Here is a 52832-nt window from a genome sequence, read left to right on the forward strand (position 1 = left end):
AATCAAGCAGTATATAAATCTTGTGGAGATAATAAAATAAGATATTTCTAATCCCAAGACTGTTTACAATACAAATGCCAACACAAATATCAGTACTGTAAGAACAAGAACAATCTATTAAAATGCAATTGAATCATTTAGTAAGGTCTCAGACACTTCTCAGTGGTTTGATTGGTATCAATGACCAGCAAAGGCCGGAGTGAATAGGAGGCACAAAAAACTTCAGAGTTTGTACTTGCCTTATTTTGTGGGGGGGAGATGATTCTATATGCTGGGTGCAAGGACAGAAAAGGCCTTTCCCCTGCTTGCTACCAGATGGCCAGCATGGTGTAGTGGCTAAGAGCTATGGACTCGTAATCTGGTGAACCGGGTTCGCTTCCCCGCTCCTCCACATGCAGCTGCTGGGTGACCTTGGGCCATAGCTGTTAACTTTCAGGTTTGAAAATAAGGGATCAGCAACCTCGAAAATAAGGGATCAACAGCCTCACCTGTCCCGGGGACAGTGTACAGGATATATAACAATCCAGGATAGCAGCGGGAAACGGCACTGGAATAAGGGAATTTCCCACAAAAAAATGGAAGGTTGACAGCTATGCCTTGGGCTAGTCACACTTCTCTGAAGTCTCTCAGCCTCACTCACCTCACAGAGTGTTTGTTGTGGGGGAGGAAGGGTAAGGAGGTTGTTAGCCGCTTTGAGACTACTTAGGGTAGTGATAAAGCGGGATATCAAATCCAAACTCCTCCTCCTCTTCTTCTCCTCCTCCTCCTCCTAATCCCTACAACCAGGCAGGACTATATGAGGGAGAGCATTCCTTCAGGTAACCAGGTCCCAAGTTGCTTAGGGATTTATAAGATCCTGTCTGCCAAACCTATCTGTTTCCATAGGCATCCTGCTCTGTCTTACAGATATTTGGGCCAGTCATGCAGATACTGAAATTTAAAACCATAGAGGAAGTCATCCACAGAGCAAACGACACCAAATATGGCCTGGCGGCAGCAGTTTTCACCAAGGACATTGACAAAGCAAATTACATTTCCCAGGGTCTGCGTGCTGGAACCGTCTGGTAAGAGACTAAACGTTGGGGAGCAGTCCCCAAATGCTTTAGGAAATGCTGTAGGAGGAGCACCTTCTTGGCAGGCAGAAGGTTATAGGTTCTGTCCCTGGCATCTTCTGGTATGCCAGGAGCTCCTGACTTGAAATCCTGGAGAACTGCTGTCAGTCATGGTAAAAATATTGAGCTAGAGCAGGCACAGGCAAACTCGGCCCTCCAGATGTTTTGAGACTACAGTTCCCATCATTCCTGACCACTGGTCCTGCTAGCTAGGGATCATGGGAGTTGTAGGCCAAAAACATCTGGAGGGCCGAGTTTGGCTATTCCTGAGCTAGAGGCACCAAGGGGCTATGAATTAGCTTTCTATGTTCCTCTTTTCAACGAACTTTCGAAACTGTTATGTGTTGCTAACTGTATGACATTCTTCAGAATTTAACTTCCTAGCTGGTTTAAATTTTCTACCCTTTTTTGGGAAACAATTTGCTAGTCTTTGTGGCTGACCAGAAATGTCAGATGAGTGAGAACCCACACGGACACGAGGCTGTCTTATTTCCTTTGGTTTTTTTATTTTAAAAAAGTAAAAAATAAAATCAAAAAATATAAATACATTTGCATAAAGTTATATGCATATAAGCATATAACTTAATTAAACAATTAAATAAAACAATCAAAATAATGTCATTTTTACCTTGTAAACTGAGATATATGAGAGGGGATGAATGTCAGAGTAATTACATTTACATTATGATGTACTATTGCATTGTGATGTTCAGATTGGTGAACACAGGCAAATATTTAAACCAGTAACAATTCAGAATTTTACCTTTCAGTATCCATTCTTTTTGTCATTGGTTACATATATCAAATGGAGAAATAACAGGCAGTGAAAGTAGTACTTCCTTTATTACTCTGGTCATGAGTCTGCCGGTTTAACAAAAGACCCCTTCCTCTCCTCTTCAAATGTGAAATGCTGGAAGTTTACATCTCATCCTCTGTATTCAAACCTCTCAGACAAATTAGTGCCTGTTCTCCAAATTTATAGGTGCCTTGGACAAGGCCTGCCGTGTTAGACTTGGTATCAGGTGGACAAGAAATGAGATTACAGTGGTACCTCGGGTTACAGAAGATTCAGGTTACAGATGCTTCAGGTTACAGCCTCCTCTAACCCAGAAATAGTACCTCAGGTTAAGAACTTTGCTTCAGGATGAGAACAGAAATCACGGGGGGGGGGGGGCGGCAGCAGGAGGCCCCATTAGCTAAAGTGGTCTCTTAGGTTAAGAACAGTTTCAGATTAAGAACAGACCTCCAGAATGAATTAAGTTCTTAACCCGAGGTACCACTGTAGTCTTCTGTTATCTAGGGACGCGGGTGGCACTGTGGGTAAAAGCCTCAGCGCCTAGGGCTTGCCGATCGAAAGGTCGACGGTTCGAATCCCTGCGGCGAGGTGTGCTCCCGTCGTTCGGTCCCAGCGCCTGCCAACCTAGCAGTTCGAAAGCACCCCCGGGTGCAAGTAGATAAATAGGGACCGCTTACTAGCGGGAAGGTAAACGGCGTTTCCGTGTGCGGCTCTGGCTCGCCAGAGCAGCGATGTCACGCTGGCCACGTGACCCGGAAGTGTCTCCGACAGCGCTAGCCCCCGGCCTCTTCAGTGAGATGGGCGCACAACCCTAGAGTCTGTCAAGACTGGCCGTACGGGCAGGGGTACCTTTACCTTTACCACTGTAGTCTTCTGTTATCTAAATGCTCCAGAAATAACTCCTAACCCCCAATGTCTCCTGCAGGATTAACTGCTACAACGTGTTTGGCAGCCAGACACCATTTGGTGGGTACAAAGCATCCGGACAAGGACGGGAAGGGGGAGAATATGGTCTCACGCCATACATGGAAGTAAAAACGGTGAGGATCTGAAACTCTCGTCCTAGTTTGGTTTTTAAGTATTTTGAAAACTTTTATTTTGCATCTTCCAGTAGAGAATGGCAGGGACTTCCAAGTAGTAAATAAAACTTGTCTTGCTTATGGGAGAATTGACGGTATTTCACTTTGTATGGAATGGAATAAAGAAGTGTCAAATGTTCCTCTCCTTAGCCCACTGAACACTGGTTTTGTAGACATAACATGAAAGCATGTCTTTCACTAACTCTGGCTTAGACTGCAAACTATGGTTTGTCTGATCTTCTTTCCCAATATTCCCAGAGAATCCCTTGATGACATCCTCAAAGGGGAGAGGAATTCCCAAACCATAGTTCAGGCGTAACACTAAACCACTGTTTGCCTGACCTAGGTGGCAAGCCACCTTCAAAACCTAACAGCAGATTATGATTTGGTGGCCATTGTGGTTCAGATGGTGTTGGGACAGGCCTCATGAGAAATCATGGCTTGGCAATATGTCTAAACCGTGTTCCTATTTTCAATAAACCATTTTTTGCTGATGGCAACCTTTTAGTTGTGAACAGAAAACTGGGCTTCCATACCTAATGGTGGCTGCATCTGTATGCAAGCAAAATTACAACTGGACAGGACAAGAGCAGTCCCTCTTGAACAAATAGGCTCCAAACATTACTGTCTTTAAGTGTTGTTTGTGGGGTAACATTGAGCTAATGCTTTGGTATGCTAGGTTATCGTAGAATTCCTACCTTTGGATCATAACGAAAATGTTTAGGCACCTTTTAAGTACCTGCATGGAAGCATTTCTTATTATGTAAAGAAAGCACTGGAATTCTTCTAGTTTTGAAGAATTGATACCCACCTTAGAGCCAATTTAAAGAGTTGAAGTGGGACGCAGTTGTCCCACAGCTTGAGCAACAGAATTAGGAGACTTATACAGTGCTACTTCAATAAGCCAAGTGGATCAGGCACCGGGCTATGGTCGTGAAAGCAGTGAAATTTGAGTATTGTTCTGTCCAATGCTAGTGGATGCCTCCAGCCAATTCTGTTCTAAATGGGAAGCTGTAGGGTTTGATTAATCCAGCACAATATTATGTAGACTGCATCCTGTTTTGAGGAAGGGCTGAAGCTCAATGGTAGAGGATGTGCTGTGCATGCAAAAGGTCCTAACAGCTTCCTAAGTTTCTGCTAAACTGTTTGAAACTGAATAGCATTAACAGGGTTGACATGGGTGTCATCTTGGGACTGATTGTCTTGTAGAGTGAGAGGTGCAAAGTTGGCCAAGTCTAATGAACCATATTTTTTCTAGGTAACCATCAAAGTTCCACAGAAGAATTCTTAAACGACATCAGCTGTATATCTGAAACCGTCGGTATAAGCTGCCACTCCTCTTGACAGCAGCATTTAAGCAGGATTGAAGTAGAGGAACCTCCTTCATGAAGAAAGCCTTCACCTCTGCAAGCAACCTAAGATCGTTTATTTCATATATTTTAAGAAAAATCTTTATTTACCTGCTTATATTTTACTTCACTTTTTTTCTGTACCGGGCACCCCTATATCTTAATGTTACACTAATGGATGCAGATATCCATTTGAGCTTTAAGAATAATTTCTCAAACTGGTTTTTCAAACTGATTATATGGTACCCATTTATGGTAATCTGGAACGTATCTTGAGGTTTGTTTATAGGAGCAAATATCTAAGTAATGAGAACTTCCGTCCTTTCTCAATGTGTAACCTAAACAGAAACTGCCCCTTTTATATAAGAGAGCTCTAAAACTGTCTGCTTATTTTGACAATCAATGCTGTGAAGCCAGCGCAGGCTGTGATTTCCCCCCACTGATCTTATATCAAATACATAAAGAAAATTTCATAGTTGACATGCGTTTGTTCAGTTGCTGACCATTTTTGGTTAAAACGGTTACCCTTTTCTCTTAGTGCAAATGGGGTAAGATGAAATAGAGAGAAAATGTTTTGTATAATAGAGGAAGGGATGCTCTTTTGGTGGTTTTCTTCTTCTTCTTCTTTTGAATTCTCAACATGCCAAGACTTTTTCTAGTGATTACAATGGAAACAAGAAAGATGGATGAGTGTTTTGAGCCACATTCAAACCATACATTCAAAGCACCATGCTACTACTATAAATAGTCGTGCCTTTCCCTAAAGAATTATGGGAGCTGTAGTTTGTGATGGGTGCTGAGAGTTTTAGGACACCCCTATTCCCCCCAGAGGGCTACAGTTCCCAGAGCCCCCTGTTTAAACCACTCTGAGAATTCTAACTGCATGGAGGGGGTGATAGGGGATCTCCTAACAATTCGCAGCACCCTTAAAAAATGGCAACTCCCAGGATTCTTTGGGGAAAACCATGAGTTTAAGGTGGTATCATAGTACAGTGGTGCCTCGCAAGACGAAAAGAATCCGTTCCGCGAGTCTCTTCGTCTTGCGGTTTTTTTTGTCTTGCGAAGCAAGCCCATTAGCGGATTAGCGCTATTAGCGGCTTAGCGGATCAGCTGTTAAGCAGCTTAGCGGATCAGCTGTTAAGCGGCTTAGCGGCTTGGGAAAAAGGGGGGGAAAGGGGAAAAAACCCTGCAGGAACTCGCAAGACATTTTCGTCTTGCGAAGCAAGCCCATAGGAAATTCGTTTTGCGAAGCACCTCCAAAACGGAAAACCCTTTCGTCTAGCGGGTTTTCCGTCTTGCGAGCCATTCGTCTTGCGGGGCACCACTGTACTTTCAGTGCCTGGTGTGAATGCAGCCTTAGAGTTCTTCACTAGTCAAGTGAAAAGCATAGGGTTCAAATTCCATGCTTCCTCAGCAGCCACTTTCTTCAGGATTTGGTTTATTTTGGGTTGTCATAGGTTTGCTACTTAGAATATTTGAAAACCCAGCTTTGTTATATGGTATAAGCAGTGATTTTTTCCCCCTTTAACAATGTTTAGGTGTACTCTCATTTTGACTCAAGAAAATCACCATTTTATAGTTCAAATCGGGGAAAATAAATACAGTAAATGGACAAAAGTACAAAGATTCACAAAATGTTTAGGGATATGCGTACCCCCAGGAAAAAACCCACTGGGTATAAGCCACCAGGCTATCGCAGGGAAAAATGGACGGTCACAGAGCATCCCCTGTCAACTGTCCATGGATATAGGATATATTACCTGCTGCAAGTCATCTGCAACCAAGAACCTTAATTTTAATACTCTGAACGCTTTGAAAGTAGGGAGATTGTTGTGTAGACAATATGGTGACTGACAGTCTTTCCCATACAGAATGCAATTGGCTGAGAGGGACATTATTAAAGTGAGTGTGTAATTTAGCAGCAAGAGGAGTTGGCTTCTACACACAAGACTTCAAGAACCACCATTGGCCAGTCCTATGGATTCCTGGAAGTCCGCAAGCCAGGCATGCAAGCAATGCAAGGTTTCATATAGCCACCGATTAAACAAATTCACGGAGCAAAATAATCTGTGTTGCCACATTATGTGGTAGCATGTTTCATATCCTTTATATCGAGGTGAGGAACATCAGGCACAGGGACTGAATGTGGCCCTTCCAGCCTCTCTACATGGCCCTCAGGACTCCCATCAGGCTCCTTGAGTGCTTTTGTGTGGCTGGATGTGTCCTTTCCTGATGCGCCAATGCCTTTTGATTCCTTGCATGGATGGAGGAGGTGGGAGAGAGATAAAAGAAACCACTGACATGCATGGCTGGAATGTAGCACAATGTTCAAGAGTAATAGTCACATACATTTTACCTTGGGCACTTTTGCCTTTAGCTATGGCAAAAGATGCTACCCTTGAACTCATTTTCTAGCTGCTTAAACTTGCGTAGCTAAAACCCCATCACCTACAAAAAGGAGCTAGCACCAGGGTTGGGGCATCATCAAGGTTTGCAGAAGTATGGGGGGAGATAAATACTTTCAGGAAGTGAACCAGAGGGACAACACACAGCTTGGCCAAATGGGGACAGAGCAAAAAAGTATGACTGGCTACACGATGCTGAACTGGGAGAAGAAGTAACAGAATCTGGGAGGGGAGTAAAATGGCATATTGCCGTAAAGGTCATGGCTGGCTCAACAGGAGCACTGCACACTACAGCATTTTGGTGCTGGTCCTATTTGTATTTTATATGCAGGTAAAGATGCGGAACACAGTTTTGCAAGGAAATCCTTTATCCTTTTTTTGTATGCGCAGAGAATTTTGCCCTCACTTCCTGAGATGGTATCAAAATTAAAAGTACTTTTGCTGCTTATGTATGTTGAATGCACCACCAGGTAGTTTGGTAATATGCCTAAATAAACAAATGACGTTAGAGACCTGAAAGATGGTACCTAAGAGCCTACCACAGCCCATTGGGCTTTTAACTTTTCTCCCTTAAAATTGGCACCAGAAGTCTCCCCCCACACTGTGTGGAAGCCAAACGTGCCTCAAAGCAGCCTGGAAAAAAATCCAGAGGACAAACACTGGCATTTCTTATCTCCCCCACCCTTTACTGAGGATAAAACCATTTTTTATTTGGTAACTATTGGCTGATACAGGGGTAGTAAAAATGCTGCAATCCACAGGCACAAACGTGTGAAAGGAAATGATACACGGTTATGTTCGTGTAAAGACGTGCTCAAAAACAATGTTTTTATTATGTCATTGTGGGTGCTTGTGTATAGAAATGAAGCCTTATGAGGCTTTGCCCTCGGGTGGGAAAAATATTGCGCCCGGGAAAGGGAAGTGGGAGTCAACAGACACTCAAGGAATAGTTTCAGAGAAAAAGGTTTTATTTCTACCATCCATGAACTGGTAGTAGTGAAGCCTTATTTACCTAGGGATCCATTAGCCACGCCATCCCCTGGACCTCGGAGGGAACAAAAGTACCAGGAAAGCAAAATCTTCTTTGGAGAAAAAGAGTTTATTGAGATCTGAGCACAGAGTCAAGGTCTGTACTCAGAGACAGCCTGCTGGTTAGTTCCTAGAAATACACTGGCTGTAAAGCAAGACACTTCAGCAGACTTTCTTATACCCCCAGACTTCCCCAATCGGCTAGCAAATATTGCTTGCTTAACACATTTTATTGCTTGCTAAACCTTCCTGTCTTTCTGCTAAGCCAAGCACTCCCTTCGTATCTCTTCTTATTCTTGCATTACTTAAAGCAGAAGTAAAGCAGGAAACATCTTGCTAGTGGTTTTTAGTTGACAGCAGTTTCTGGCTAGGCAGGAAGCGACCTTCTGACCTGTAGCTAGCATCAGCAGTTTCAAGTAGCTGGTTAGGCAGAAAACGACCTCCTGACCTGTCTGATTTAGACTTTTGCAAGCAACTGCAATTTTGGGCTGTTTTGACCATCCTAGCAGAGTGCAGGAATTTACTATGTGTAGATAATATTTGAGAGCAACAGAATAAAATATTGAGAGAAACCTTTCCCATCTCCCTTTACTCCGTCCTCTTCTTTTGAACAATCTATTACTTAGATTCGTTCTGGGGTAGGGGTCTATATTCTCTCATTACAGCAATCACGCGAGGTCCCATCATGCGAGACATCATCTTTTTCATCATATGTTGCAGGCATTGCATTAAGCAGGGTATACAGAAGCAGAAAAGCAATAGAAGCATTATTGGGCCTATTCTCCTCACAAATACGATACCGTTCATGCCAACAGAAATACGAGAGCATCCATATGACAAGGGCGGTACATATCACTCCTACCCACCAAACCCAATATCTCCATGGTTCCTCCCACCAATATTCAGGGGGTGTGCTCATTGTTGAAGAGCCCACTGATATTTGTGCCCGACTACCTGTTGAGCCTCAAGGATGAGAGCCCACCGGTGAGCTGATGCTCCCACTATGTGGGTCAATTTTTCTATTAGCCCTGTTGGGTGGATTGAACTCTCGTGCTGCCTCCCTAGTGACCAGAGCATATGGAAGCTGAAATCCTGGGGTGGCAATTCTTACTGGCACTTGTTTAGTAATTTCAATGCACACCTGGCTCAGGCTCCCATCTATCACCTGGGTTAAGAGTAGGACCTGGTCTATCAAATGAGGTTGGTACAGTGCTCTACCTTCCAGATAACAGTTGACTACCCTCCCACAACAGCAAGAGCGGTACAGAACTAGATAGATTTCGATCGTCTCTACAGCTTCCCGTAAGAGCACTGTCCACGCATGCTGGTCAGTGGTGTGGGAGAGGAGCCACAACGGGGCAGTGGGGTGTCTCAATACGGTAATCTCATCAAACCCCAGTTTCCAATAGCCAAGGAGCACGCCATCTCTTACCACCGGCAAGACGAACCAGTCGTAGCAGAGGCCAGCAGGCCAATAGGGTTGGTATGGTTCGGTAGGGTCAGGGCAATAAGACATAGAGCAAGTCAATAAAGAAAATAAGAGAGAAAAGAGAAAGTCTTTGTAACTGTCCTTGTGATGATTAGTCGCAGGATCTCGTTGCCCGTGGCCTAACGCTTTTTCCTGGTAGCGTCAGACACAAGGTGATGATCAACTTCAGAGGGTCAGCGGGATTTCTTTTGCAAGTCCAGACACCCTTCTTCAGATGCGTGTGATGTACCCAGGGGATCACCTCGACTACTTTCACTGCAGTTAGGGATGAGGGGGTCGCCAGACGCTGTCACTCAGAGGGACTGGTGAACCGGCTCAGCGAGACTGCCACGGGACTGCAGGTGTACGCTTGAGGGAATACCTGGAAAGAAAGCAAACACACACAACAAACACAGGGATTGCACTTGTTCTTGGGTGATGTGATCTCCCATCTGCCCAAACCGGCGGGGATGCCTCGGACGAAAGGGGTTGGCCTGCCATATAGAAGTTCAAAGGGTGATAGTTCTCAGTCTCTTGGTTGGCGCACAGGGCACATTTTGGGATATAGCAGCAGTTAGTTATAGCAGCAGTTAGTTGAGGTAGAATATTCTCCCAAGGTGCGCCTTAGCAGCTGGGCCTCCCAAATGGGTGGACTCGTGGTAATTCTTTACAATTGTGCTGGCCAGATGTTGGGGCACAAAAACACGGCTGTCCGGTCCTTCCTGGAGCGTTGCTCCTTCTTGGCTGGTCCACTGCTGTTCATCAAGGGTGTAACGTGGTTCCACATCGTCTGGAGTGAGTTCTGGTACCAATATCAAAAGTCCCGGTGGTGCCTCTAAATTGGCTGGAGAACAAATGTCTACGTTGGGGGCGCTGCCTGCGGGCGCCCCTCCCATCCAATTCTTCACCGTGCGTAGAGATATCAGCAAGGCGGTCGTCACTGGAGGGGATCTTCAGGATGCTGAGACACAGTCCAATCTGAAGCAGCTTTCTTATGTGGTGGACCCAAGGGGTGGTGCCAGCGACCTTCACAGCTGTGGGTGTGGAGAGCAGATGGGCCCTTCCAGCACGGCGGCAGTGGTGCCTGGGACCAGTCTCATCCACACCTCGTCACCTGGCTCAAACTGGTCATGCAAGAAGTTCGGGCCTGGGTTGAGAGAGAAAATCTCGAGAGAGAGACTGTACATAATTGTTCAATTCCACATCTTGAGCAGGGATAGGTGAAAGCATGCACACATAAGGAACCGGTCTCCCAAACATCACTTCAAAAGGGTGACAAGTGAATACGTTTCAATGGGAGGCTACAGACTCTAAGCAAAGCCAAGGGCAACATGGACACCCAATTAGACCCTGTTTCTTGGGTCAATGGTTTTTTTTCAAAGTCCTGTTCATCCTTTCCTCTTTTCCAGAACTTTGGGGCCTATATGCGGTACCCACCATCTTCCTTCTTCACTGGCAACAGTGGGGTGTTTCACTGTGATTGGCATTGTTTCAAGATTCCATGTTGAAGCAATCGCTTCAAATGCACCCACACTCCTTCAGCTGCCTGTCGTGGGATGGGGTATTGGTTTTTATCTTTCGCCCATAGTCCAGGGTCAACATCATGAGGCAGGCTAACAGGGAGGATTCCCTCCTCTTCTTTTACCATCATCAAGCACCAATGGTCTCTCAGGGGCATTTCTAAAGAAAACTCTCCTGCTGGTCCAGTTGTCATCATTACTTCCCCCATTGGTTGGAAGGAAATCTGGGCTTGTAATTTTGTTAACAAGTCTTGGCCCAATAAAGGAATGGGACACTCTGGTATATACAAAAAAATTGTGCTGGACTACTTGGCCACCTAGGCAGCAGGTAACAGACTGCAAAAAACGGGGCCTTTTGTGATTTACCTGTGGCCCCAATTATATTAACCACTTGGTTTGTGGGTTTTGTTACAGGCACAGGTAAGACTGAGTGGGCAGCTCCCTTGTTCACCTTCTCCTACCTGTAATAAGGTAGCTAGGTTAAGGGCTGTGGTAACCTGAAACTTCAGGCGTGAATGTAATAACAGCATCTGGCACTTCCTCATTTTCGCTTGTGATAGGAAATAGGTGCCTTTCATGTCAAGTAAGGCTGGGACTGCATGTGGAGTCACACAGGTGGTGTCCTGTCCAAACGTGAATTTTATCTGCCTTCGTGAGTAGGGTGGCCACTGCCACAATCGCTTTCATACAGGGGGGGGGCAATCTCTGTTCTGTTGGGGTTAGCTTCTCTGACAAGTATGCGACGGGTTGCTGCCAATTTTTCAGTTTCTGGCATAAGACTCCCTTGGCTACCCCCTGGTCTTCATCTATGAACAGCGTAAAAGGCTTCTTGGGGTTTGGATGCCAAGCACTGGGGCTTGTTGTCACTTTGAGATCCTGAAAAGCCTGCTGCTGTTCCCTGCCCCATATAAAAGGATCCTTCTCTATTCCCTAGTTGACTCATGCAGGGGCCAAGCAATGCTTCTGTAATTAGTAGTGAGTCCAGGAGATATTGTTCATCATCATAAGTGGGATTATAGGTTTAAAAAAAAATCCCTTCAAACAATTTTACGATCTTTGCTGGATTCTCCTCAAAAGAGGGGTTCTGATTTCTCCAATTACAAACATCTGCACTTGAAAAGGGTATATGCTGGACCGTGTAGGTCTGTGGTGCCTTCGCTTGTTCAGCTGGGACAGGGGCTGGTGGATCATAAACCCTCTGAAGGGGCATTTCTCCAGTTGCCTGATCCTTCCTGGTTTTCTCATACTATCTGTGAGACATAACTCTCTTCGCCGCCTGTCCCCACTTACGTTGCCATCTCTTCCTCTTTTCAGGGGTGCAGCATTCTGCTGCCTCAACTAACAAGGGGCTTACATCCAACTTCTTCCTCAAATGGCTTTACAAACTCCTTTAGTCTCTTTTTCTGTCTTTCTGTCCACATTTTCTTTCCTTGATTCATATCATCTAGTGTCTTCCTAAACTCTTCGTTATCTTCCTCATCTTCCTCTTCTTCCGTCTCACTATCCTCCTTCGCAGGTCCTCCTCCCCCCTACACCAGCACCTCCCTGTGCTTCTTGATCTTGGCCTGGGGGGGGGGGGTTTGGAGGGGCTGTTGGTGGAGTGTAAGGTGGTGGCTTAATCACTCCCCCTCCTCATCTTCTGGGTCTTCTAACACCAGAGGCTTCACTGTACAAATCCTGTTCTGTGTGTTGCTGTCACAGCAAGACTTTAGCCATGGTAGATTCTTTTCTTTACATTGGTCTTCCATGTAGAGATATAGGGGATCTGGTCTGGGTGGACATTTAATATATTTTGCCACAGGGGGTTGATTTGCCACAGGGGGTTGATTAATTGCAAATCAAAGCCACGCAGTTCTCTGGGTTGGCAAGTCCACCTCACATAAAGTTTTGAGTCTCTGTTTTTTCAATGTGAATCATCACTCTTCGTGGCTGTTTTCCAGTTATTAAAAAAGCATTCCAGAGGAATACATTGGCTTGCTCCAGACCCTATTTTTTTTTTTTTTTTTTTTTTTTTTTTTTCAGATACTCCCCTCCTAACTGGGTTTTCAAAATTCTCTCACACTTCACATGCTACAGTTTGTCAGAAAATGCACAACCCTACAATCGCTCGGCCAAGGGGGCACTAAGCCTTGGCCCTCATTCAACAATTCATCCACTGGAGTATCTGACACACAACATGTCAACAAAACACTCAATTCCCTCTGCCCCATTCCCTTTCCCAAACCTTTACCAATTCCTTTCCTGGTGGCATTCTTACTGCCGGGCACTCTACTGCCAACTACCAGGTGAGGCTGATCAGGCCTCTGGCCCTTTCCCTCGGGCCCCTAGCCCTTTCCCTCGGGCTTACCTTTCTCCGCTGCGGACCTGTCCCCTCGGCGCCGTTCTGTCCTCTTGTTCTCCCTCAACTAGATGTCTCCGCTCCAGGACGGTGTGGCAATCTCCCCCTACAAACTGGCAGGGTGTGCACCGGAAATGCGAACGCCGATTGGAGCTGTTCACCTTGGTTGAGCCTGGCCCTCCGGTCCGTATTTGGGGAGGGGGCTGATCCCGGACGAGCCCCCAAAGAAATGAAGCCTTATTTACCTAGGGATCCATTAGCCACGCCATCCCCTGGACCTCGGAGGGAACAAAAGTACCAGGAAAGCAAAATCTTCTTTGGAGAAAAAGAGTTTATTGAGATCTGAGCACAGAGTCAAGGTCTGTACTCAGAGACAGCCTGCTGGTTAGTTCCTAGAAATACACTGGCTGTAAAGCAAGACACTTCAGCAGACTTTCTTATACCCCCAGACTTCCCCAATCGGCTAGCAAATATTGCTTGCTTAACACATTTTATTGCTTGCTAAACCTTCCTGTCTTTCTGCTAAGCCAAGCACTCCCTTCGTATCTCTTCTTATTCTTGCATTACTTAAAGCAGAAGTAAAGCAGGAAACATCTTGCTAGTGGTTTTTAGTTGACAGCAGTTTCTGGCTAGGCAGGAAGCGACCTTCTGACCTGTAGCTAGCATCAGCAGTTTCAAGTAGCTGGTTAGGCAGAAAACGACCTCCTGACCTGTCTGATTTAGACTTTTGCAAGCAACTGCAATTTTGGGCTGTTTTGACCATCCTAGCAGAGTGCAGGAATTTACTATGTGTAGATAATATTTGAGAGCAACAGAATAAAATATTGAGAGAAACCTTTCCCATCTCCCTTTAGTAGGAGCAAGTGTGATAGTTCACAAAAAGCATGCACAAAGTTCACAGTCATGTGCACAAGCATATATACCCCTTTCCAGTTCCCTCCTCCTTTCTCCTCCTTTTCCAGGAGTCCTGCCCCATGAGTTCCTCTGAGCATGAACAGAAAGCTGTCTTGGGACTCTTGGCAGGAAAGGGGATTGAGAACAGTTCAGCATGTCCAAGAAGTTGCAACTGAATGAGATAAGATTCATTTCCCAGGCCTGCTATGAACAGAGCCTATTCATTAGCCTTTAAAAGTAACATTTTGCCTTTTGCCACAGCATCTTGTGAGAAAAGCAGACAAAAGCTGTTTTGGATTTTTTTAGAAGACAAAAGGAGTTTTGGACAGTTTTGAGGCCTGGTTGATTATTGAAGCCTGGGGTGATTTCACAGACAGGATTTGGGTATTCTGTCCCTTCAGTATGGTTAAGAACAGCGGGGTTACATTTGATTATTTTTACATAGGTTTTAACTACGGAGAGAGCTCCGCTGCCAAAATGGCCACCAGCCTCGCTTCCTTCTTTCTTCGCCTCTCTCCGGGAGCTTGCCGATCTCCAAACATCGCGAGACTTCGCCTCGAAAAGCGGCGAGCGACCCAAACCGCCCCATCAACCCACAAAGGGGCGTGTTCGAAAGGGGGCGGGGCGACGTCGTGCCTAGGAAACCCCTCCCCTCTGCCGGCATCAAATTCCCTCCCCGCTTTTATTCCTACCCTCAGGTAACCCCGCACCGAAGCGCCATCAAAAAGCGACGCGAAAGAGAGGAAGGTCCCCGGGCAATAATAATAAAAAACCCTAAAAACATCTGTGAAGAAAGGCGGAAGGGCCTTTCACCTACGGCGTCGCGTCGCTGATGTGCCGCTCGTGATGCTTGAAGCTGCCTAGTTCACTCGCCTGATAAGTTTCCCCCCGCCGCGAAAGAGGCCCATTTGGGATCGCTGCTCGCGCGGAGGGGCTGGGAGCGAGACGGCGGGAGAGAGAGGGAGCTAGGCAGGCCCCGGCTGCGAACGCGACCCCGCTGGAGTTGCTCGGCAGATCAGGCGCGGCTGCCCTCGGCGGGGGCGAAGCTGTGGCAATGGCTGGTGGCTCCTTCGCCGGAGTCGAGCCTCGGCGCCTGAGGCGGAGCCCGGATTAGGAAAAGCTGAGGAGAAGGCGGCGGCGACGGCACTAATTTCCTCCATCCCCTCATTTACCTCAGCCTCCCGGCCGTGAGGAAAGGCCTCTCGCGCCCTCTTCGCTTTCCTTCCCTGGCTGGGTGGGGATGAGGCGGCAGCCCGGCGGAGGAGGCGGTGGCGGAGGGGGCAGCAGCGGCAGCAGCAGCAGCAGCAGCGCCGGCAGCAGCGGCGCGGGCGGCGACAACAACGACACCGACGACACCGACTTGGAGGGGCGGCCCCCCGCCTAGCCCGGCCCCGCTCCCCCTCCTTCCCCACAGGCTCCCCTCGCCGGGCCTGAAGCGGCGGAGGATGTCGGAGGAGCCGGACGCGGACAAGATGATCAAGGTAGCGGGGCCTGCGGGGCGGCCTTTAGGGACGACGCGCCGAGGAGGGGTGGGCAGGGAGGAGGAGGAGGAGGCCGCTGAATTGTTCTACTTGAAGCCTGGGTTTAACGTCCAGGGCGCAGTGCCTCTGAGCGTGTGCAGAGTTCGGACGGGAGCAGGGCCTTCGCCGCGGGGCGGAAACCCACCCCCGGCCTCTTGGGAGATTCAAAACAGATACGAGAAAGGGTTTGTCCATGCAGCGCTTGGCTGCACCGCGGAACTCGCGGGAGGCAGCGACGGCCACCAACTTGGATGGCTTTAAAAGAGGAGCCGTGGCGGATAACCCAGCCAGATGGGCGGGGTATTGTGATAGGAATTTTATGGTCTTAGATATATGGTAATGTTCATACCTGCACATACATAGATCAACACAGGAAGACCAACCTGGAACCATTTTGATTCCTAAACTGACCAAATCCTTTCTCTGCAAGGTTAAACTGGAAAAGCCTCCCCATTGTCTCTTTCCTCACAAGATATGTCTGTTTGAATAAGGTGTGAGCCTGTGACCTGGCCCAGGAAATAGGTATTTTACCACTACAAAAGAATGGCCAGGCTCCCCAGGCAATCCAATCAAGTAACTTGCCAGACAGGAGATAAACTGTGACAGGAGAAAAACAACATTTAAATTTCTGTGATGTAGGTGGGATGTATCTGAGGGGTGGTCTTAGGTTACACCCCTTCTGTGATGTAGGCATAATGTTTCTGGGGGTGGTCTTGATCTACAGGATGGGAATTTCAAAGTCTTTATAAGCCCTTGCACAGCAATTTTGGGGGTCCTCTTCCTCTCCTGCGTGTGAGGGGAGTACCCTGTTGCAACATCAATAAAGATCAAGCTTACTAGCTGCTTTGCTTCTCAATATTCTCTGGTTGGCCTCTGTTATTTTCTCCTACCAATAGGGAACCTATGTAAGGACTCTATATGGGCTCTTGGATACCCCATAAGGGAAAAGGTGCATATTTTTATTTACAACAGTATCAATAATAAATTATTATTATTATTAGGCTATCGATGGCTACTATGCTCTGCCTCCACAGTCTGAGACAGTAAATGCTTAGGATTAACAGTTGCTGGGAACCACAGGAGCGGAGAGGGCTCTTGGGCTTGAGTCCTGCTTATGGGTTTCCCACAATAGGCATCTGTTTGGCTGCTATGGGAACAGGATGTTGAACTAGATCGGTTCCTTGTGCCTTGATTCAGCAGGCTCTTTCTTACGTTCTTATCCTGGACCTTGGCAATCGTGCATCTCTTATATTTTTTATTTATTTATGGCAACCTTCCCTTCTAACCAGATGTTGTTGGGCTCTCATAAATCTAGGGCAGTAGTGGTCAGGAATGATGGGAGCTGTAGTCTCAACTACACCTGGAGACTATACACTGGGGGAAGACTGACTTAATGGCATTTGTAGGTTGCTCTGTGACATAAATTTCCCTGGGCGGCTTACAATAGCTAAGCTTAAACACAAATAGGCATCAAAAATGGACACAGATACAACAAAAACAAAACTCTGCAGCTGCAAAGTTAAATGGATTTAAAAATGGAGGGCCACATGTACTTTATTTTAAAAGCCTGTGCGAAGTGAACGCTTTCCCATTGGTGCTGAAATTATGGTCTTTTCTCAGACTAGCTTTCCTGGGAAATTTGTTCCACAGCCAGGGTGCCTCTCTGAAAAAGACCCTCTTCTTGATGGTTACTTAGAACTGTAGAATTGTAGCGTTAGAAGGGACTTCAAGGGTCTCACTTCATTTGACAGGGCACCCATTATTCTTATATAATACCCACAAAGCAGCTAGAGTTTTCTAATCACTATACTTATACTTACAAATATGAGACAGTCACTGCTCACTGGCTTACAATCTTGGTGGACGCAATGCAAAAGGAAAGAAGGATACAGAGGAAAGAAGAAAGCATTAAAGCAGCTGCTACTTCACTGGAGAATGGTTGGGGCCAGGTTGATCTCCCCCTTGCCATGATTCATGGCCAATAAGTCACATGTCCCACAGGCCTGGGCTTGTGGAGTACAGTGACTCAAAGAATAGTGAATTATTAAGCAGAAATGTGTTCCAGTGCTTACAAGTTTTGTTCTTTGTTAGGAATATGAGGATTAATTCAGGCAAAAGAAGCTGGCTTATACCATATCAGACCACTGGTCCATTTAGCTAACTGACAGTGGTGCCCCAGGATTTCAGATAGGGCTGGGAAAGACTTCTATCTGAGATCCTAGGGATTGAACTCAGGATTTTTTGCATACTCTGTCACTGAGCTAGTAGAAGTAGTAGTGTAGAGCCATTTGTATATACACAGCACTTATCAGAGAATGAAAGAACAGGCTTCTGCCCTGATTGGGAACATTTCTTTGTTACTATGGTGTTAGTATTATAACTCCATTCACATACACAGCATTCCCAAACAATGATTCTTATTATTGATTTTATAAATTTACTAGGGTCTGTGTTCCAGCTCACTTCACTTGCCAACCCCACCTACCACTGTGCTTGTAGGTCTGGGGCACTTACCAGGCCACTTGCCCACTTGTTTGCTTCATCTCTTGTTCCCTCCTTCTCACCCTTTGAAACTGCTGTGATGGCCCAGCAGCTCTGAGGGCCCAGTTTGTCATTGCACTGTAGTTTGCAGTGCCCCCTGTGGGTGGCCACACAAACTGCAGCGTGGCAATGTTCTTAACTATTTATTATATGCAAGATATATTTCCATCAATATAAGATGACAGGACTCTGCCTCAAGGTGCTTACAGTCTAAAATTGGATATTGGGGAGACAGCAGAGGGAGGAGGCAGGGGCAAATAGGAAAATTATTTGGGTTCAACATATTTAATTAAGTATTCAGTGTTCAATGGGAAGAAAAGTCTCTGCCCCAAGATGCTTGCGATAACATGCATATGTATGCCTGCACAAGGGAGACTGTAGAGCAGGCATGGCCAAACTTGGCCCTCCAGCTGTTTTGGGACTACAACTCGCATCATCCCTAGCTAACAGGACCAGCGGTCAGGGATGATGGGAATTGTAGTCCCAAAAACAGCTTGGGGGGCATCACTGCTGTAGAGGAGCGGGAAGGAAATGTTTATTGAGGTAAGAATATGTGGGTGTTGCTGTACACATACACTAAATTTGTACCCCTCTTTATAGTCCCAGGTGTGATTAATCTTTGCCCCTCCAGACGTTGCTGAACTGCAACTCCCATCAGCCTCAGTTAGCATTGCCAATTGCCACGGTTTATAGGAGTTGTAGTTCAGCAACATCCAGAGGCTGAAATTTCCCCAACACCTATTGTAGTTGGATGGCTTTAGAAATAGAAAATATCAATAAAAATGTAAAGAGGTTACGTATTAAAGACCAGGGGGTCTACAACAGCATTGACATCTAACTGAAACAGAAGATCAGGATCTAAATGCCAGAGATTCTAAAATGTCTGTGAGTGTATAAAGGTGTCAAGCTGGCTGTCAATCACACCATTCAAAGTTGGAATTAAGTCTTAGTAAAAACACGAACTGTACAAACTTGGCTGATGTCAGGTCTAATGAGCACATCCCCAGTAGGACTTACCCCATGAATCAGTTGTCAAGACCGAAAGCCCCTGCCTCCCCATAGCCATCTTAAGTCTCCTCTCCAGGGCTTTTTCCACGCAGTCGGAAACTGTGCCTGCGTGAAGCCTGCTGCTGCTCCGCCCATTTCAGCCCTCTTCTGGTTTTGGGAGGAGGGGAGCTATTGCAGCAGTAGGGGGAGACACCTGTGACTCTTCACCAGCCTGACTCATCTTGGCCTCCCTTCTCCCACTCGTCTGCTGCAGCTTCCGATTCTGGACTTCTCTCTGTCACAAACTCTTGGTATCTGAAGAAGTGTGCATGCACACGAAAGCTCATACCAATAACAAACTTAGTTGGTCTCTAAGGTGCTACTGGAAGGAATTTTTAAAATTTTGTTTTGACTATGGCAGACCAATTGTAACTAGGCTCTCCCAGTTGCCTCTTCAGCTTCTGGCACCTCCTCTTCCCAACTCCCTTTGGCCACTCGTTGTCCCATCCCCAATCCCTGGGCGCTTTGTTCCCCAGCTGGGTCTTCCTTCCACTTCTCTGCAGCCAACCAGTCCATGACAAAGGTCATCACTTGGCAGCAAAAAGACATAATGCTGCCTGCCTGTGTTGCGGCCCTTCTCTCCTGCTGCCTCCCTCTTCCCAATTAATTATTATACAGTGGTACCCCGCAAGACGAATGCCTCGCAAGACGGAAAACCCGCTAGACGAAAGGGTTTTCCGTTTTTCGATGCGCTTCGCAGGACGAATTCCCCTATGGGCTTGCTTCGCAAGACGAAAATGTCTTGCGAGTCTTGAGATTTTTTTTCGCTCCCCACCCCCTTTTTCTAAGCCGCTAAACCGCTAATAGCCTTTTAGCAGCTAATCCGCTAATCCCTTAAGCCTTTAATAGCCGCTAATAGCCACTAAACCGCTAATAGCGCTAATCCACTAAGCCGCTAATAGGGTTGCTTTGCAAGACGAAAAAACTGCTAGACGAAGAGACTTGCAGAACGAATTAATTTTGTCTTGCGAGGCACCACTGTATATCCACATTTATTGTACATGTCTCATAAACAGCAAAATGCTAGAGTTACAGCTAAATAAGATCCAGCATATAAACTGAACAGAACAAATTGGTATTGTAGATTTGTGGAGATGCTCTTTATATAATTACAATACTATACGGTACTGTATTACACTATATAGGATTTGCAGCTGGCATCACATAGGGCTCTGCCTGAGCCCTCTAAAGATTATGCTTCAGTTCCATGTTTCTTCTTTTCCCTTTTAAAACAGGAAACTTCTATTTTAGAAGAATATCATATAAACTGGACTCAGAAGCTGGGAGCTGGTATCAGTGGTCCAGTAAGGTAAGAAGATGCATTTTGTTGCTGTGGTTAAACTCTCAGGATAATAATGAAATACTGAACGCTTTACTTATGCTGTGAGCAGAAATGGATATTCCTTCGCTCATTTCTTACTCGGTTTGTGTCAAAACAAAGTTATTTTGTAACACATATTTAATGCTTTTATTTATTAGGCTTCTGTCCCACTATTGCATAAGGTTCCCAACCTCAATTTGCACAAACTGTACATAACTCCAGCAGTTCACAGGACTCCTTTACAATGTTTTTTTTTATAAAAAAAAATGCACTAAAATGCCATTCTCATATGGGTTTGATCACAGCAAAATGTGACTTTCAGACATGGTCACACACACCTCCAAATTGTTTTGGACTGCTTTTGTGCTCATGCGTAGGAGCATAAACCACCTTTTAATCCAGCTACTTAAATAAGATAGCTGTGGCCCCAGTAGCTCTTTTTTATTTTTGGAAGCAGGATGGGCCTGATCAGGCAGGGGTTATATTCGGGTTCTGACCAATCAAATGACTTTTTCTATGTTCATCAGGTGTGGGGAGATGCCGTGGCTTCCAGGCAGGATGTTGCGCCCTGTTCACGGGATGTTTCCCAACACACTATGTCCAAACATTAATGTGGGAATAATGCAGGAGTCTAGATTGGGAAGGATTTAGACTCACTCTCTGTCTGTCTTCAAATGAGGAATTCATTCATATGTCGGTAGCTTCTTTATAGCTTCCCCACTAACCAAATGATTTTGCTGCTATCTGGACAGAGTCTGCATGAAAAAATCGTCTCAAGAACGGTTTGCACTGAAGATCCTTCTCGATCGCCCTAAAGCTAGAAATGAGGTATAGTCCTCTCTTCTTGAAAAATGTTCTATAGATCTGTTGCTCCACTTGTGTGTTCTTCCCCTGCCCACTCAGTTATCCTAAAACAATTTATAGCAGTAAGAAGCACTCCTTAACACACCCCATTAAATATATGTGGACAGTTGCTGTTTTATTTAGAGCCACTGTGATTTCCTAATTGTCTAATAATTTTCTGTCTATTTTCCATGTCAAATAAAACCAGCGTGTACAATGTAAAATAAAGCATAATGCATAATTTTAATAACTATTACCCTGTGGGCATTTCACTTCCTTGATGATGTTGGGCACAATTTGAAGACATTTTTATCTGTCGGTGACTTTGGCAAGGGACAAGCTTGCTCCATCTTCCATGTGACAGCCCTTTAGATATTTGAAGATGGCTATCATATCTCCTCTCAGTCTGTTCTTTTCTAGGCTAAGCATACCCAGCTCCCTGAACTGTTCCTCATAAGACTTGGTTTCCAGGCCCTTTATCACCCTTCTCAAAATTGTGGTGCCCATATATGCCTTATGCCCTAGAATCCCTCACTCCACACCCGAGGTTTGCTCTGGTTCTGCCTTAATGGCAGTAAGATTCCACACAGGAGGAAGCTTGATGAAATTGCTCTGCACCCGTACTGATGTTAGTGGTGGTTCTGGCTGGGCTGAGCTGAAAATCGACCCCCCACTCAGATCTGGAAGTGGAGCAGGCAATGATATCCAGCTTACGGGGTCGGGGCTGCTCCTGTCTCACGGTTTCCCCCATAGACTGTTACTCGTTGCTGGAATGTGGGTGAAATTTTGGAGGTAGTCCCAGATTTCTGACGAACCCACACATGGGTGCTCGTGGTGAGCTACTCAGAGGCATTTCTTTATTTCTTCAATTCCCCTTCGCTAACTCTGCTGCGTCAAGAAAGTTATTCAACCTTGCCCTGTTGACCCTTGAAACGCCTGCAGTTGGGATCAGCTTCCTTGAGCCCAGCTTTTGAGCACCTCACCAGAAGGAAGCAGGGGAGGCTGCTTAGCAGGCTGCTCCACATTCTTCCCAGAGCAGATGGCCCTCTTGGCAAGCGTTGCTTTGCTGTATCTACTTTGCTTGCCTGTTTGTAATCCTCCTTGTTTGTGCCTGCCTGACGTCTTCTGCAGACTTAGCCAGCCAGCACCCACGTGTGTCTTTCATTCTGCCAACCAGCCTTGATTGCCTTGTTGTTCCTCGGCACAATCGTGCTCCTTTGCCTCTTGCCTGATTCTGCCCTATACCCCAAGGCTCAGGCTAAGCATGGGCTTATCTTGGCTTTAAAAATACCGGCGCACATGCAAGGGCAGCCTTCCCCCAGCCTGCTCCCCTCCTGATGTTACGGAGTATAACTCCCTTCAGTCCCAGCCAGAATGGGAGCTCTTGTCCAAAACATTTGGAGGGCAGCAGGTTGGGGAAGGCTGATCAAGAACATGCCAGGCAGCCAGTATAAACTGGAAAAATAACTGAGCATGTGGCTGATGTGCTTCCCGCATTGTTAAACTAAGTTGATTCTCATGCGCTTAAGAATTTGAGGTAAGAACTTCAGGAGGGGCAGTGCTCCTCAAGCTGACCTTAATTCTGCCCGCAGGCAGAGGGGTATAAAAATGGGGTGGGGGAGAAGCAAAGAGACAGTTGCTAAGGCGGATGAGCATGGCTGCATTTTCACTTGTCTTCTCTTCTCCATCAGGTCCGGCTGCACATGATGTGTGCGACACATCCCAATATTGTCCAGATCATCGAAGTTTATGCGAACAGTGTGCAGTTCCCTCACGAGTCAAGTCCAAGGTAAGACTCTGGCAAGGTGGTTTGATTTCTGACTGCATCCTTTCTACAATCAGGCTTCGACGGCGTGGAATTCTGTGTGGAATTTAAAAACCGCCTTTAAAATCCAAAGCAAACTGCAACTGCCATATGTCTCGTGTCCCCCCCACCCCTTTCATAGTAGCGTGCCTTCCTTTCCATTGTGACAACCGTATTGTTCAGAATATGTCAACATTTTTTTTCTTGCAGCTGGTCTCACTTCTTAGCCATTTGATTCCCACCGTTCAGGACATTGGGGGGTGTGCAGCATAGATAGCGGCCCTTTTTTGAGATAGCCGATGGGCTTTCCGCTTTCTTTAAAAAAACCAATGCTCTTGTGAGGTAAGGCAAAGCATCTCAGATGCATCTTGGGTGCCATCAAGGCTGGCAGAACAGCAAAAGATCACAGGGCAGCATCTGCCAGGAGGTTCTCCTGCTCAAGCCTCACAGAAGTAAACAGGAGCTAGAGCTGTCTTGACTTGTCACTTGCCACAAGCTTGCACAAACAGCTGGCAAATGGTAGCATTAATGTGCATATTCCTTTGGAGAAAAATTCTTGCCCACGACGTGCTTGCTCCCCACTCTCCGGGAGTTTTCTCTTTCAATGATTCCCAGAAAAACAGATTCTGTGGAATTCCCAAATCCTAAACTGACCACCTTCTCTTTAATATTGAACTGGGAAATAGAGCCCAGTTGTCTCAGACCCCGCCTTGGTTTGAAGTGTGGGGTGTTAGCTCTAGTTTTTATTAACGTTTTGACTTTTTTTTTTTTCATATAACGAACTGGAATACTTTTAAAACAGGGCTCGGCTCCTAATTGTAATGGAGATGATGGAAGGGGGAGAACTGTTTCACAGAATCAGCCAACATCGGCACTTTACTGAGAAGCAAGCAAGCCAAGTAACAAAGCAGGCAAGTTCTTAACTTAACCCCACCCACCCCCGACACCCACCCCGCCCTTGTCTAAGCGAAAAGCATGGGAGGAAACAGCCCATAAAATAACTGACCATTTTACCGGGAGGGCAAGCGGCAAGCTTTTTAAGAAAACAACCCTCTGATCTAATCAGAAGATTGCCTGCTTTGTTATGATCTCCTGGACAGCATTTCTCTTTTTTGAGTTAAAACTGGAGGAACACTTCATCCTTTGCACTCCCAAAGTTGTTTTTTTTAGGGTGTATGAGGACAAGAATTATTTTCCCTTAACAGAGCCCATCCAAACCTGCCTCTGCAGGTCCCTGTTCTGAAGAGGAGGCTACCAGTTTCTCGTGTAAAGACTGAGTGGGCTACCTCCTTTGGGTGGGTAGGAGGTGATTTTGCAGTGTCAGGTTGGGCATATCACCTGCTTCCAGCAAAGGCTGATGATGGGAAGGCAGCAAGGCCTGAACAATGACTTGTCCAAGGATGTAGGAAGCAGCTTATTTTGCTGGCAGATGCTTTGAGCTCCAAGAAACATTGAATTTATTCTCTTGCAGCACGCAATTTTGGGGATTTCTAGTCTATGCAGATAAAGAAATAAAGAATTTTCTTCTTAAATAAAGAAGAAAAATCACAGGGATAGGGTTAGATATTAATGAAATTCTTATCCGTGGGCCCTTTACTCAGGGTAAACTTAACATAGCTATGAATTCCCTGCTATCATAGCCGCTACAAAGCCTTTGAAGAAAGAGTGACGAAGTAGATCCATGTAGGCCCTACCCTAGTGAGCAGGCCAGTGTGCAGTTTGTGAGAGCAAGTCTTGAAACTCAAACCCCTGGACCTTTGTGAGATGTGGGCAGTCTCTGAGCAGTGGAAGAACTAGCTGTTTTTGGGTCCTATGAAGTATCCAAAGAGAGACTGCCCTTTCCTAGTACAGTCGTACCTTGGAAGTTGAACAGAATCCGTTCTGGAAGTCCGTTCGACTTCCAAAACATTCAGAAACCAAAGCGCGGCCTCTGATTCACTGCAGGAACCTCCTGCAGCCAATCGGAAGCCCCATCGGATGTTCGGCTTCCAAAAGTAGGTCGCAAACCGGAACAGGTTTGCGGTGTTCAAGAGCCAAAACGTTCGAGAACTAAGCTGTTCGAAAACCAAGGTATGGCTGTAGTCTGGTCCTCAAGGAATAGCAGGCTGAGAAATACTGTAGCACAAAGCTGAATGTCAGTTTCCCTTCTGGGAACGAACATGTATTTTTGTATTCATGCTTGACGTGGTTGCTTGTTCCTATCTCTTGTCATGATTTGTGTTGCTGGTCTTTTTTAAGGAATATGGTGTATGCCTTGGTGACAGGGTGACTTGAGTGTTATGGCCCAGCACCGCTCCTCTCTACTTTTTTGGGGGTGTGGTGGGGGAGGTCTCTGGGTGCCTTGTCCCTTGTTCTAATGAAGTGTTGCCCGTGAATCCACGTTTTGTTCTTTCTGTGTGTTTTCTGCTACGACTTTTTCATCGCAATGTGATTGCAATGCTTTGTTCTGATCTAATGCAAGTTAATTTCTTCAGGGAGAGTTCTTTCCAGAAAAGTAACTTGTTGGAGAAACATTAAATTCTAAGATTTGCAAAAAAAAATGTTTTTTGTTTAAAACAATCCTGCTTGAGCAGAGTGCAGTTCATTGTGGATCTGGTAAAAGGCATCATTAAATTCACCTCCACCTTGCATGTGATGTAGACTCACTAAAGAGTCTCGCTGGTAGATGGCCCAAGGGGATGGTTGTGAATGCTATAACATTTATATTTCCATCTAGTTTTATCCATTTTGACAGGCTGACAACTACTTTTAAAATACTGTTTCGAAATGATGTTTTCTTTTCAGAAACACAAGGTTAAATATATGTAGTTAGAATATTAATCCAGCTGGATTTAAGCATTTGGGCAAAAGATTTCTGCAATGCAGGTGGTTGGACTAGATGACTTGTGGTTCCTTCTAACTCTATGATCCTATGATTTCCTATGTGTACGTCCTGTTAATTTAGTGGGAGATAACTTTAATCATGGGGACACAGGTGGTGCTGTAGTGTAAACTACTGAGCCGTGGGCTTGCCGATCAGAAGGTCGGCGGTTCGAATCCCCGCGACGGGGTGAACTCCTGTTGTTTGGACCCAGCTCCTGCCCACCTAGCAGTTCAAAAGCACGTCAAAGTGCAAGTAGATAAATAGGTACTGCTCCGGCGGGAAGGTAAACGGCGTTTCCATGTGCTGTTCTGGTTTCCCCAGAAGCGGCTTAGTCATGCTGGCCACATGATCCAGAAAAACTGTCTGCGGACAGCTCCCTCGGCCAATAAAGCGAGATGAGCGCCGCAACCCCAGAGTCGTTCACGACTGGACTTAACTGTCAGGGGTCCTTTACCTTTACCTTTTTTAACTTTAATCATATTTCCAGTTAGAATCTGTGGAAGTTAAAAATGCTTGACTTTGTCTGAATTGTTCCTTGCCTATCCTGAGGTTGTGGGGTGTTAGCTCAAGAGTGCCTGGTTTTATCCAAGGTTGGTTGTGAGTGGACAGAGAAGTATAAATGATGTTTTTTGTGTCAACTTTTAAAATTTCTAGTAATTCCCATTCCAGAGCCCATATATACAGCTTTTTCAAGTCCCACTCCATGCTTTTACCATTGGCAGCCTCAATTTTCAAAAAAGAATGCTGTGAAGAATTAGTGTGCCCACTGGCCTGCTACTTAAATGAAAATATTTACATAATTTTCTCTTTCTTGGAGCTAATTGTGCATTTGAGCCTGACCTATTCTGCGAAACAAACTGGCCACCTTTTGGTTTTTATTCTTTTTCATTTCAAAATATGCCCTTAACAAAATTAAAACCGTTGGCACTGAACGTAGGTGGAATGATCTTTGCTTTCAACTTGCACCTTTTAAATGGTGCCCTTCATCTTGCTCTGGTCCTAAGCGGCCTGCCATTCAAAAACAGTCATTGTGTTTCATAGTAGACTTGTGGTTTGCTGTGGTTGCTGCGTGGTCAGCCGTGGCTGGAGCTGCTGATTGGCCCCATAGCAAGTTGCAAACAAGGCAGTAAATCTTCTGTCACCTGCCTTCATCGTTTAAACCTTGCACGTAAACATCAGGGTTGAGCAGAACCTAATCACTTAATTACTTCAGAGATTCAGTTGGCCGGTTAACAGCAAATAAGGGCCACTGTTGAGATACAATTGTACTATTGAAAATGTTTTTTAATAAGTCGGATTAACACTTTAGTTTTGGAAACTGAAAGCAATTAGCAACAAGCTGGGATGGGTGTGTGTGTTTCCAGTTGACCCTGGGCAATTTCAAGCACAACTTTTCCAACTATTGCAAGGTGGGCTTTTGAGGTGTTCCCTCCTCTCCCCCACTGTGGCTCTGCAGGAACGCGAAGAGGTCCCATCTCAGGTCTTCTGAGAAGATTAGGAAATGCTTGCTGCACTTCATCCAGCTTAAACACCCAGAGAGGTGAAAGCAGGAGTTGAAAACATTCCCCAAGGGCCCAGGCAGCAGGCCGCCTTAAGCCTGGTTTTGCATACCCTGCTTTGATTTCCTACTTGCACCCTCCCTGACGGAACTCGCTTGCCTCAAACCATGAGAATCTGTCTTGTAAGAACAGAAGGAACCTTTTGCTGTGTAGGCACTGCTTGCCTCAAGCTGGGATGGATGGCTTGATTGATAGGAGCAGCCTGCCAAGGCAGAAACAGCTGTTTGCTGGATGTGTGCCTCTCCCCACCCCAGCCCTGGGACTAAACGGCCCTCTTTGCCGTTTGCTCAGCAGTTTGTTTTGCCAGATCTCAGACAACCCTTTTGAAGAAATGCTCCACCTGGCCCTTAGCAGTGTGCTTTCAGGATCTGTCTTTATTCCCCACATGTATGCATGTCTTCCAGTACGTGCAGATGGGTAGAATGGGTGGTGATGATCTGGTGGAGATTTGTGATCTCAGAACCAGACCACAGAGACTGAGCCAGAGTCAAGAGTTGTGGTGCTGTGTCTCCATCCCAGATCTCCAGGTGCTTTTCCTTTGACCTCCTGAGCCATTCATTCTAAGGGACACCCTCTGTGGTGCTGCTGAGGGTGTCTACTGTGCTCCTTTTCTTTTTTTAAGTGCAGATGCCATCATGTCAATGAGAGCCTTTTGGTTACTGTGTTTTGACTCCTTGTGCCCTCTTTCCAGATAGCTTTGGCTTTGCAACACTGTCATTCTTTAAACATTGCGCACCGAGACCTCAAGCCTGAGAACCTTCTTTTCAAGGATAATTCTTTGGTAAGATGGAGGTTTGCTACTTTGGGTGTTGTTAAATCAGCTATGCTGCTGGTTAGTTCAAAGCAGAATGTGAAATGGCCACTCTCATTTTGCCCCAAGCTCACATTACCTGTTCCTCCAGCAGCCCTTTTTGTCCCTGTGCCCTGTATGAGTTTCCCCCTTACCCCTCTGTATCCTTGGCCCTCTTTTCCTAGGCCTCTTGCTGCCTCCCTCCATTCTAACCATTTCCCAGCTCCCTAGCTACCGTATTTTTTGCTCTATAAGACGCACCAGACCATAAGGCGCACCTAGATTTTGGAGGTGGAAAACAAGAAAAAAAATATTCTGAATCCCAGAAGCCAGAACAGCAAGAGGGATCTGGCTTCTGGAATAGCCGCGCCAAGCCTCTTCAGGGCAGCAGGTTGAAGGCTCCCCCTGCCGGAAGAGACTGCGCACGGCTAAGGCAGATGCCAGGAGAGGCGCTGCGCTGAAGGGGCGCTGCGCAGCTCTCCCTCTCTGTGCAGCGCCATTCGCTCCATAAGACGCACTCACATTTCCCCTTCCTTTTTAGGAGGAAAAAAGTGCGTCTTATGGAGCGAAAAATACGGTATTCTGTCCTCTCCCTTTCAGCCAGCAAACTCCTTGCCTCTTAGCTTTTTTACCCGCCCCCCTTCTTCCCATTCAGGATCACAGCCCTCAGCACCCGTGTGATCCCTGCCCCTCACCCCCGTTCTTACCTAATTTCTCTCGCAGAAGCCGTGCTGTTTTGTCCACCTTCTGTTGCCGAGTGTGAAATGTGTGCGCGAGGGGAAAGGGTTGAAATTGGGATCGAACCAGTCTCTCAGGTGTCCCTTTCTGCTTGCCTTTAGGATGCCCCAGTGAAGCTGTGTGACTTTGGATTTGCGAAGGTGGACCAGGGTGACCTGATGACACCGCAGTTCACTCCGTATTACGTAGCACCTCAGGTAAAGGATGGATTCCACCCAGAGTGGTCCAGCTAGACCTCTTCTCTGGACATGGATAGAATTAACCTCTGTTGTCTGTGCTCTGGGAACCTTTAGGTTGTATTACTGCAATGCATTATACGTGGGGCTGCCCTTGAAGATGATTGAAAACTGCTGCTGGCGTAGAATTCGGCAGCCGGGTTGCTCCCTGGGGCAAGGCGGTTTGAGCATTTAACACTAATCCTGGCATGACTGCATTGGCTAACCGTTAATTTCCTGGCCCAGTTCAAAGGGCTGCTTTTGATTTATAAAGCCTTATGTGGCTTAGGATCCTAGTACCGCAAGGGCCCCTATATGAGCTAACCTGGACCTGTGATCATCATCCGAGACTATTCTCTGTGTGTCCCCTCCACAGGAGGCCTGCAGGATAGCGACATGAGAATGGGCCTTTTCAGTCATGGCTCTCTCTTGTGGAATGCTTGCCCAAGGGAGGCTTACCTTTCTGTACCTGGCAAAAACATTTCCAACAGGGCTTTTTTTTTTTAATCATCTGTGGTCTCCATGAACGGGTGGGATGTTTTAATCCTGCTTTTAAAAATAAGGTTATCTTTTATATTTTTCCTTTGCTGGTTTTAATGTTTGTGTTTGCTTGCTTGCTTATTCTTAGAAGTTGTTTTGGACTGCTTTTGCAGAAAAGGTGACTAATAAGTTGAATAAATAATCATAATTGTAGCATAGATCGTCCCAGTACAGTCAGACCTTGATTCCCAAACGCCTCCATTATCGTACATTTCGGCTCCCAAACGCTGAAAACCCAGAAGTAAATGCTCCAGTTTTCGAACATTTTTTTGATCCCAAATGTCCCACGTGGCTTCCACTTAAGTGCAAGAAGCTCTTGCAACCGATTGAAGCCGCGCCTTGGTTGTCGAACGTTTTCGGAAGTTGAATGGTCTTCCGGAACGGATTACGTTCGACAGCTGAGGTTTGACTATACTCTGGCCTGGACTGAATGTCATCCCTTCCCAAATTTCTCTGATGCTTGTATGCTGTAATGGAACATGAGTATGCACAGAACAGAGTAAGCACCATAAGAATCTTGCAGAGGCTGTCCCTTGGGCCTGGTTGCTGAAAATGAACCCCCCCCCCCAATCTAAACCTCCCTATCTGGGCCACAGGACTCTTCCTGTGCCACACAACTTCTCCATTGACCATACCCATCACCAGCCCTGTTCCGCACCCTCTCTGAGTGCTTCTGCCTGGCAGGAACATGCCTTTGAATAATGCCTCTTGCTTGCCTGGACGGAGGCTGAATCAGTGGGCGGGTGGGTGTCCAGAAACTTCTGACTTTTGCGTGGCTGGTATGTAGCCTTTCCATTCTGAAAGGTTGTGCATCCATGCTCTAGAAGTCCCATCAGGTAGTTCTCTGTCCAAGCCCAACAGGCCTGAATGGTACTTGGGCAATAGGGAGTGTTAGTGCAGGAGAACTTTCTGGCTGAGTGCCCTGACCAGAGTAGTTGCAATATGCAAAACATTACATATGCAGCACATATGAGCCTATTTTGCCGCTCAAGATGTTCTGTTCCTAGGCCCTCTACAAGACCGGGTGTCAGTGTACAAATCTTAGGCATTTGTTTTGAACTTTGGCAACCTGAATTTTCGTCTCACATTAAAAAAAAAAAAATCGTGAGTTTTCTAGCTCCTGTGTTGGTAAAAATCTGAAAATATGTCAGTAGTGCTTGTTGAAATTTTGGAGGCAAGAGGGAGTCCGAAAAGTGTTCCGAGGGAATAGGGTTTTGGTGTGTTATATAACTCCTTTGCCATTATGACTAACACAAGCAAAATAAATAAGCAGACATTTGCAAACTTTTTTTTTTTTTACCACTCATGGACTTCAGCTTCTATATGCCAGAACAATGACAACTTTTATTTGTTCTGAGATCTTTGAGAGCAGCATTGCAAGAACAGTTGACAGCTACTGACGTGAGAAGCTTGCTTTTAAAAATTCCTTGTGTAAGCAGCATCAGACGCATCTATGAGCCAGTGTAGCCAGCTAGCTTTGCTCCCTGCTCCCAGTCCTTGCAGCAGGTGCTGAAGTCTGGTTATGGTGAATGTTTCTTGATCACAAAGGTGTGTCTTTGATGTTTCTCTCTCCTCTTTGCTGTTAATGTCTAAAGATTGCCCATGTTCCCCCTCCACCCCCCGCAGGTACTAGAGGCACAGAGAAGGCATCAGAAAGAGAAATCTGGTATCATTCCTACCTCGCCAACGCCCTACACTTACAATAAGGTATGCTTCTCAACCCAAGTGTCCTTGGCTGCGTTTCAGGAATACCCAGCAGCTGTCTTTCCATTTGCCTGATTTTTCATGGGCAATTTTATGCCCGGCACAGAAGATGGTGGCTGGTATGGAATTCTGCTGTGTTAAGCACCACTTTTTGTGGTTTGTTGTTGTTGCTTTATAAAACACATGTTTTCCCCTCTAAGTTAGGGAAATGACTTAAACGTTGCAGGCAGCAGCTGCAGAAATCAGTTGAAATGATTTTAGAATGTTGTATTATTTTACTGTTGTTAGCCGCTCTGAGCCCGACTTCGGCTGGGGAGGGCGGGATAGAAATAAAAGTTTATTATTATTACTATAATTGTGTATAGGGAAGAGGGAGTGGAAATGTGTGTCTGCATGATTACATGCCATTTTTTTGTGACCTCCAGTCAGTTTCCTGGAACTATGTACACCCTCGGTTATATGTCTCCTCCCACCATCAAGCTCTTCCTAGTGTATATTAAAAACACTCTTTTGTCACCTGCTTGTATTGTATGAGAGACATTTGTGCAGAAAAAGAAAGGGGGGACTCTGTTGTACGCATTGATTTGCCTAATACAAGACTTGCATTTGACTTTCCCCAATGCAGAGTTTGCCTCTTTCTTCAGTGTGGAATATTTACACAGCCACATCTATTATCAGCATTAATCATATTTGAAAGTTGCTTTTCTCACTCAAAGCAACTTGTGCTAAAATGAGTTAAGAACATCCGGTGCAAGTCTGAAAACACAGCTATACAGCTAAACAAATTGGGGCTTACTGATTGCACCCCGCTAAAAGAGACCACAGTGCATCCCTTCAAAGCAAGGGTAAAAGCCTGGGTAAAGAGAAAAGCCTTTGCCTAGTTTCCAAAAATAGATAAAGACTGTGCTAAGCATGCCTCCTGGAGAGAGCATTGTATAACCAGAGGACTACCACTGACAAGGCCCCAAGCCTCCAGACCACTCATGGAGGGGCACATAAAGAAGGTGCTTAAAGGTAAAGGGACCCCTGACCATTAGGTCCAGTTGTGGCCGACTTTGGGGTTGCGGCACTCATCTCGCTTTATTGGCCAAGGGAGCCGGCATACAGCTTCCGGGTCATGTGGCCAGCATGACTAAGCCGCTTCTGGCGAACCAGAGCAGCACACGGAAATGCCATTTACCTTCCCGCCGGAGTGGTACCTATTTATCTACTTGCACTTTGAGGTGCTTTCGAACTGCTAGGTTGGCAGGAGCTGGGACCGAGCAATGGGAGCTCACCTGCCACAGGGATTCGAACCACCAACCTTCTGATCAGCAAGCTCTAGGCTCTGTGGTTCAGACCACAGCACCCCCCGCATCCCTTGGGGGTCCCCTATCCCTTCATCCCAACCCTCTCAAGTCACGCTCCATACAAAGTTAAGATTCCTTTTTATCCTTCTCCCAGAGCTGTGACTTATGGTCCCTGGGTGTCATCATTTACGTGATGCTGTGCGGCTACCCACCTTTCTACTCTAAGCACCACAGTCGGACAATTCCCAAGGACATGCGGAAGAAGATCATGACAGGGAGCTTTGAATTTCCAGAGGAGGAATGGAGCCAGATCTCTGAAATGGCAAAAGACATGGTGCGCAAGTAAGTCCCATCACCAGTGGGTTGTGCAAAACTCTCCCAGGTGGGTCAGTCATGCTGCCTGTAGTGCTTGTTGGGGGAGGGGGGGTGTCACAGCTAATACAAGCAGGTGGAGGCTTCCATTCACATAGTGGCTACTTCCCAGGCATAAATTGGTCTATGCCACAAGTATCTTTTACCGTGGGGAAGGTGGGTATGGCTTGGCCGAAATGGTCTTGTGGGCCAAATGGGAAGGTCCTAACAAGGCCCACAGGAGAGGTTTCCTATCCTTTGCCTGCACAATCAGAATGTGCTCTAAAATATGCTGAACACTTTCCTGTGGTGGATTGTGAGGAACAGTATCAGTGTCTCGGCCACTTCTAGGGATTGATTATTTATTTAAATATTTATATACCGTTGAACCATGAAAATATCTCGCAGGAGTTTACAGTAGTATGAAAACAATAAAATCATAAAAAGTTAAAAACAAAAGATGGTTTGCTATTACAGTGGTGCCTCGCAAGACGAAAAGAATCCGTTCCGTGAGTCTCTTCGTCTTGCGGTATTTTTCGTCTTGCAAAGCAAGCCCATTAGCGGATTAGCGCTATTAGCAGTTTAAGGGCTATTAGCGGCTATTAAGGGATTAGCGGCTATTAAGGGATTAGTGGACCAGCTGATAAGTGGCTTAGATCAGCTGATAAGCGGCTTAGCAACAGCTGATAAACGGCTTAGCTAACAGCTGTTAAGCGGCTTAGGGGCTGGGGGAAAAGGGGGAGAGGGAAAAAAACCCTGCAGAACTCGCAAGACATTTTCGTCTTGCGAAGCAAGCCCATAGCAAATTCGTTTTGCGAAGCACCTCCAAAACGGAAAACGCTTTCGTCTAGCGGGTTTTTCATCTTGCGAGGCATTCGTCTTGCGGGGCACCACTGTACCTTCTTAATGAGAAAACCCACACGCCCCTGCCTGGTGCTTTCCAGGTTTCGTTGGACTACAGCTCCCGTCCCTGACTATTGGCCGTGCTGGCTGGGGCTGATAGAAGTTAGAGGCCAATGCCATTTAACACACAGGGCACCAGGACGCAATGGATGTCACCTCTCTGTAGGTGTTTGTCTCCCGAATTGACAACTTGAGCTCACTCTGTGAAGAAGGATGAAGATGGTAATCGGAGAAGAGCTGACGTTGAGCTGGTCAGGGTTTTATGAAGTCTAAAGGCGCTTGGAAAAATGGAACAGGATAGGAGTGCATCTTTTAAGGAAACGGGTGGGTTTGTGATTGATGTTTATAACTCCTTAAACTCCTAGGCTGCTGAAGGTGAAGCCAGAGGAAAGGTTGACAATAGAAGGTGTCCTGGACCATCCTTGGCTGAACTCCACGGAGGCTCTTGATAACATTTTGCCCTCTGCCCAGTTAATGATGGACAAGGTTGGTACTATTTTTGGCTTTCCTAACTAGATTGTTTTTAAGGATCAAGGAACATTGGTCAGCAGAAAATTATCCCAGGCCCATCTACTTATATAGGCTAGTATTTGCAGTGGCTATATTCTCCCAAGCGTCTTGTGAGCAAGGATAAATACCGTATTTTTCGCTCTATAAGACGCACCAGACCACAAGACGCACCTAGTTTTTGGAGGAGGAAAACAAGAAAAAAATATATTCTGAATCTCAGAAGCCAGAACAGCAAGAGGGATCGCTGCGCAGTGAAAGCAGCAATCCCTCTTGCTGTTCTGGCTTCTGTGATAGCAGCCTGCATTCGCTCCATAAGACGCACACACATTTCCCCTTACTTTTTAGGAGGGGAAAAGTGAGTCTTATAGAGCGAAAAATACGGTACTTCTCTTTCTTTTTTATTAAATAAATATTTTTGCCTTTATTAACATTACTAACAACCCAAAAGTGTGGTAGCAGGCTATTGCATCATACCACACACAAAGCAAGCAAGCAGTAAATAGTAAGAGAAAGAAATGGCGACACATCCATATAATTCAAAACATCCACATTTCCTGAGCTGGCATGGACAGTGAAGGTTGAGCTTCTAAATCTGAAGCAAAGGATATAAAACCCCACCAGATGACGTAAAAGTGTTCTGGATCCCCCTGGTTTACAGGTGGGTTTTTCATACATGACGTAACTTGTCCTCATGAACACTGGAGTGTTTGTCAGCTTGCGCCATTTGCTGTTGCTGTTGGAGAGACCTGGACCAAGAGGTGTCCCTCCTGGTGCTATGTCAAGTTGCAGAGCAAAGATTCATAATCCTAGGCGACCCATGTGTGGTCCTGGGCAGGTTGCAAGTGGTCAGGGATGATGGGAATTGTAGTCTCAAAACATCTGGAGGGCCGAGGTTGAGGAAGCCTGCATGTAATGGTTCTAGGGGTTGCTCGTGCGTAAGTTGCTGTTACTCCTGGCTAGGTTGCCTGGTTGAACCCTTGCTGTCTGGACAGCCTCAAGTTTCGTGGCTGCCTCAGTCGCTGGCAGAATCCGTCAGTGGGCGTTTCTTAAACCTCTTCCAGCATAAAAGCTGTTTGACGCCCAGTCTCCTCCCGCTTTGCCTGCGCGGAAGTTTTCTGCGCAAAGTGGGTGTGGGCAACGGAGTACTCGTGCCCTCTCCGCTGGTCTCCGGCGAGGAGTCCTGGAGCCACCTCTCCGATTCCCCCATCTGCCCCCCTTCTCCACTGGTGTTACGCTGATTTCCTTCCCCAGCGGATGGGCTACCTCTCCCCCTACTGGGACCCTCTCCACCATCATCCTGGAGCCTCCTCTCCACCTCCCGCTCCGATGGCAGTTCCCTGACACTGCACTAAGGTCACTTCTTTGAACACCCTTAAAGTCCTGACTAAGCACAGGACTCTCAAGAGGGGATGTCTTAAAAGCCGAGTTCGATTTTAGGAGAGGAGGCAATCCTCTTGTGCCTGCTGCTCCCCCGCCCAATGGGCTTTGGATGTCAGAGCCAGGGCAGACACTGGAGCACCGATGGCAGTTTGGTTCTAATAACACATCCCTGTTCAAAGGCAGGTTGTCAGATTCCCTTGAAGCTTCCAAAATGATGTTGTTTGACAGCTGACCATGCTGTTACGGAGCCCACTTCCAGGAGATCTGAAATTGTTCACCCAAGCGCTGTCTGTCTCTGCTGTTGATGGAAACCTTGCATGGCAAGTTCATGCCAAGAGGTTTCTTGTTAGAGGCTTTTGTAAATCGCTCCCTCTTGTCAAGAAGTAATCTAAATACAGTGGACACTCGGGTTGTGAATGTGATGCGTGCGGGATGCACGTTCGCAACCCACAGCATTCACAACCCCCAGTGGCGCGTCTGCGCACATGCGGGTTCCGATTCAGCCTTCTGCTCATGCGCAAAGCGCAATTTAGCGCTTCTGTGCATGCACAACCTCCAAAACCCGGAAGTAGCCTGTTCTGGTACTTCCAGGTTTCGGCATGTCCGTAACCCCCAAAAAACGCAACCTGAAGTGTCTGTAACCTGAGGTATGACTGTACTAGGCTGCTGAGTGATCATTCTGAGCCAACCTTATTTTGGGGTCTGTATCCCTTGGGGGGGACGCGGGTGGTGCTGTGGGTAAAAGCCTCAGCGTCTAGGGCTTGCCGATCGAAAGGTCGGCGGTTCGAATCCCCGTGGCGGGGTGCGCTCCCGTTGCTTGGTCCCAGCACCTGCCAACCTAGCAGTTTGAAAGCACCCCCGGGGGCAAGTAGATAAATAGGGACCGCTTACCGGCGGGAAGGTAAACGGCGTTTCCGTGTGTGGCTCTGGCTCGCCAGAGCAGCTTCGTCACGCTGGCCACGTGACCCAGAAGTGTCTCCGGACAGCGCTGGCCCCCGGCCTCTTGAGTGAGATGGGCGCACAACCCTAGAGTCTGTCAAGACTGGCCCGTACGGGCAGGGGTACCTTTACCTTTTTATCCCTTGGGGTGGCTCGCATCTCTCTGTGGCCTTCAGGAAGCAGGTGCTGACTCAGGCTTAACACTCCTCTTGCGGTTGGTTTCTGTTATCACTTCTATGCGTTAATTCATAACCTGACTTGTGACTTCTTTGCCTCCCTCTTCTCTCTTGCCCCCTGCCCTGCCCTGATTGTACCAGGCAATGGTTGCTGGGATTCAGCAGGCACATGCAGAGCAGCTGGCCAACATGAGGATCCAGGATCTGAAAGTCAGCCTCAAGCCCCTCCATTCTGTCAACAACCCTATCCTGCGCAAGAGGAAGCTGCTGGGGTAAATATCCCAAAGCAAAGGCTACAGGAGGGGGCAGTTCAAGGACAGGGGAAGGGAGAGCTGAAAAGAGTCAAATGCTTATTAAGGAAGAATAGTGAGAGAAGCCTTGCAGAGTGGGGATGGGAACTGGTGGCGTTCTGGACATGGTTGAACTCCAGCTGCCATCAGACCCAGCCAGCATGGACAGCGGTCAGGCATGAGTGGGAACTGCAGCCCAATACAGTGGTACCCCGCAAGACGAATGCCTCGGAAGACGAAAAACCCGCTAGACGAAAGGGTTTTTCGTTTTTGGAGGTGCTTCGCAAGACGGATTTTCCTAAGGGCTTGCTTCGCTACACGAAACGGCCCTGCCTCTCCTGTCATGGCGACGGTCACTGCACGCACGCACGCTCGCTTCCCCGCTCCTCCGGCTCCCTCCCACCTTCCTGCTGACGGCTCCTCCAGCTCCCTCCCACCTTCCGCCCGACCTTCCGGCTGCCTTGCGCCGCTGCCCACCGCCCTTGCGCGCGCCGCCAGCAGCCAGCGTTGCAGCCGGAGTCGCGCTCCTGAGCCCCGCCGCCCTCCAGCAGCCGCGTCGCGCGGTGTCCACAAGGCGCGGGTGAATCCAAGGACCGGCTGCGGCAGGTGCCCTGCTTCTCCCCACCCCTCCCCGCCGTGGTGCTTCGCAAGACGAAAAAACTCGCTCTACGAAAAAACTCGTGGAACGAATTAATTTCGTCTTGCGAGGCACCACTGTACCTGGATGGCCACGGGCTCCAAACCCTCACCCTCCAATAAAAAACCTGCTAAAGCAAGAAACTTGTCCTTGGGAAGGAGCTGGCCTGTGTGGCCTGTTTGAAACACACAGCAGGCACCGGTCTTTGAGGTATTCCGCTTCCTCCAGAGCAGGGATGGGGAGCCTGCAGCTCTTCAAATGTTTTTGGGCTCCTGGCCACATTGGCCCCAGCCACAAGTCCCCCACTACTATAGCAGAGGAGTTGGGGATGTTGTAAACAAAAATCTGCCCTTTTCCCTTATGGGGTATCCAAGAGCCCATATAGTCCTTACATAGGTTCCCTGTTGGTAGGAGAAAATAACAGAGGCCAACCCGAGAATATTGAGAAGCAAAGCAGCTAGTAAGCTTGATCTTTATTGATCTGTTGCAACAGGGTGCTCCCCTCACCCGCAGGAGAGAGGAGGGACCCAGAACAATGGCACACAAGGCCTTATAAAGACTTTTGAAATTGCCACCCTGTAGATCAAGACCATCCCCCAGAAACATCATACATACATCACAGAAGGGGTGTAACCTAAGACCACCCCTCAGATACATCATACCTACATCACAGAAAAGGCGGTCTAAAACAGAAATTTGAATGTTGTTTTTCTCCTGTCGTTGTTTATCTCCTGTCTGGCAGGTTACTTGATTGGATTTCCTGGGGAGCCTGGCTAGTCTTTTGTAATGATAAATATTTAGTTCCTGGGCCAGGTCACAGGCTCACACCCTATTCATATCTTAAATGTGCCCTTAAGACAGGATCTGTGAGGAAAGAGACAATGGGAGGTTTCCCACTTTGGCCTTGCAGAGATAACATTTGCTCAGTTTAGAAATCAAAATGGTTCCAGGTCGGTCTTCCTGTGCTGATCTATGTACGTGCTTGGTTGGTATGCTTATGAACATTACCATATATCTAAGACCTCAAAATTCCTATCACAGGGACCTGCCCAAAAGCTGACAACTGGGGCTAGGGAAGTCATGGGCATTGGGGGTTGGGATGGTGTCTTACTCTTGAGTGTGGCTCCCTACTGGAAGGAGGAAGAGTTGCTCTGAGGGTCTTCTTCCAGCCCCATTGTCCAGCAAGACAGTGAAACGGAAGAACAGCAAAGAGAGGAGAGCTTTTTTTAAAAAAAGGAAGGAAAATTGGTTTTCCTTCAACGTTTTCATCATAATCTGCAGTAATGGATGCATGGTGCTGTTGCGAGAATTTCTTCACAGCCACTAAATATGTGCTTGGCAGGGAGCTGGAGTGGTGGGGAATCCCAGAAGATGGAATAAGTGTAGAAGGAGGGAAGAAGCTCAAAAGGCAAGGAATCTCCATCTTGGTCGCTCCCTTACTTCCGGCACAAGCTTCTTCATGGGCGGCGAACGTCTCTCTTAGGCAAAACAAGAACCCAGAACTCCCACCTGGGAGGCCTTGGGAGACCCTGATGCTTGGGGCACTCACATTTCTCCCCTGTCTCATTACAGAACGAAACCGAAGGACAGCGTGTATATCCACGATCCTGAGAACAGCAGCGAAGACTCCAATGTCGCCCTGGAAAAGCTCCGTGACGTGATTGCCCAGTGCATCCTGCCACAGGCTGGTAAAGGTCGCAGATTTTAAGACAAGCTGTGTTTGTGGGAGAGGGAGATGGTGGGAGGGCCGCAGGTCACCTGTGCTTTTGAACCCTTTTCCCAACAGCCACAGTTTGCACGTCACACTGGTTTACAGTAGCATGGAAGCATAACGGTACACACAGGTCCCGCTTACCGAAAACATTCCCTGGAAATCATTGGTTAGGCGAGCGTTTGCCTAATGAGTCTATGATTTCCATTATGATACGATACGATAATCTTTATTGTCATTGTCCCATACAGAACAACGAAATTGAAAAATCTACATAAGACATTCAAAACCCAACAAGCCTGCTATTCCAGCTATCCTGACCTGGTTAGCCCCCTAAAAACTCTGATACCCCATTTTTAAATACAATATACTCCCGTAGAGACTCCTTACACTGCGTTTAAAACCAAAATCGCATTTGGGTAGAAACCGTTTCTCAGGCAGCTAGTGCTAGTCTTTATAACCCTGTACCTTCTTCCAGAAGGCAGAAGCTGAAAGAGATCATTTCCGGGGTGCGCACTATCCTGCACTATCTCTGCAGCTTTCTTATGGCACCTGGAAGCATAGATTTGATCCAAGGTGGGAAGAGTGCACCCAATTATTCTCTCCTCAGTCTTTACCCTGGACAGCATTGGTTTTTTCCCTGACCATGCAGCTCCCAAACCACACACAGAGACTATAAGTTAATACACTCTCCACAGTACAGTGGTAAAATGCCATCAACAAGTCCTTTGAGAGATTGTTTTTCTGGAGGATTCCATTGTTTCCTATGGGAACATTTCTAATCTATGATCTCTCCCACCCCCTTTCTCACCATGGTTTCTTCCTAAAATGGCTGCAGCCAACCAGCAAGAAAGACAAAGGAAAAACAGATTTGTCTTATCTCTTCTGCTCTCTGATTTGTTTGATCTCGCTCCCTGCTCCCTCTCTCTGTGGTTGCTGCACCAAAATAGGTGCCTTTGATCAGCAAACGACAAACAAGTACAGAAGTGGGCAAACTGTGGCTGTTTGAATGTCTGAATCGGCCATGTGTGTCACAAGATTTGGGCATCATTCTTTGTGTTCGGATAAGCGAATATGCGGATAACAAATGGGCGGATTGCGGGACCTACGTTTATAATATCTCACAACACAGCCAGAGTAACAGTGCGGCAGATCATGTACTGGAACAAGCTAACAAAAACAGGAAAATTTAAAATGTCTGTGTGAGGGATAACACTGAAGTTACCAGGTGGGCTTCCTTCAAAACAGCATTTCATAAGTGGGGCATCACAACTGAAAACTTCCACCCCCTGTTGATTGTATTTTCTTTATCTAGAAATGGAACTCTCATTACTGAGTGTTCACACATTAAAATTTTCTCTCTGTTTGACATGTGTATCTGTTGTAAGGACAGCTGTGTCTGGCCCAGTGACCTTGTCAAAGGCCTAGACTGGCCCTGTAGCCCGAACTATCCTTCTGTCTCCCTCTACTGGCCACTTACCATTTCGCCACCACTGACATGCAATTAATACTGGTTTTTAGACTTTCCCAACATTCTGCTCTGGGAGTGGAACTGAAAAATAATGCATATTTTACGTCCCACTTTTCTGTCTTCAAAAACAAAAAAGCGGCTAACAAAATGTTTTTTTTTAGAAAGCCATTAAAGCAAGTTAATGTAGCAAGACCTCCGGATGGTATAGAAATTCAATGAATAATGATAATAAAATACCACTTTTACATGCGGTGAGATATGCTTGCCTTGGAATCCACCCAGAGCAGAACACGGAAAGTTAAACATATATTTAATTCAGGAGCGTAACAGTCAGCACAAGCAGCCTTTATATCTTGCGCTAACGTTGTAGTTCTAGTTTTCTGATCTAGCATAACTTAAGATCCCTCATCTCATTTCTCTGTGTGTGTGTGTCCTTCACAGCCACTCTCTCCCCCCTCACTGTCATTTCCCCAACAGACAGACTTATCTGCCAGCCTCAGTCCCCACAAGGCTCCATTCCATTCCCCTCCTGTCAAATCATTTCCTCACTTGCTCTTCTGTCACAGCAGCTCTTAGCCACGTGTTGGAAGGCTGCCACCAACAGGACCAGGCAGGCCTTGTCCTAGGAGCATTGCATGACAGGTGCAGTGAGTGAAAAGTCCTTCTGCGAATAGCCACACGGCCTGGTGCTTCCAGGTTATCCAGGAAAATCAAGGGCACCTTTCTTTATGGTTCTTGCCCTCCTGCCTGCACATCCTTATAAAATCTTGATGCTAGGCTGGTGCCTTTCTGAGTCGAGGCCCTCATTCTTTGGAATTTGCCATGGGGATGTCAGGCCAAGCTCCTTCACTCTTGGCATTTAGGCACCTTAGGCACCAAAATGCACATCTTAGGTGTCTTCTCTACATTACTGGTTCTGATCTGATTTTAACTGTTGTTTTGTTGCTGATTTAGTATTTTTAACTGCAGGTTGTAAGCTGGTTAAATACAAACGGGCCCTTCTCCCACTTCTTCCTTTCACTTACTCCCACAGTAAAACTGGTGATGAAAGGAATAGCGGTAACTTATGTCCCATCCCCACTGCTTTTTCACTCCATGTTGAGCAGCTGGGGAGGTGGGCAAGCACGGCAAAGGGGTGGGAAAGAGCAGAAAACAAACCGGGGAATCAAAAAAGAGCTGTAAAAAATCCATACAGAAAAGAAAAGTCAGCTCCAGAAACGGGCAAGTTCCTAGTGTGTTTCTGCTATACAGTGGTGCCCCGCAAGACAAATGCCTCGCAAGACGGAAAACCCGCTAGACGAAAGGGTTTTCCGTTTTGGAGGTGCTTCGCAAAACGAATTTGCTATGGGCTTGCTTCGCAAGACGAAAATGTCTTGCGATTCCTGGGGTTTTTCCCCCCCCCTCCCAGCCTTTTCCCCAAGCCCCTAAGCCGCTTAACAGCTGTTCGCTAAGCCGCTGAACAGCTGATCTAAGCCGCTTATCAGCTGATGTAAGCCGCTAATAGCCTTTTAGCAACTAATCCGCTAATCCCTTAAGCCTTTAATAGCCGCTAATAGCCTTTTAGCAGCTAATCCGCTAATCCCTTAAGCCTTTAATAGCCGCTAAACCGCTAATAGCGCTAATAGCGCTAATCCGCTAATGGGCTTGCTTCGCAAAACGAAAAAAACCGCAAGACGAAGAGACTCGCGGAACGGATTCTTTTCGTCTTGCGAGGCACCACTGTATCTTTAGAAATGGGCAAGTGCAGCTCAGCCTGGTTAAGTTAACTACAGCAATTATTATTATTATTATTATTATTATTTAATTACATATTTACACCCTGCCTGCTCCCAAGCTGGGACTCAGGCGGTTCACAACATTATAAAATATAAAGTAAAAAAACAAACAAACTAGTACAAAACAATGATTGAAGTACATCTTAACCCATTTAAAAACCAACCATTAAAGTCCAGTTTGTCCTCACATTGGCCCAGTGGTCCGCATCATCTTGGTTTCCAAAGGCCTGTCTGAATAAGAAGGTCTTAGCCCTGCTGGCAGAAGGATAACCAAGATGGAGCAAATCTAAACTCTCTTGGCTTTGTTGGATTAATTGTACCTCTCAGGTAGCTTCACTGGATTACGTTTATGAAGGAGCAAATAGGAGAACTTTCCCTTGACAGGCACTTACTCAAAAATAGACTTGGAACTTAACAGGTTTGGGATTGTGGCTTTTCTGGATGGCAAGGACCCTCCCCACTGCAAACTGCCAGCGCACTCCCCAGTAACTCCAGAGACTGACCCAGAAACTCCAGCGGGTGCAGAATGCTGCAGCGAGACTCCTTACGGGGTCGTCGCTGTGAGATCACATTCACCCGGTGCTATACCAGCTGCACTGGCTCCCGGTGGAGTACAGGATCAGGTTTAAGGTGCTGGTTTTAACCTTTAAAGCCCTATATGGCCTAGGACCCTCGTACCTACGGGACCGCCTCTCCTGGTATGCCCCACAGAGAAACTTACGGTCTTCAAATAAAAACATCTTGAAGGTCCCAGGCCACAGAGAAGTTAGGCTGGCCTCAACTAGAGCCAGGGCCTTCTCGGCCGCAGCTCCAATCTGGTGGAACGCTCTGTCACAAGAGACCAGGGCCCTGCGGGACTTGACATCTTTCCGCAGGGCCTGCAAGACAGAACTGTTCCACCAGGCCTTTGGCCAGGGCACAGCCTGACTCCCTCCCTCGGCCATCTTCGTGCGTGGAGCTCTGGCCCAATGGTTGCCAGTGGCTTGAATTAATTAATTTTATAATGAATGATTTTAGAGTGTTGTTTGTGCTGTACTTTTGTACTGTTTTATTGTTGTTAGCCGCCCTGAGCCCGGCTTCAGCTGGGGAGGGCGGGATATAAATAAAATTTATTATTAGTATTATTAGTATTATTAGTATTATTAGTATTATTAGTATTATTAGTATTATTAGTATTATTAGTATTCCCTCTCCTGAATGCCTCTTATGTGATTTCAGTTAAGATGGGGCAAAGTTGTGGGACCTCTGCAGACATCAGAGTTGTGAGATCTGTGGCCTTGTGGGTCCCCCCGCCCATTGAAGGACCCCCCCCCCGCACTTTTATTTTGGGGCTGAACCACAGAACATTTGATGCTTCTGCACTGCTGTGGGGTGGGGGTACAGTTGCCCTTCTCCTCCCGTCTGTGCAGCCTTGGCGAGGGCTGTGAGGGACCCTCCTGTGACGCTTTTCCCATTCTGAAACAGGTGAGAACGAAGACGAGAAGCTGAACGAGGTGATGCTGGAAGCCTGGAAATACAACAGGGAGTGTAAATTGTTGCGAGACACGCTGCAGACCTTCAGCTGGAACGGTAAATATTTCTTGGCATTAAAAAAGAGCGGGGAGCCCAGCCTCAAGAGGCCTTAAGCACAGCTGAGCACCCCTTCTTCCCCAGTGTGCTGTAGTGGTTAAGAGCAGTGGACTCGTAATCTGGGGAACCGGGTTCGCGTCTCCGCTCCTCCACATGCAGCTGCTGGGTGACCTTGGGCCAGTCACACTTCTCTGAAGTCTCTCAGCCCCACTCACCTCACAGAGTGCTTGTTGTGGGGGAGGAAGGGAAAGGAGATTGTTAGCCGCTTTGAGACTCCTGAAGGGGGGTGAAAGGCAGGATATCAAATCCAAACTCTTCTTCTTCTTCTCCTCCCTGGTTTCCCCGGCCTTGATATCACCTCCACTCGACATAATCTGTCCCATGGAGTTGTGAAAATAAAGAGGGACGCTCCTTGGAGGTCAGTCAGGATCCAGATGTGATGACAAGAGTCATGTGAAGCTGCCGCTTTCTGTCCATGCTCAGTGATGGCTCTGTTATCGCTGTACTGAACTGTTTGCAAAAAAACACTTGCCAGCTTTTGTTAACTTCAGGAACTGTTGCAAAGGCTGAAAAGGGGCCCTCCTTCAAGTTCTGCTTGGGACCAAGAGGCACCTCCTCTGTCTTGATTCTTTGTCTGGCCTATGGTTGCATACACACATAATTCTAAGCCGTGGTTCGTTTTAACCATTTGCTCAGTAAACCACAAGTCACCCTTCATATAGGCAAAGAAATCACAGCTGATTAGCAGCTGCTGTTGCCTTGTGCCTCTGTAGCTTGGTATCTGGAGTGGGGTGGCTAAGCAAACCGTGGTCAACCAGGGCTGTTCAGTCCAGACACAGTGCCAAACCATAGTTAAAACCAGCCACAGTTTGTAAGCCAGCAAAAAATCATTGCTTCACATTTTAGTTTGTTGCCAGGAGGCAAGCCATGGTTTCATGTCGTATTTGAACTAAGCCAATGAATGCATTTGATAATGTCTTTCTTTTTCCCCATTTCACCAGTTTGGGACTAACCAAGGTCATGTCTTCTATTTTAGGCAGAGGATTCACAGACAAAGTGGACCGACTAAAACTTGCAGAAATTGTGAAACAAGTTATTGAAGAACAGACAAACTCCCATGACTCTCAGTAGCTGGAGCCTCCTATTCTTAACAAAGCAAAAACACCCCTCCTTTTTTTTTAACCATTTGAGATTTCTCCTTTAAAATGTAAAAAAGTATTTTTATGTAAATTAATAAATCACAATTATTTCATTTAAATTTTCATGCAGCTTGAGAAATGCTGTATAGATGTAGATAACGAGAATCATTGGTACTGTAATATTTTTTTAAAAGCTCAGTTCCTCAGAATATATATATATATACATATATATAATATAATTTTTATGTACCGTTTTAACACATGACTGTTAGACGGGGCAAATTATGATTGTCTTCTTTTCAATAACCAGATGCTGTCTTCTCTCCCTCCAGCTGCCTGTATCAAATAGTTAACAGCCTGTATCACTTAGCCTTGTTCTAGTTCTGCCCTTTGCATTCAGCTCAGTAAATTACTTGAACTTAGCACTGAAGGATACGAACAGCATGATTGTCCTTTGCAACTTTTCTTCCAAGGCAGCTGCTTTGATGGCAGAAGAGCTGGCTGTGGAGGGCGACCCAAAGAGCCTCTAGCAGAGGCAGCCTGCTGCTCCTGGGTCTCTTGAGTTTCATGCTGCCCCTCTTCCCCACCCACCCCACTTCTGAAGCTGACAAAGGACAGAAACCGGCCCTCTAGCCTGGATAGGTTGGTCTTCTTCCTTTCCTTTTTTTAAACAAATTCATTTAACAAAGATCTGTACATATTTCTAGTTTTTTATCTTACGACACGTTTGCGTTTTACGACTTGACGGATGACGGTTTTATAGAATTATTTTGGTACAATCCCTTGTGCCGTTTAGCCTGTAAAGTGCCGCTTCGAGGCTTCTTAGGAGCTGTTGACTTTTCACGTGGATACTTTTTCATTGCTCACTTACTTCTGGGGTTGTTTACACTTGGTTTCCTGAGCCATATTGCCTCATCAGTTGCTATGCTCCATTTTTTTGTCCTTTTACCGCTATTTAGCTCATTGCTCACCTCTGCCTCTGCCATAATTTTGTGTAAGTCGGGACTGGAACCGTTGCCTATCAAGGATGCTGTCTCAATGTGTAACAGCCTTTTTCTTAGTTCTTTCCAACAATTCCCAGTGGAAAGTATTAAACTGATTGGTAAATTTTCAGGTGGGTGCCCTATGTTTTTTGGTTTCGGTCTTCGACACTGACAGCCAGTGGCGTAGCGTGGGGGGTGCAGGGGGGCCGGGCGCACCGGGCGCAACATCGGGGGGGGGGGGCGCTCACACTCGCAGCTCTCTGCCCCTACCTGGCTCACTCTCTCTCTCTCACTGCAGTGCTGGCTGTGCGAATCCGATCCGAGCCGCCGGGTCGCTGCCCACTGTGGAGGGGAGGGTGCCAGGCGTGCGGTGCGGAGAGAGAGTGAGGGACTATCTGGGGGAGGGACAGTGCGGCGGGGGGGCGCAAATTACTTGCCTTGCCCCGGGTGCTGACAACCCACGCTACGCCACTGCTGACAGCTGTGCGGTCAGGCTGGGAGGAAGGTGCATCAACAGGCCATCCTGCATGCTTGCTCACAGCTAATAAATTGGGGCAAGGCGTAAGTACAAAACCATGAGAGCCAGTGTGGTGTAGTGGTTAAGAGCGGTAGTCTTGTAATCTGGGGAACCGGGTTCGCGTCTCCGCTCCTCCACATGCAGCTGCTGGGTGACCTTGGGCCAGTCACACTTCTTTGAAGTCTCTCAGCCCCACTCACCTCACAGAGTGTTTGTTGTGGGGGAGGAAGGGAAAGGAGAATGTTAGCCGCTTTGGGACTCCTTAAAGGGAGTGAAAGGCGGGATATCAAATCCAAACTCCTCCTCTTCTTCATGATCTGACTTGGACACTAAGAGCACACACCAGGAAACCATTGGAGAAGGCCTTCTCTGGACATGCCCACAAGCCAAATGTCAAGAGAAGATGGGCCTTCTGCTCACAGCAGGATTATATTCACTGAGGCTGTGCAGAGCGAGGTTCATAGAATTAGAATTGGCCCAAAGGGTTGTCTATTCCAACCTCCTGCAATGCAGATGGAGGCTTCTACTTACAAGAGCAATGCTGAAGTGGAAAGCGGTTCTTGGATGCTCTTCAAGAGTTCCAGGTGAGGTGAATCTTTACCACCAGCTTGTCAGCTGGAATTTTGTGTGGGAACATCAAACTATCCAGAAGCCAATGGTCCTCAGTGAAATAAATAGTAGCATCTTCCCTTTCAGTATTGTTCTGCTCTGAAAATTGGCACCCGTATTCTTCAAGAATTTGACACGCACCTTTGTTTTGGAACCACTGTTCCTCGATTTCCCTCCCCATGGAGGGCATTAAGAGGGACTGGCTTGCAGTGGTGTGACGAAGAACTCACAACAGCGGTTGTCTTGCCGTTTTCTGCAGAAATTCTGTGGCAACTTACATGTGCAAAGAGTAGACTGTGGCGAAACAAGTGTGGCTTTGAGGCTGTTCTTAAATTCCAGTGGCTGACCCCTCCCCGCTAGCATAAGCAGTTCCCAGAATGCTCTGCTTTCACCACTCTGGTTAACAAGACCCGGCAACCTTTGCCAGACCCGTCACTTTGAACAATAAGGAAAAAATGGATTAGATTAAGGTTAGTGTGGCAACTTGAGGTTGAAGATCAAATGCTGTTATTTCACCCCCTTTATTACGAAAGATTAATTTTATTTCCTTAACTGTTTTAAGTGGGTTTGGTTTTTTTAAAAATGCCTTGTTATGCTGCCAGCATATCTTATTTTAAAGGAGGTTAAGTGGCTGAGATCTCTGGGTTGGTTTTGGTTCTAAGTACCGTATTTTTCGCCCTATAGGACGCACTTTTCCCCCTCCAAAAATGAAGAGGAAATGTGTGTGCGTCCTATGGGGCGAATGCAGGCTTCGCGCATCTCTCCGCAAGCAGCGGGAGCCCAGCGCTGGGCTCCCGCTGCTTGTGGAGAGTTGCCTGCATGCTGAAGCCTGCGCGCGCTGAGCTCAGCGCGTCCAGGCTTCGCAGACCTCTCAGCAAGCAGCGGGACCCAGCGCTGGGCTCCCACGGCTTGCAGAGAGCTGCCTGTTTGGGGGCTGGGGTTGGGGGAAGCTCGGGCTTCCCCCGCCCCAACCCCACGCCTGGGGGGGAAATAATTTTTTCCATTTATTTCCCCCCCCCCCCAAAAAAACCCTAGGTGCGCCTTATGGGACGGTGCGTCCTATAGGGTGAAAAATACGGTATGTGTTTCATAATACAATACAAGGCAAGGCAGATACTGGATAGGAGTTTTGCTTTCAACGGACAAGTCCATGGGGAGTAGGTTGCTGAGGAATTCTTGAGAATACCAACTGCCCACTCAGTAGCTCAACTACTAAGCATGTGTAGAACTTAGGCATGGGTATTTTGTTTACTTAAGAGGAATACTCACACAGATTTGCCGTCACTTTTGAAGTAAACCAGGGGAGCCCTTGCAGGAAAGAGAGTTTCATACGTACATAAGAAACCTCTGCATCAGTAGCTGTTTTCTGAGTTGGGTGGACAGAAATCAGTAAGCAAAATGGGACAAAATGAGTTGTTCAACCTTCTGTTTTTCCACCCTGGCAGTGCTTCTGGGATAATGCATTTAAAGCCACCTTCCCCAACCACGTCTGCCACATTTTTTGGACTGCAACTTGTATCATCCTTTTTTTAAAAAAAAATATTTTCATTTTCTAATATCCAAAAAGCAGTAATAGCAATAATAAAGGAAAAAGAGAAAAAGTGATCTCAAGAAGAAAGAGAATGGAATGATATGAGGTGAGAGAAGGGAGTGGTAGTACTCCAAAAACAGCATTATAATTCCAGATGATTGTCCTTCATAAGCATATTATCCAAAGGAATCCCTGAGGTAGCTGTCAGTTGTGTTCCTTTAATGTATGATGCAATAGAAGGTTTTAGAAAAGCTGTCCTTTGCTTTTGGGATTGCGCAGGGTTCAGCTGCATTTTGTTATAATTTCTTCTGTTAAAGCAGTGGCCCAGATCTGGTGGTACCAGGAGTCTTGCAAGTCTCCTGCAGCCGACTTCCAGCATTTGGCCGAACCAACTTGACAGTTGGCTGATGCAAGTTGTAGTCCAACAAATATGGAGGGCACCAAGTTGGGGAAGGCAACTACAGTGGTGCCTCGCAAGACAAAATTCGTTCTGCGAGTTTTTTCGTCTTGTGAATTTTTCCGTCTTGCGAAGCACCACTGTGTATTGACGGTTTCCCATAGGAATGCATTGACGGTTTTAAAAAAAAGGCGCAAGACGTTTCGTCTTGCAAAGCAAGCCCATAGGGAAATTCGTCTTGCGAAGCAACTCAGAAAACGAAAAACTCTTTCGTCTTGCGAGTTTTTCGTCTTGCGAGGCATTCGTCTTGCGAGGTACCACTGTATAGAGGATTTGTGTGTGTGTGGAAAACTTCCAACTTTCCCTTTGGCCGGAAAAAAAAACCTGTTTGCAAAGGTACCAGATTCATAACAGCACCTGCCAATCATTCGTGGAACTGGAAATGAAGGTGGGTTTCTTTTTTTCTGATGCAATGTTTTCCACATTTATTTTCCCTGTTGGAATTTTCTCAGCAACCCCTCACTAAGGTGGGCAACATGTTCCAACTAGCTCATATGAGCTTGTCTGGTTTGTTATTCAAAGTAGCAGCGACTTGTCCAGGAAAGGGGAGTTTGTTCTGAGGCTGACTGGCAGCATGGGTGTAGCTGTGAATCCAAAATTCATTCGTCGTCCTCTCAAAATCTTCTTTCTTCACCATTTCAGTGTGTCTTTTGGTTGTACCATGGTTCGGTTCAGTTCTCTCCCCCCGCCCCATCAGTATTATATAAATGTAAATATTATGCATTGGTGTACATAAATAATTTTACTAAAACTTTTAAAAGTATCTGGCTCTTGTTGTTGTTTTTTTAAAAAAAAGTTTTAGAAATTAAATTGCAGATTAGCATTTTAGCAACGGGTATCGTCTCAAGATCAGTCGAGTGCCCTCATGGCCAGATAGCCAGTTTCCTCACCCCCCAGCCATCTTCTGCATGGCAAAATTGGGCAGAGTAAAAAGTATTTCTGCATTTTGCAGAATAATGAGGTCTGTTGCTAAACTCCACCAGTTTTTGATGAATGGCTTCCCATTGCCCATGTAATGCATTCAGAGCTTGTTGACATTGACAGTTTGGCTTATGAGGGTGCAGATCTAAATCAGAGGTGGGGAACCTGTTCTTTACATATGTTGGCAGACTCCCAATTCCTATCCACCCCAACCTGCAAGGGCAGGTATATGATAGAAATTGGAGTCTTAGAGATCTCCCATCCCTGGTCTAAATGCTCTTTCCATCACAGTTTTGTCCGTTGCCCCAATATTTTAAGCATGCATATATGTTGCAAAACGTTGGAATAAAGGACTAGACCAGTTCAAAACGGCCCAGACTAGTTCAAACCAGTTTGGACCAGCACAAATCAGCATGGACCGGTTCAAACCAGCCTAGACCTGTTGCAACCAGTCTGAGCTACTTCCAACCAGTCTTGGCCAGTTCTCTGACGTTATCCCATTCACTCGAAAATGGTGCCAAACTGTTGCAAATTGTCTCTGAAAGGTTTGGCTGTGGAAAGAGAAAGGTTTTTATCATAGGTCAAAAATCAGCCCTCGAGGCCTTAACCTGCAGAAAAACCTTTTTTTGAAAAAAAATCCCTAACCCGCGACAATTTCAGTAGAAATCTGATTCACTCAAAAATGGTGCCAAACTTTTGCAAATTGTCCCCCTTCAGCACTTCACGGCCCTGCTGGAAACCAACGCTTGAATCCAAGGCTGCCTATTGGAAGGCCGATTTGGAGGGTGTTCAGGGAGGAGGCTCCTGTGTAGAGGGGGGAAAGGGAGAGTGCTGCTGCGCCGGGGGAAGAGCAATGGAGCCTACAACCTGTTGCCTAAATCTATGCTGCTCTTCCCTGGGATACATGTTCCAGATTCACTCCCGGCCCCCAAGGAAAGGGGGTCAGACTTGGTTTATTCAGCTGATTAAATAAGAGACAATTGACTTCTCAGGTCAGAAAAAGGGTCTGCAATAGTTCCAATTTTTGTTACACCCCCCCCCCAGCCTTTGAAGAGCATCCTCTCTTAAAGACTATCTACACCTCCTGCGGAATGTGGGTGGCGCTGTGGGTTCAACCTCAGAGCCTAGGACTTGCTGATCAGAAGGTCGGTGGTTCGAATACCCGCGACGGGGTGAGCTCCCGTTGCTTGGTCCCTGCTCCTGCCAACCTAGCAGTTGAAAGCACGTCAAAGTGCAAGTAGATAAATAGGTGCCGCTCTGGCGGGAAGGTAAACGGCCTTTCCCTGCGCTGCTCTGGTTCACCAGAAGCGGCTTAGTCATGCTGGCCACATGACCCAGAAGCTGTACGCCGGCTCCCTCAGCCAATAAAGCGAGATGAGCGTCGCAACCCCAGAGTCGGCCACGACTGGACCTAATGGTCAGGGGTCCCTTTACCTTTACACCCTCCTGCATATTTAGTTTTGTATACCACTTCTCAGTTTCCTGGTTCACCTGCAACTGTCACTTTATTTGTCCTGAAACAGTCACTTGGCCCTTGAGCAGAATGTGTTTCTTCCAAGGCCTGGGAGGAGGATTTCCTTCCCACTGGTTGTTTCCTGAATAGGATTTTCAGGTCCATCGAAAAATTGTAAGATCCACGGTCGAACATCTCCCTCTGTGGGACCGGTGGCTTCCGGTGCATCCATCCCCAGAGAGTTTGGAGGTTCAATGTCCACCACAGGTTTGGGATGGTAAGACTTCCTTTCCACTTCTTGCATCACACCAGGTCACAGGCTGGAACCGATACCTATAAAGATAGGGGAGAAAATGGGCAGGGCAATTTCATGTTCATGCAATTAATCATTTCCTGTTGTCCTTCTTGAGTTAGGATTGTCTTTGCTGTAACCACAGGGAATCTTCGGCCATGAAGCTGGGTTCATCCACAAACATGTCCTCATCTGCATCTCAAAAGGGAACAGGTAGAGGAGGAAGGAGGTGAGGTTGATGTGGTGTGAACACACTGGCATGAGCACAAGTTTGGCTGCACCGGTGTGTTTGCACTGTGCCAACCTTACTCAACCCTTGTTGGGATACTGCCAGGGAGACAAAGTCCATCTTGACTCCACGTCGTCTCCGGACGTCCATCGATCTCCCGTAGACATGCAGTATCAGCAATTAGTGACAGGAGCTCTAGAAATAGCTTCCCACATTCTAGAGCCG

At 46.7% G+C, this 52832-nt stretch overlaps 2 protein-coding genes and 1 long non-coding RNA gene across 4 annotated transcripts in view; all 3 read left to right on the plus strand.

Annotated features, from left to right (window-relative positions):
- The window catches only part of ALDH2 (aldehyde dehydrogenase 2 family member), a 32778-nt gene extending 27962 nt beyond the window's left edge, over window positions 1–4816 (plus strand). Inside the window, exons 10-12 of the mRNA XM_083453446.1 lie at window positions 886–1064; window positions 2834–2948; window positions 4246–4816. Of these exons, the coding sequence (XP_083309572.1) occupies window positions 886–1064; window positions 2834–2948; window positions 4246–4278 (327 nt within the window). The 3' untranslated portion in view covers window positions 4279–4816. The remainder of the gene's footprint in view (window positions 1–885; window positions 1065–2833; window positions 2949–4245) is intronic.
- Window positions 4817–14419: 9603 nt separating this feature from the next.
- Window positions 14420–46728, plus strand: MAPKAPK5 (MAPK activated protein kinase 5). 2 transcript variants are annotated; one of them, XM_083454069.1, is made up of 14 exons: window positions 14420–15471; window positions 20334–20407; window positions 21172–21247; window positions 22954–23051; window positions 23869–23981; window positions 28184–28269; window positions 29118–29213; window positions 31398–31478; window positions 32919–33106; window positions 34384–34504; window positions 37165–37295; window positions 39523–39644; window positions 44372–44476; window positions 45513–46728. In XM_083454069.1, the coding sequence occupies exons 1-14, from the start codon at window positions 15436–15438 to the stop codon at window positions 45605–45607; spliced, it is 1422 nt and encodes a 473-aa protein (XP_083310195.1). In that variant the 5' UTR covers window positions 14420–15435; the 3' UTR covers window positions 45608–46728. The 2 variants fall into 2 exon arrangements, with proteins under 2 accessions (XP_083310195.1, XP_083310196.1); XM_083454070.1 differs by having other exon boundaries at window positions 14427–15471; window positions 39523–39638.
- A 2080-nt stretch (window positions 46729–48808) lies between these two features.
- LOC310684035 lies at window positions 48809–50475 on the plus strand. Its single transcript, XR_014514672.1, has 2 exons — window positions 48809–49721; window positions 49983–50475. It is a non-coding gene; the product is annotated as an uncharacterized lncRNA (long non-coding RNA).
- Window positions 50476–52832: the final 2357 nt, after the last annotated feature.

The sequence above is a fragment of the Podarcis tiliguerta genome (genome assembly GCF_965153285.1).
Source record: "Podarcis tiliguerta genome assembly, chromosome: 8".
In the NCBI taxonomy this organism is placed as follows: Eukaryota; Metazoa; Chordata; class Lepidosauria; order Squamata; family Lacertidae; genus Podarcis; species Podarcis tiliguerta.

What these genes read in the sequence shown, in the direction of transcription:
- MAPKAPK5 (XM_083454069.1), top strand. Translation starts at nt 15,436, where the DNA reads ATGTCGGAGGAGCCGGACGCGGACAAGATGATCAAG. An exon ending in ACGCGGACAAGATGATCAAG is followed by an intron (nt 15,472 to 20,333) that starts GTAGCGGGGCCT and finishes CTTTTAAAACAG; the next exon opens with GAAACTTCTATTTTAGAAGA. An exon ending in CCTGCCACAGGCTGGTAAAG is followed by an intron (nt 39,645 to 44,371) that starts GTCGCAGATTTT and finishes ATTCTGAAACAG; the next exon opens with GTGAGAACGAAGACGAGAAG.